We start from the raw sequence: 69,257 nt of genomic DNA on the forward strand, positions 1-69,257 counted from the left end.
AGACTGATCTTGACCTTGCCTCTCTTCTGCCTCAGCCTCCTGAATTCTGGGATCATAAGCATGCACCACCATGACCACTCCACTCAGTCTTGAGGCCAACTTTCAGCCATCTAAAAGATCCACAGTTTTTTTTTTTGTTTGTTTGTTTGTTTTTACGAAACAGGGTTTCTCTGTGTAGCTTTGTGCCTTTTCCTGGAACTCGCTCTGTAGACCAGGCTGGCCTCGAACTCACAGAGATTCACCTGGCTCTGCCTCCCGAGTGCTGGGATTAAAGGCATGTGCCACCACAGCCCTGTAGGATCCACAGTTCTTTACTAAGAGCCTACAGTGGGTATATAATAATAATATTGCATTATTATCTTAGTTTTACTTGACTCCAATTCTGTAAGGTGAATACTATTATGTAACTCCATTTTACAAATATGAAAACTGAGGCCATACAGAGTCAAGTTACTCTAATATGGAACTGAGCAATTTTATATTTCTTCTCTCATATCCTAAGGCACAGACATGGAGAGCCCTTGGTATTCACCATGTTAACATTTGGGATTTCAAGTGTTTGAGAATGACCTCAATGATCAGGTATTTTCTGTCTTAGCATTGTTGCAGCAGAATTTGAATCCCGTCTATGTCAAGACTGGTGTTGGGAGAGTTATACATTTTGAAGCTAGAATAAAGAGAACGAGGCTGAGCTCTTGGCCAGCACCCCACTGGGAAGGCATAGAGGACAGTCAAGCTCTGGAGTCAGGTCACTTGACTCCTTTCTATAATCACATAAACTTAAGCTAACTGCTTTACTGCTTAAGCTGTAAGAGGAGACACACAAGTCAGGCCTTGAAGGACTCTGGTAAGGACTGTGCTTGGGCATGTAAAAGTCCAGATACCCCTGGAACATAGTAGGTACACAAGGTCAGTGATAATGATCATGGCCTGTAAAAATTGAGACATGATTCAAAATTTCTTGGCAGGTCTGGAAGCCCAAGCTGCTGGGAGGACAAGAAGGGTGATCCCAAGTGGGTGGCCATGAGTACCATGTCAGGGAGACATGAAGGTCAGACCATAGTGACCGGCTAATTGACTCAGGGCTCTGGACTGACATCTCTGTGTCTTCCTAACAGTGTGACCAGGCACAAATGACTCTTTTCTAATAAGATGTGTTGAGGAGATTAAATGTAATAACCTTTCAGAGCACTGGTTCTACACCTGACACAAGCTTACCAAATGCCAGGGATTGTGATTATTTAATACCTGCGGTCTCTATGGTATCTGTGAAGGCTGGTCCAGACCAATCCCTAGAGTGGTTCCTGGCTCCCAGCAAGGTCATAGAACTTATCCCCCTAGCTTCTGTTTTCTCTGAGGTAGAATCCCTCTAGCACCCACAGGGAAGAGAGCTCCTCCATCACTGAATAGGGTTGGGGTGTGGCCATGGCCTTCTGACCTTTGGCCCTTTCAACCGGCTCCACTTCCTCCACTAGGTCAATCAGGATATGGGTCAGGACACTCAGTTGTGGGGCTTTGGCACCTTCTACCTTGTCTCAGCTCCATTGCCAATCTGCAGAGCTCCTTGCTGACTCCCCAGCTAACGTAGGCCTCCAGATCACATCACCTGCCGTCTTGACTTTAAGGCACTTATCTGGACCTGTGATTATCTTATTGACTTGGTGACAGTTACTGGTTTACTGTCCAGCACCTACTGGAGAGTGCCTGAATCCAGGGTCCTTGAGTGTCTCTTAGAGCAGTCGGGTTGGTGCTTAGCACTTAAGGGACACTAACTTGTGCACTTGCTGAGGTTCACACTGGAGGGAGGTTCAAGAACAAACAGCAGATAGGAATGCAGACAGCCTGGGTTCCAGACACAGCTCTGCTGGCAATAGCTGTGGGGCCTGGGGCTTCCATCTCTCCATTGACACCCTTAGGTCTTTCGGGTTTCAGTTCCTTTCAGGTCCCAATATTCTGTGCCTCTAAGGGACCCCTGCCAGGCTGTAACTCTAGGAAGCCTCGTTGGCCACTGTGAAGCAGGAAGCTACCATGACAAATACAAGCATATTTATTTTGAAATGTTTTCTCAGAATGTCTGTGCCCGCGCCATGAGTGACTAAGCCCAGAGAATTCTCCTTTCCCTTGGGGCAGCCTCCGATAGCATATGACTTGGGAGAGAGAGAGAGAGAGAGAGAGAGAGAGAGAGAGAGAGAGAGAGAGAGAGAGAGAGAGAGAGAGAGAATAATATACATATTCAAACTCACAAACTCACTCACACTCATATATAGTCCTTACTACACTTGCTTGCATATGCCCATATGTACGAACCACACAACTCAAGTGAACACTCACACAAATGTACTCATACATTTCCCCCATACACAAAGCTCATTTATACATCCTCACACATGTTCATACACTCAAGAGCACAGAAATACAATCACACATATTTTCACTCTCTTGTACCATTGTGTTTGTAGCTACCCCCACCCCACATTGTCACATCAACTCAGGAGCACACACATAAACTCACCCTGAATACACACTGTTACACTGCATGCACACACTCATGTGTATCCTTACACACACACATACACACACACAAAAACCACCACATACGCACACTCACATGTAATCACACACATTTTCATGCCTCTATGAGCATACACCAACTGGACCATTACACATGTAGTTACACCCACACATGCATACAGTGCTCACTCTTGCAAAGGCTTACATACTTTCACCTTTTACACACATGTTCACTCACATGCTCACATGCAACCTGCAACACTACTCACATAGCACATACACACCTTCATACATGCACACATACAGTCACACATACATTTATTGTTGTGCATGCTCAGACATCCAGATACACATAAACTCATTCAGTTACATACACCTGTACACACTTATGCACTCAAACACTTAGGGACACACGCACACCCTTTTCTATTGCATTAGCCTGACCTCTCCCCTCCCACCATGGGCAGCTTGTCCCTGCTCTCTCTATTTTTTTTTGAGCTGAGGATGGAACCCAGGGCCTTGTGCTTGCTAGGCAAGCACTCTGCCACTGAGCTAAATCCCCAACCTGCCCCTGCTCTCTTTTCCCTCTTGGTTCTATTTATTTTTCTTAGCTATGATGAGCATATTTGGAGAGGGATCTATTTTCACCCTATCTGGAAATACGTTTCCCCTTGGCCATGAGCTTGGCAGATCAGTGAGAAGAGTCCTACTTGCCACGTTGTGGGCTGGGAGGGCTAAGGTCACACCAGGATGGAAACCAAAAAGTCAGAGGCAGGAAGGCTCTCCGGGGTGGTCTGGCAGCCTCAGCTAGGGCTGCTGCCTCTGAGGAGCTTTCAGGTCACCCTCACAGAAGCAGCGGTAGCTGAAGAAGGCAGCCCCACCTGCTTGCTGCCTCCACCTGATGTGGGTTTCCCTGCCCCCTTACCACCTTGTTTTTTATTATTTTATTTTTGTTTTGCGAGACAGGGTTTCTCTGTGTAGCCCCGGCTGGCTTCAAACTCAGAGATCTGCCTGCCTCTGCCTCCCGAGTGCTGGGATTAAAGGTGTGTGCCACCACTGCCTGCTCTTACCTTGTTTTTTTTTTTTTTTTTAATAAGGCATGATAGTTTTCTGGTCTCTTTAAATTTTTATATGGTTAAAAGTAAAAGTTCTATGTCAGGATCATTTCCTTTGCCCTAACATACATGAAGACCTGTGCATGCTCACCTTCTCCTTTCAGCTTCATAACCAAGGGACTGGTGGTGTCATTGTTCTCCAGTTTCACAGATGAGAAAACTGAGGCTCAGAGAGATGAAGGGACACCAGTCAGGGCAGTATGGGGTCCTTCTGTCTTTCTAGTCTCCATCTCTAGCACTCTACGGTCTCCAGTCCTCACCCTGCAGAGCTGCCTGGAGATGGCCAAGGGCTGTGTGATTGGCTAGTTGGTGATGGTGGATTACACTGACTCTCGAGGGTGTATGCACAGAGGACGCCTGCTCTGTTGCTTCCCTGGGTAGCTGCCGTACCCAATCAGCTTCTGGCTGCCAGGTATTGATCGCAGCAGTGCTGGGTGTGGTGAGGCCCACCTCAGGGAGGGTGGATTGCACGGACAGAGCCTCTGAAACCTGAGCTTCTTGTCCAACCTGCACATCTTTCCCTGTTGGAGTTCTGTCCTTTCCCATTCTACAGCCTGGGAGAATAGAGCAGGGCAACGCGTCATGCCTCGAGCACGATCCTGGCTTTATGTGTCCCTTCCCATTCCCTGGCATGCTGGGATGGAGCCAGCCACTTAGTAAATATTGGCGAAAATCAGAAGAATTTAAATGTGGACTAAAGATTTAAATATAAATATATCCAAAGAAGATATTCAAATGACTGTAAGAACATAAAAAGTCATCCGACATCACTAGTCACTAGAGAAATGCAAATCAAAACCATAATACAATACCATTTCACACCCACTAGGATGTCTACGACCAAAAAGATGGAAAATAGGGGACTGGAGAGATAACTCAGCAGGGAAATCACTTGCCACTCTAAAAACCACAAGAAAGCTAGGCGGGTGTGGTGACCTGCCTGTGGTCCAGCAGCGAGCAGATTGTCTGAAACAGAGAACTTGGGCTCAGCCAGAGACACTGCTTCATTACATACGGTGGAGAGCAACCAAGGAAAAAGCCTCTCTCGGGCCTCCACATGCACTCAAACACTTGCACGTGCATTCACACACACACACACACACACACACACACACACTAGTGCATATTGGCAAGGCTGTGGAGAAACTAGACACCTTATGCGTTGTGAATAGCAATTTAAAGTTGTACAAAAAATTGTGGAAAACAGCCTGGCCATCCCTCAGCGGTAACATGAGTTACCACAAGACCTAGCTATCACACTTCCTGAGAACTGAACGCAGATGTCCACATAAAAACTTACACACAGAAATTCATAACACAACATTATTCATAACAGAAAAAGAGTGGGAACAACCTACCTTCCCATCAACCATGGACGTGGAACAGCCATACGAAAATTATATGCCAGCAAAGTGAGCCTGAGAAAGAACAAGAGGCAGAAAGAGAAGGAACTCAGGAGGGAGGGAATGAGGAAAAGAAAGCCAGTTAAAAGGATCTTTATGGGCCTAGTTCGATGGCCCACAAATTTAATCCCAGAACTTGAAAGGCAAAGAGGCAGGGGATGTCTGAGTTCAAGGCCTGTCTGAGCTACATAGTGAGTTCCAGGGCTATATATTGAGACCCTGTCTCAAAAAATAATTTTATGGGAATGAAACACTGTTATTTATTAAGCAGCACAATGTTATTCATTAAGCGTCACTGTTTAGCGAGAAAAGCCACAAGGTACAACCAAACCCACCCTGAGAGTTTATTAGGGGAAGGGAGCAGAAGGGGTGTGCATAGGCCTCTGGGGAATGACTGCAGGAAGAGAGGGGAGGGATAAGTGGAACCCACTTTTATTGATTCCCTCGGCACACGCACGTATGGGCTTACATAGCTATGCGACACGTGCATAGATTAAATCATCACGCAGCAGGCAGACTACATAGAACATAAGGCCCTGGGATAACTAAACATCTTGCCAGCACACGCGGTCACGTAGCTGGGGGAGTGGCTAGGGATTCTAACAAACACAGTGTTTTTCATCATTCATGGGAGGAAACGATGTCAGCCCTGTTGATGTAAATATGACAAAAATGATGGTAATCACCTGTGTTTGTTGATGGTGTTCATTCTACATGTCTGGTAATGTAGATGTTTCCATTTGGATTCTCTCATTTAATTCTTTTTTTTTTTTTCTTTTTTTTTTTGGTTTTTCGAGACAGGGTTTCTCTGTGTAGCTTTGCGCCTTTCCTGGAACTCACTCTGTAGCCCAGGCTGGCCTCGAACTCACAGAGATCCACCTGCCTCTGCCTCCCGAGTGCTGGGATTAAAGGCGTGCGCCACCACCGCCCGGCTTCTCTCTCATTTAATTCTTACCGTAGGCCACATGGCAGGTTCTACTGCCGCTTCCATTTTACAGACCACGAAACAGTGACACAGAGGACCATCTGAGCTCGGATCAGTTCATCTCCAAAGCTCACAAAAAGATGGCTCTACGTGACCCGCTGTCTTCTTTCTACATGGCGGTTCACACCCACCGAGAGACAGAAGACAGGCATGCAAGTTGCCACTACAGGCTACCAGGGCCTGGGACGGGAGGCACCTGGTGTCTGTCCCTGGGCTCTTTCCAAGGATATACCGAAATTGGTAGAGTGCTTGACCAGCATGCATAAAGCACCACGTTCAATCCTCAGCAAGGCACAAACCAGGAGTGATGGGCACCTGTGAGTAGCTTTTGAGAAACTGGGCCAGGAGCAAGTGGGGCTACTTCCCAGCCAGACGGTGGTTTTAAGGGACAGGAAACTTAGCACGTGCTTAGAGGAGGGGTGGCCTAAACCCTTCCCTGGCTCCGATTCAAATTCTTTGGGGTTTTTGATACACAAGGGCAGCCTCATGTGACCTTTCTATGTACGTAGCCTTGGGCCTCAAGAGCCAAGCCCCAGGGACAGTTCCTTTCCAGCCACCCCATGAGGAACTCTGTGCCATTTCCAGATCAACTATGAGTGGGCCAGGGACATTTCCTCACCAGGGACTTTTTGAATTCCTAAGAAGTGAATTGAAGGAAATGGTAAAGGGGAACCTCTGAGGCTCTGCAGCTAGGATTCAATCCCAGCTCTGCCACCTGTTGGAGTCTCAGTTTCTCCACCTGTAAAATGGGAATAGTTATGTTTTGTAATTAGCCCACCTTATAAGGTGAATGGGAGGATTCGATGAGGTAAAATGCAGAAAACAGGGCCTGGATGAAGATCTAGAATCAGAGAAACAACAACTGATAGCTAGCCGGGCAATGGTGGCGCACGCCTTTAGTCCCAGCATTCTCAGGAGGCAAAGGCAGGCATATCTCTGTGAGTTCAAGGCCAGCCTGGTCTACAGAATGAGATTCAGGACAGGCATCAAAGCTACACAGAGAAACTCTGTCTCAAAAAAAAAAAAAAACCCAAACAAACAACCCCCTCCCAAAAAAACCAAAAACAAACAAACAAACAAAAAACCAAAAACAAAACAGAACACCTGACAGCTAGACTAGCACACATTTTGTAAACCTTTTCGTTTATGAGGTTAGGTCTTGACATGTAACCCAGGTTGGCCTTGAACTCATGAAGATCCTGCCTCAGCTTCCTACATGCTGAAATTGCAGATGTATTCAACTGTTTCATGAGCTTGCAGGAGTGCTCAACCCTACGTCCTTATTTGCCATACACAATGCTCATCTTCACACTTCCTCATACTGCATGCATGTGACCTGGCACTCAGACTTTCACATCCACAGACAGATTCACAAATATGCATATTCATATGTGTGCACATATGTACCCACGCACACTGTCTCAAAGCAGATTCTGGCAAGTAGACCATGCAAATTCACACTGATCTTGCCTGCGTTCATGAACACCTGTAACTGATTTTTTTTTTTCAAGACAGTGTTTCTCTGTGTAGCCTTGGCTGTCCTGGGTGCTCTGTAGACCAGGCTGGCCTCGGATTCACAGAGATCCACTTGCTTTTGCCTTCTGAGTACTGGGATTAAAGGTGTGTGCCACCACACCAGGCTGAAAGATTTATTTATCTGTGTATTTTATGTATATGGGTACTTTGTCTACATGTATATCTGTACACCAAAAGAAGGCATCAGACAATTGTGAGCTGTCATGTGGGTGCTGGGAATTGAACTCAGGCTCTTTGGAAGAGTAGTGAGTACTCTTAACCATTGAACCATCTTTCCAGCCCTGATTTTGTTTCTTGAGACAAGGTCTCACTAAACGGCCCAGGCTCTTTCAAACACACAGCAAATCCTCCTGCCTTATCCTCCCGACTGCTGAGATTACGAATGTGCGCCACCATGCCCTTAATTTATATTCATTCACACGCTTGTGTTCACCCTCACGGACTTGTTCTCAGGGCTGCCAGCTCAACACTGGCCACAGGCTGGTGGGTACAAGAATTCTGCACCAAGGGGTAGCCACAGCCAACTCCTGGGTCCACCCACAGGCTCAGCAAGTACCCTCCTCTGGGCTTCACTGGCTCTGCTTTCTCTGCCCTACATGTCCCTCTGTTTGATCAGTCCCTCTAATCCTTCAAAAACACCCCCTGAAGGGAACCTTCCTTGATGCTTCAGCAGAAACATCTCTCCACCCACTCCCGCCCCTGTGTTTCCCTTGCAACTTTTTAGCACCTCAGTCGGCCTGCTCTCACTCTGGGTTCTTCCCAAGAGAGGCCCCCGAGCCCCGAGAGGGCAGTAATATTGGCTCATTTGCTTTTGTGACCCTTCCAATGTCCACTTCAGAGCACTAGATCTGGAATGAGCCATATTGATACCGTGGGTATTGCAGGCTACTCTGCACAAATCAATCTTCACAGGAGCCAGGCAAAACCAGGGTCTTGTGGCTGCTTTTCAAGCTTCACATACACTCCATAGAAAGACCTGGGAGCCAGGGACTATTGCATAATTCCTGGCACAGATGTTCTCTAAGACTCACATTTAGACACTGTCTCTAGGAACTGATGTCCTGACCACTAGCCCCAGGAGCATGGCCTATTGGAGGGTTGAACAAGCCCATGACAGATCTCAGGACTCATTTTGCCCACTTTGGGCAGACAGATGCTCCAGACCACTGGAGTAGACAGATTTCCCAAGGTGCCTGAAGATCCACCCTCCAGCAGTACTTCCCAGAGTTTTATCTAGTACATCATAACCAATCAAGGTAATATAGTAAGTTCCAGGACAGTCCAGGCTACAGAGTAAGACTCTGTGCCAAAGGCAAAACAAACAGACAAACACCACAAAAACCAATACAGATTCTAGAACCCTTCCCGAATCATAGCTGCTGAAGTGGAGCCCAGGGATCAGAAGCGACAATGGGTCGATCCTCTGGTATAATCTTGATTATGGGACTGACAGCCATACTGCTCAGTTCACATTCTGGCATTTCCAATCACTACTCTTCCAACAAGTCCCTGACCTTTGCCAAGTCTGTCTTCTGGTCTGTAAAATAGAGGGGACACCGGTCTTGTTGGGTTGCTGGAGGAGTTCAGTGTGATCATGAAAGTGCAGGACCCAGCATGCTGCTTTGTAGACTCAACAGTGTGGACCGTTAGGATCACAGCGGCCTTCTCCTGACCCACTTTCAAGTGAGGGGCAGAGTGCTGATGTTCTGTTTCAAGGAGGAGTCCTGTTGAAGGTTTTCTGGACAGCAGGAAGCCTTGGTCTAGAGGGGCCCTCACCCAGCAAGCCCTGCCACCTAGCGGCTGTTACGTGGGAACAGACCTAGCCCTGGGGCCTCCACTCGGCCGAGCCTTTTCTCTGCCTTCCACCCGCGGGCAGCCTCCCTTCCTGCCCCATTGCCCTGGAAGTCCAGCTGGCTTAGCATCAGCCCTGGCACCTCCCACCAGTTTAGTAATGAAATTGGAGGCTCACATCAGCTTTCCCTGGCAGGGAGGTCGCCTGGCCCAGAAGCAAGGGGAAGGGAGGAAGCCTGAGGAAGCCAGCAGGAGCTGTCTCAGTGATCACGGTGTGTAGTCTTGAATTCTCAAGGAATCTGTTTCACTCTTTTGTGATTGATTCCCATTTGGTATTTTATGACTTTTTTCTCCAGGTTGTTTTTTTTTTTGTTGTTGTTGTTGTTGTTTTTGTTTTTGTCTGTCTCCCAGTAGAATTTAAGCTCCTTGTGGGCCAAACTTGTCTGCTAAAATTCTTAACAGGACAGATGATGTCAATATTTATGTCTACATCTATACCCAGATCAATATCATAGACTCTGGGGCTTACACCCAGGCCTTCACGAATGCTGGGCAGTCACTGTACTCCTGAGCTATAAGCCCAATCCTACTGTCTCCACTCAGAACAGTCAGCACATAGAGGGTCACCCGGTTAGTGAGTGGTAGAATGGGGATTCAAGGGTAAGTCTGTCTGATGGTCAAGACCTCACGTTCGGAGTCTCAACCATCTACAGAGCTTATTTCATTTGAGAAGATGAGGACACAGGGGCTTTGAGCCATGCAGTTCAGCTTCGGTAGCAACAATGGTGTGCCAGGAGACATTTATGAGAGTTTAGGAATGTTCTCTGTCAGGACTGTAGCAGGCAAATCCTGCTGGGCTGACTCCTGCCTACTTGACGCTCCCAGGCCAGTTAAATAGAGATGCATATTTTCATCTCTCCACTGTAATACTGACTATCCAAAGATCTATACAAGAGTACAAAGTGCTTTAAGGCACTGTCATAGTCAGCTTGAGCTGATGTAACAAAATATCATAGACTGGGACACTTAAATGACAGAAATTTATCTCTCCAATCCTGGAGCCTAGATGTCCAAGATCAGGGTGCCAGCCAGTTTGGTTCTGGTGAGGGGACTCTTCCTGGTTTGTAGATGGCCAGCTTCTTGCTGTATCCTTTCTCAATGAACAGAGAAACCATTTCTCTCAAATACGTTTTGTTAGGTGCTGAGGGTCAAACCACGTTTGCACATGACAGGCAAGCACTGTATCTCTGAGCCCCATCCCTCAAATAGCTTCTTTGTACAGCCACTGATGCCGCCATAAAGGCTACACCTTGGTGGCCTAATTACTTCCCAAGTACTCTCCTAATGTGACCACATTCAGGACTGTCATTATATGAATTTTGAGGAGACCCAGACATTTAGTCCATAGCAAGTACTGACTATAGGTAGTTTAGGAGTCAGGATCGGAGCCCTAGGAAGGCAAAAAGCACCATCAGGAAAGAGATTTAGGCAGAGAAAGTGACAGAAACTAAGAAAACCAGACAGGGCCTCTTGGAGGACTGGTAAGGGTTCCAGGTTTTTCGTTTGTTTTGAGACAGAATTTCATTATGTGATCCTTTCTACTCTGGAACTTGCTGTGTAGAACAGGCTAGCCACATACTCACAAAGATATGGTTGCCTCCTGAGTGTTGTGATTAAGGGCTCCAAATTGGAGGATCTCAAATGTACTGATATGTGACATGTGAAAAGAAGGTGAGACCAAAGAAGGCCTAAGAGCTTAGAAAAAGATGATCATCTATGTTGGGGACTTTGCAAAAAGTGTATAAAGTGCTTCTAGTCTGTTCTTTGACTCTGATCCATTCTGCCCAGGCCTGTGCTGTGTAGATGGATTTGAACAAGGCACTTCATACCTTCAAGGCTTACTTTCCTCCTCTCTGACAATTGGGCCCAAATTACATACATGAAAACGCTGTGTCTAACTTTTGGTCCTTAGTTCTTCCTCTGCAAAATGGGGAGAAGTCCTGTCCAGCCTAACTGGGGGAAGGGTGCTGTGGATATATTTGTGTGAGAGCAATGGCCAGACTAGTGAATCTCTGCTGAGTGCTTTGTTCCCCTGACACCATTGTTTTTTTTTTTTTTTTTTTTTTCTTTGCTTTGTTTTGAGACAGGGTCTTCTGTAGCCTGGGCTGGCTAAGGATAACCTTGAACTTCTGATCCTCCAGCTTTCACCCTGTGTGTTGAAGTTCAGGTATAAACCACCAGGGTAGGAATATGTGGTCCTGGGAATGAACCTAGAGTTTCACGAATGTTAAGTAATCGCTCTCAGCCTATGACACCATCTTCTAAGACTGGCCACAGAATTTGATTTATTTGCAAGAGCGACACATTCATAAAAGGAAACAACTTTCATCCAAAAAAGAGGGCAGGGGCTGTAATCTCTGTGGTAGAGCACCTGCCTGGCACGAATGAACCCCTAGGTTCAATCCCCAGTACTAGGGAGTGGGGCAGGGAAGAACATTAAACAGGCTCTGCAGGTTAAGTGCTCGCCATATAAACTTGCCAATCCCAGAACCCAGAACCCATGTAAAGGTGGATATAACTGACTCCTGAGAGTTGTTCTCTGATACGCACACACCTACACTATACACAAACAAATATTTAGGTAGAAAAACAAAACACAAACAAAGAAGATGCCAGCTTGGTGCGATGGTCTATTGTAATTTCATCACCTGGGAGCTGGAGACAGAATCAGGAATCCAAGATCATCCTAGACTCTGTAAGTGAATTCCAGGCCAGCCCTGGCTACACAGCAAGACCTTATTTCAAAAGAACAGCTGTAATCCCTGCACTTGGGAGTCAGAGGCAAGCGGATCACTGAGTTCGAGGCAAGCCCGGTCTACACATCGAGTTCCAGGCTAGCCAGAGCTACATAATGAGACGCTACCTCAAAAAAAAAAAAAAAAAAAAAAAAAAAAAAAAAAAAATCAAACCAAATCAACACACAAACCAAAAGACAACAGGTCTGGGGATGCACCCCGCAATCCCAGCGTTCCCGCTGCAAGTTCTAGGCCGACATGGACTACAGGGTCCGAAGTTTAACACACTCTCAAAACAAAAAGAAGAAAGAAAGAGAGAGAGAGAGAGAAAGAGAAAGAAAAAGAAAAAGAAAAAGAAAAAGGAAAAGGAAAAGGAAAAGGAAAAGGAAAAGGAAAAGAAAAAGAAAAAGAAAAAGAAAAAGAAAATGAAAGAAAACCAAAACCAAACAAGAGCAAAACGCGACTAAGACAGCCTAGCAAGTTGCTTGGACACACAGCTTCTTGTGCCCCGCCCCCGCCATCAAAGTCCCCAATCAGGAGCGAGCCTGCCCGTGACGTCATCTTTCCGCGTCGGAGCGGGCGCGAGCTGCGTTTCCGCCTCTGAACCGTGGCACTGAGGCCATGGGTAGCCAAGAGGTGCTGGGCCAGGCAGCCCGCTTGGCCTCCTCGGGTCTCCTGCTGCAGGTATTCTGCTGTGCCAGCTCCAGCGCGTGGTCCCGCCCCCAAGCCTCGAGGGGAAGCTGTCCTGGGTTCCCCGCGCTACCGGGGGGCGGGGGGTCCATAGGAAACCACGCGGCGGGGAGGGGCGGCGGGTCTAGGAGTTGGGAGACTGCGGTCGGAGTCTTGACTGAATGGCTACAACCATGCTGTTTCCTTCCTGAAGATTGCACTTCATGTAGCAGTAAGAGACAGGTCAATCAAGTGGTAGAAGCAGAGGCTGCTTAGTGCTCAAGAATATGATACTTTAAGGGGTTTGGTTATCAAGCACCTTTCATCAGTTCTGATTCGCATTGAATTTAGAGACCATATGGCATAGCTAAGTACAGGGATCTGGGTTCAGGCAGTACTTGCTGCGTGACCCAGAACAAATCACTTCAGCTCTGAAACCTTAGCTACTTGTTGACAGAATGAGGATAATAGTATCTAATTCAGAAAGCAATTTGCAAGTATTCTTTGCGATCATTTGAATAAGCTCACTTAGTACAGTACCTCTATCCTAGTGTGCACTTAATAAACTTAAAAAAAATTTTCTGTGTGTCCTTGGACAGGCTTTTTGTGACTTTTTTTTTTCTTCTTCAGATAACACTTGCCAGTTCATCTAAATCAGCGGTCCTCAACTAATGGGGTCATGAACCCTTTGGCAAACCTCTATCTCCAAAAATATTTACATTATGATTCATAACAGTAGCAAGATTACAGTTATGAAGTAGCAATGAAAATAATTTTATGGTTGGGGGTCCCTACAACACGAGGAACTGTATTAAAGGGTCGCTGTGTTTGGAAGATTGAGAACTACAGATCCAAATAGTATCTAAAGATTCTTTCTGCCCTAGTAGTCAATTCTTCTAAGTCAAATTCTTCCTTTTTCTCAATGCCTTATTCTCCAGTTTATCTACCCAACTGCACAGGAGTCCAGAATCTTCCTTCACCATTATCTTAGGCACAAAGAGGTTAGGAAAGAGAACCTGGCCAAGTTAGACAGGTTAGATGACTGTTTTTAAGATAAAAATTACTTGGGTTAGGTGCAGTGGCCTTTAATCCCAACACTCAGGAGGTAGGGGTGAGTGGTTCTCTGTGAGTTCAAGGCCAGTTGACCTCCAGCTCAGCTAAGGCTATATGGTGAGACCCTGTCTCAAAAAAAAAAAAAAAAAAAAAAAGAAGAAAAGAAAAAGAAAGAAAGAAAGAAAGCTAAAGCAAAATAAAATTGCTCAGCTTCTTCTGAGCATCAGGTTGTTTTTTGTTTGTTTGTTTTTTGAGACAGGATCTCTCTATGCCTCCCTGGCTGTCCTGGAACTCACTGTCTAGACCAGGCTGGCCTTGAACTTGGAGATCTATTCAGCCTCTGCCTCCTGAGTGCTGGGTTTATGGGTGAGTACCACCACTCCTGGCTTTTTATTTTTTTATTTTTATTTTTTATTTTTTTTGAGAAAAGGTATTGCTGTGTAATCTAGGCTGGTATTGAATTCTTGATACTCTTGCTTCCGTTTACACAGTGCTGGTGTGACAGGCATGCACCACCAACCCAGCAGCGTCCTCATTTCCAATGAGAATAGTAATACAACCTCACAGGGTCCTTAGGAAGATAGATGAAGTCCTGTTATGTCCTGGCACATTACAGGGTGCTTCTCAACGTTAGCTACTTCTCTTAGTGTAGTAAGTTTGTGAATGCAGTGTGGGGATGAAATACGGTAAGCTACATAAAGGATATAGAAAACCACTTTGCACACCTATGTGTTGAATATTGGCCACTCTGTTTAACTCCATTTGTTTAGTTCTTTGTTTTCTTTTTCTTTTTTTTCCCCCACTTTGTCAATGTGGTTTTATTGGGTTATGAGACAAACAAAAAAAAAATCCATTATTTCCACATCTTAAATGCTTAAATAATTTACGTCCTTCGAAGTAGCGCCTATTAAGACACAGGTATGAAACACTTCCCAGAGACTTGATTACACTGAGGAGAAAATGATCACCATGTGATTCTGGCTGAAGGCAGGCAGGGGAAAAATCTGCCTGCATAGTGTCCTTGGGATCATTGCATCCTTTTTTTTCCTTTTTATTATTAATGAATTTTCTCTTCTTTTTACATACCAACCCCCTCTCCTCCTGTTCTTTGTTTTCTCATTTCACAGTATACATGACTTCAGTTGTGTTACACATAGTGTTCCCTTTTCCACACAAAAAAGAAACAGGTTATAGAAGACATGCAGGAGTAGGAGTCCAGTGACTTAACTGTAAAATTAAACTGGGCCATTTGTTTGCTGTGTGTTATTAGGCAGACCCTTTCATTCCGTGTTTTGCTTCGGGCACATTTGCCCGGTTGTTGTTTGGTGTTGGGAGTTGAACCTAGAGCCCCACATGTTCTAAGCAAATTTTTATCACTGAGCTGTATTCTCAGCCCTGGTTGGCTTTTGTTGTTTTGCTATTGAGACAGGGTTCACTATTTAGCCCTGGGTAGACTAGAATTCTCTAGGTAGACCAGGCTGGTCTCAGTCTCAAACTCAAAGAGGCTGGCCTAGTTCTTTCTGCCTTGTGAATGCTGGGATTAAAGGTTTGTACCACCATGACTAGCCTGCTTGGTTGTCTTTAAGGGTCAAATAATTAGCAAATGTAAAAGCTTTTATAAATGTGAAGTCCTTTATGAAAGTAAATGGAAGGTATGTTGCTAATAAGGGACACTGGGTGGCCTTAAAACAAAGGGTAGCCCTAGGAACCTTTATTAGACCAAACCTTTATTCAGAACAATTAGAAGATACTGATTTTATCTTTACCATGACCTTAAGTGTCTTGGACAATAATAACTTTCTAAATATACAGGGTTTTTTTTTTTGTTGTTGTTGTCCAAGACAGGGTTTCTCTGTATAGCTTTGGCTGGAACTCACTCTGTAGCCCAGGCTGGCCTTGAACTCACAGAGATCTGCCTGGCTCTGTTTCCCGAGTGCTAGAATTAAAGGCGTGCGCCACCATCGCCTGGCAAATGTACAGTTTGTAATCAGCATATATGTTGTACAAAATGATGGGCTTTATATTTGTATATATGGATTTTTAGAATAGTCATAAAATATAATTCCTTGGTTGTTTTCGTTCAGTCTTATATGCTTCCTTAAGTTATAATGCTGATACTTATGGTAGCTTTGCAACTACATTTTATTATGTTATTTGTGAGTCTTAATTCTGAGCCAGTCACAATGTACATTTTTATTACCTTTAATTTACACATTAAAAATGCTTTCACTTCTATAATCTTATTTTAGTCTTGTAATCAACCTTATGAGATATTTAGCCTCACTTGACAGAGAAGATTGAGGCTTATAAAAATTAGAAGATGATGCATGCATTTAAGAGCTAAGTGATGGGTTGAGACTCAGCTGAGGACTTTAATAAGTCTATGATTTGGTTCCCTGCCACCAGCACTGAGTGTAGATTTTGGTGTATATATATGAACCGACATGTTTCTAAGAGGCTACAGAGCTTCTGTCAGATAGAAAAGATCATCTGTGGCTCCATAAACATGGTGATAATCTTGGCACTGGTAATACTTTAGGAGTAGTGTTAATGGCCCAGAGATTTTCAGACCATAGTAATCCTCTAGTCTACACTGATTGACTTTTCCAAAATGGCAGCCGTGTATATGAGTAACCATGAGCACACTTAACAAATACTGAAATGATTTGTTATTTGTGGCTGGAATGAGGAGAGACCATGCATGGGTGAGACTTACATCCTATTCAACAGCTCCATTTGGGAGCTCCATTTAATTGTAGGTTCTTGTTTTCCTGTGTCTCATGGGAAGGACTCTGTTTAGGTGGCTTTCTTTTCTTTCTTTCTTTCTTTTTTTTTTTTTCTTTTTGCAGCAGGGTTTCTCTGTGTAGCTTAGGCTGTCTGTCCTGGAACTCACTCTGTAGACTAGGCTGGCCTCAAACTCAGAGATCCACCTGCCTCTGCCTCCCAAATGCTGGGATTAAAGGCCTGCGCCACCACTGCCCTGGCCTGCCCTGCCCTGCCCGGCTCTTAGGTGGTTTTCTTTAATGGACAGGTTTGAAAGTCTTAGAATGTGTCCCTGTTAAATGACAATAGCCTGTTTTCCCACTCCCATTTTACATTATCTTATTACTACAATTGTTATTGGAAAGTTGCATCAACTCCTCTCTGAAAAAGGAGTATTCAATAAACATAGTATTTCCTGTGTAACTAAGAAAATCAAATTTCAAAGAGATTAAATGTCCTTGGAATTCCCTAGATATTCCAGGCAGAGAAGAAAGAAATTAGATCCCAGATTTCTAGTGAGCCTTTTCTACTACTCTGTAGGCTCTTGTTTCTGTGTGTTGAGTTTCTAAATAGGATTTGGGAGTGGCCAATCTTCTGACATTGTCATCCAGAAGTGTGTTGGGCAACATCTCTAGCTATCTTGGGACTCCAGTGGCCCATTGGCTGTAGGCTGAGTATATGTCTGGAGAAGGTGTTAGGAAGGGCCCTGGATAATGTGAGCCATGATTGCAGTTGTGTCTGTCTCCTTGACTTTGAGCGTGAAGATTCAATTTGCCCAGATTTCTCTATCTCGTTAGTAAATAAGGGAGACTCCCAAATAGCTTCCTGGGTTCTTTGCCCACTGCTCAGGATGGTGAGAGCCTTGAAGGAATTCCAGTTCACAGAAACCAGGTGAGGTGAGTGAGCATCTTGGAGAAGAGTCTCCACAGCAGAGCTGCAGTGTGTCATCACATCCTGTTGGGAAGGACAGCAACCCGGTCCTCATTTCAGTAAATCCCAACATAACTCATGTATTTTCTTCCAGGTATTGTTTCGATTGATCACCTTTGTCTTGAATGCATTTATTCTCCGCTTCCTGTCAAAGGAGATCGTGGGCATAGTGAATGTCAGGTAAGAGGAACGCACCCTGGCACTGTCCACAGCTCTCCTTACCAATCAGTGTTTCTTAGATTGTACCCGTGTGCCACCCTCAGATTTTAGAATCAAATACCTTTCCCAGGAGCAGAGCCTTTTAGCAGTGGGCTGAAGAGAAGTTCAGGGTGGGGGATGAGAGGGCCCTGCTGTGTTTAATGGACTCATGCAGCGTTTTCCATTAGCAGCCTCCACATGCACATTTCTCCCCCAGCTCTTCCGGTTTTTCTGCTCTTAGAACCCAGGAGAGTGGGAGTAGCTCATTGCAAACCCTGTCTCAGGTATAATCCAGTGTTCTTGTCCTGCTGACAGCACAGGAAGCAAGAATTCTGTAGTTCGTGAGGATGTGCTTCATAATTGCAGGGCTGGAACAGCCAGCCACCTTCGCTTCCTTCCGCCTCAGTGGTTTTGGAGTTGAGATCCGGTAGCTGGGATCGGAGCTTGAATCCTTGTGATTGATTCTGTGGAAAGTGACCTTGTTCTCTCTTAGACTCAGCGTGTGTCTTCTCTGCTCAACGACACCCACATGTACTTTGTCTTCCCAAATGACACAAAAAACGAATGAAATGATGTCTTAGAATAGCTCAGCTTCTCAGGTGTGTCTTCACATCCTGATAAACAAGACAGTATGTTCGAGACAGAATTTCATGCCTGCTATTTACCAACCAAACACTTCACGGCGTTTTTCAAAGAGCCTAATGGCAGTTCTCCAATTTGGGATTGGCAAAGCCGTCACCTGGAGCTTTGTGCTGGGTAGGGGTCACAGTCTCAGGAGACAGTGGTGAAGCAGAGAGAGATGCCGTTTAAAAAGCAGAAAGGAGGGAGCAGAGTTTTCTCCCCCAAACTGCCAGGTTTGCCTAGGCCTCCTTGACAGTCTTGGCCTGCTCTTCCTCACGGTTCAAGGTGCAGCTTTGGCTCCTCACATGCAATGTTGCATGGGCTACTGAGGAGCAGGATGCACCTTAACAGCCTCATCAGGCCACTGGCTGTAGAGGCAGGTAACCCAAGCTGCTTTTCTCTGGGTGCGAGGTACTCAGGCAAGTCCCACTGAACGGGGGTTGCAGCACCCTCTAACGGCTGCCTACTTTGCTGTTTGTCCTGAAACTCTGGCTAGCACCTCCGTGTGATGGAACCTCTGCTTCTCTCACAGAGGCTCCGGTGTCATCAGGAGGTCCCCTTGCTATGTGTGATGATAAGCTGGTTCCTTCCTCCTTATGGCCAGGACCACACCTCTGCCCACAGCCATAAGGCTGCAGACTCTCAGGTCACTGCCACACTTTCCATCTCAGATGTAGCTGTAGACACAATCAAGTGTGCCTTGTTTGGGTCCTCACTCTGCCCTGTGGATTGGACTTGGGGAGGGGTCTCGTAAGAGGCATTGGAGCCCTGCATCCCATCTGTGGTTTGGGGTTTCTTCTGTCTCTTCTGTGGTGCTTTACACATGCTAGTCAAGTGCTGCATGGCTGAGCCATATCCTCAGTCTCCTTTCTACTTTTATTTTGAGATAAGGTCTCACTGAGTTGTTCAGGCTGGACTTGAACTTGTCTTCCTGCCTCAGCCTCCCATGTAGTTGGAATCACAGGCTGGCCATTGGTTTATGACCAGTATCTTTTCTTGTTCCTGTTGTTGGAAAAATCTTAAAGGTTCTTTCAATAACAAATGAAAGACAAGCCTGGCGGTCTTACCAACTCTTCATTTGCTTTGTAGACTAACCCTGCTTTACTCAACAACCGTCTTCCTGGCCAGGGAGGCCTTCCGGAGAGCCTGTCTGAGTGGGGGTGCCCAGCGGGACTGGAGTCAGACCCTCAACCTCCTGTGGCTAACGTGAGTTGTACTTTAGCAAATGACAAGTTCTAAGAACACACATGCCAACCAAGAGTGTTGTAGTGAAATGACAGAGCCTGCCCGAAGCTAACTGTCTCCAGACTGCGTTTGGGGTCCTAATTCTAGCAGCAGGAAGGGAGAGTGTCTGTCTGAGTCGGAGATGTTTCTTACTTGGTCTCCTCTCTGGTAGGGGGTGGGGGTTCAGGGCAGGGCTTGGGGGTTCCTGGCTTCCTGCTCCACTCTTTATTCCTAATCTCTTTGCCCTATAGTTTCTTTTGAGCTTTTAGCAACTACTTTTTTTTTTTTTTTTTCAGCATTTTAAAAGGTCTGGTAAGGCTTTCCTTACACCTTCCTTCAAGTCTTCAGAATGTTCTTGTAGACCAAGTATGTCAGCTGAAAATTAGAATGATTTTCTTCAGTAGATCCCTGCTGAGAGGCTGGCGGTGGAGGTGTTTCCCAATGCCACCCTTGCATAACTCTGTTGCCTCACAGAAATGCCTGTCAGAAGGCTCGGCAAGGGTTCATTTCGTTAGCAAAATGACTGCCAGCTGTGGCGTTATATTTAAGTGCCCTGTGATACACACATGAAATGAGTTCCATGCTGGGGACTCTTGATTATTTGGGGTACTAAAGCCATTTGTATAATGTCTGTCAGCCATTCTAAGCACAGGCAACAAACAGGTTGTTTCTGGAAAATTTCCTTACCAACTTAGTCTAAGCCAGTGGATATAGTGCAGGCTTTGGAGTTAGATCAGGATTGGGTCCCGCTTCTGTTCTTGGCCTAATTACCAGTCCCTTTCAGCCTCGGTTTCCTTCTGAATGGGGATAGTGACTGAGGATCATTGTGAGGTGCAGTGAGATAAAGCGTTCAGTTAGAGAGCCAGGCATGTGGGTGACGCCTGCATTCCCGACTAACAGCTTCCTGTTGTGGAAATTGTTTTTATTGTGACTATTGTTTCCATTCAGTATTACTGTTTTAATGCATTTTTATACATAAGACAGAAGTTTGTGTATTAAAAAACATCTTTTCTATTCTTCTAGGGTCCCCCTGGGTGTATTTTGGTCCTTACTCTTGGGCTGGGTCTGGTTGCAGTTGCTTGAAGTGCCTGATCCAAATGTGGTCCCCTACTATGGAGCAGGAGTGGTGTGCTTTGGCCTCTCAGCAGTCGTGGAACTTGTGGGAGAGCCTTTCTGGGTCTTGGCACAAGCACATATGTTTGTCAAGCTCAAGGTCAGTGAACCTCTTGTGAATGGGGAAGGTGAGCAGTGAGGGAAAGTGTGGGGTTTTGTTGTTATTAGTGACTGTTTTCGGACAGAGTCTCACTCTGTAGCCCTGGCTGGCTTGGAACTCACAGACATCCACCTGCCTGTACCTTCCAAGTGCTGGGATTAAAGGTGTGTGCCAGTATGCCTGGAGCTGCAGTTTGTTTATCTATCTGTTTATTTATTTACTTTTATGTGTATGGGTATTTTGTGTACATGTGTGTCTGTGCACTAGCTGGGTGCCTGGTGCTTCTGGAGGCCAGAAGAGAGGGTTAGTTCCCCTGGAACTGGAGTTACTGACAGTTGTGAGCCACTGTGTGGGTGCTGGGAACTGAACCTGGGTCCTCTGGAAGAGAGGCTAGTGCATTTAACTGCTGAGCCGTTTCTCTAGCCTTCAGATGTGTGATATTTTAAAAAAGCTTTTTATAGGAGAGAATGACTTTTCTAGATTGTAGAGAACTAATTAGAAAAGGGTAACATGGAACATTTGTTATCTTAAGTTTGTCAGATAGGCTATGCTAAAGTTTGTTCCTGCCAACTGAGTCATGATGGTGAACACATACAATCCCAGTACTCCAGAGACTGAGGCAGGAAGATGGTATTATATTCAAGGCTAGTCTGGGCTACATAACAAGATTTTATCTCAAAAACAGGTGGGTGCTAGGGAGGTGATGGTTCAGTCAGTGAAATGCTTGCTGTACAAGAATGAAGACCGGACTTACTGTCCCTTAACCTGTGTTATAAGCCATGCCTGTAATCCCAGCCCTGGAGAGGCAGAGACAGGAGGATCTTAGGTCCTGCTGGCCAGCCAGCCTACCCCATCACTGAGCTTCAGGGCCAGCGAGAGATTCTGTCTCAAAACATAAGGTGGAGGGCCATAGAGGGAGACACCTGACCTTGGTCACTGGTCCCCATGTGCCAACACAATGTACCTGCTGTATACACATACACATATATGGATGCATTGAACACAGACATACAGCCCTGGGGATGGGGGGTTACCTCTATATATTATAAGTGAAAAACAGGTTTTGTAATAAGGAAGATAATAGAATTAAAATTTAGGAGCTCTATAAAATATTTCAGATTTTTTTAGTGATCTTGTTTAGTTGTATGCTAATATTGGTGTTTCTTTTCCTCTTTTAAAATACATTAATTAATGCATAGTAGCATATATATGTATTATATCTTGAGGCATAACATACTGAAGATGAATGAACTACCCACCCATCCCAAGAAATAAAGCATTACTATTGATGCTTATGTCTAAACATGCCCCATGCCCTCTTCCAGGGTAAGCACCATGCTGAGTTCCGTGTTTGCCAGGCCTTTCCTGTCTACTCTTTGATAATATTGCACCTTTACCTCTGTGTGCAGGTGCTTGCTGAGAGCACGTCAGTTATCCTCCGGAGCGTTCTGACAGCTTTTCTGGTGCTGTGGCTGCCTCACTGGGGTCTATACATTTTTTCTCTGGCTCAGGTGAGAATCATGCTTTACTCGGTACATAATCTACATGTCTGTTTTCCCTTCTTGTTCCCACTAGCATGTGTTTTATGCTCACAGTATTCATACTTGCGGGGACAGTTGGAAACGCCAGAATTTTGGCTGGCTACCACCTCTCCAGCTGCTGTATCCATCTTGTTTCACACAGTGGCACCACTAGTGTCCTTAGGGACCTGGGGAGGGTCATACACTTTCCAATTGTCCACATCAAAAACTGCTTTTAGACCTTCTGTGGGCAGGCCCATATCAAACTGATCTTTGATTGTTTAATAGTCTTATGGAGGAGTGGGGGCTGGGTGGGGGTGGGAAACAAGGGGGTGGGGTGGGAATCAAATTGTGTGTGTATTATTTTCCTTGAATTTCAATCAGCGGTTTGCAGAATAGGAGGAAACGCTGCCAAGTGTTTTAAACCTAGATTGAAATCTCCCATAATTCAGAGAGAGTGACTCAAGTCCACGCAAGTACATTTTCCGTTTCAGACATTTTAGCTCCACATTACATTTTAGGTGTAGTCCCTAGTTCTAGCTCTAATACAGATACTGCTAGAGTGAAAATACTGTTTTCAAAAATGAAGCCTAAAGCTGGGCATGGTGGTGCACACCTTTAATCCTAGCACTCAAGAGACAGAGGCAGGCGAATTTCTGTGAGTTCAGTGCCTACATAGAGTTCAAGACTACGTAGAGAGACCTTGTCTCAAAAACCTAAGTAAATAAATAAAATGAAAGTAAAGAAAAATGAAGCCTAAGATCAGATATTCACCATACATCAACAAGACATATAAAGTGGTTTGTAGGTTTTTTATTTTGTTTTGTTTTATTTATTTATTTTTTTGAGACAGAGTCTTGCTGTGTAACCTTGATCTCACAATTTTCCTGGTTTTCGGTTTGTCAGTTTTCCTGTGCTTTGATTTGTTTGTTTGTTTGTAGTTTTTGTTTTGGAGACAGGGTTTCACACTGGCCCAGCCTGGCCTTGAACTCCTACATGAGCCTCAAAACTCCTGGGATTAGAGACATGAACTTCTGTGCCTGGATTTCTGGTTTATGCTTTTATTAGTCTTTGAGAAGACAGGGGAAGATGCTGCTTAGTAATGATTTATTTGACGTTCTTTCCTATGTCCTCTGAGAACTACAGATATTTTTATGGGATACAAAGTAATTATATTTAAAATTAATTAAGAATGAAAATTGCCTACAAAACCAATTTGAAAATAGATCCATAGTTTAGACAAATTATCTGTAGTTATTTTTTTCCTATCTTTTGGGACCTAGAACTATAGTTTTCATCAGTATCCTTGTTTCTACGCGTTCTCTCTAGCAGGATGAAGGGCCTCAGAAACGCTCAATGTGGTTGGCTCTTACTATGGGAAAGGCACTTGGCACTGTGTGTTTCTGATGTCACAGCTCCTACCTATGGTGGGGTCATAGTTCAGCAAAGGAAACTGAAAGTACTTGTTTCCATACCATGAGTCCTGTAGGAGCTGCACAGGACAGTCACTGACAGACGTGTCTGGTCCAGTGACACCACTCATAGCAACACGTGAGCCCTGCCCAGGGCTCTGAGAGTTCCCTTGGCAAACCTGCCTCCAAGGTCTTCCTTAAACTGCAGGTAAAACTCACCTCAGAATAAATAAGAATACTTACTTAACAACAAAGACAAGCCACTCAGCTCAAAACGGGGCAAGAAATTTGAACAGACATTTTCCTAAAGAATATATAAAAATAAATGGGCAACAAAGCACATGAAAAAATGTTTAGGATCAATAATTATTAGGGAAATGCAAATCAAAACCATAGTGAGGGCCTGTCCTGACCTTCAAACCCAGCACTGAGGAGGCAGAAACAGGTGGATCTCTGGGGCTTCAAGGCTGACCTGGTCTTCAGTGTGAGTTCCGTGACAGTCAGGGCTACATAGAGAAAATCTGACTGAAAACAAACAAGTAAATAATAAAGGCCACAGTGTGGTGTCACTTCATAATTACTAGGGTGGGTATTTCTTTTGTTAGGTATAGAATAACAAATGTAGGCAAGGTTGTGGAGAAATTGAAACTAGTGTATTTCTGGTCTATACATAAAATAATGCACTTTCCATGAAAAGCAGTATGATAGTGCCTCTAAAAATTAAACAGATTCTATCATATGACCCAGCATTTCCACTCTTAAGTATGTACACCAAAGAGAATGTTCATAACAGTGTTCACAGTGGCCAAAAGGTAGACACATCCCAAATACCCATCAGCTAATGAACTGGATAAACAAACTTTGCTGTGTCCATACAATGGAATATTATTCAGTTCTAAGAACTGCCTTGCATGATGATGGCCTACGTGTAATCACAGCACTGTGGAGGCAGAGGCAGGAGGACCCTTGCAAGTTTGAGATCAGCCTGGTCTACAGAGTCCCAAGACAGCTAGAGGTCAGTGGTAAGAATAAACAACTGCCGGGTTGTGATGGCGCACGCCTTTAACCCCAGCACTTGGGAGACAGAAGTAGGTGGATCTCTGTGAGTTCGAGGCCAGCCTGGTCTACAGAGTGAGTTCTAGAACAGCCAGGGCTACACAGAGAAACCCTGTCTCAAAAAACAAAACAAGACAAAAAAGAACAAACAACTGCTGATACATTCTACAATGTATATAAACCTTGAAAACACTCTAAGTGAAAGAAGTGGTCAGGGCAGTTATATGATCCCATTGATACATAATGTCCAGGATAGGCAGGTCCACAGGCATGGCAGCTGAGTGGTTGCTATGTGGTGGGGGAATGAGTAGTCATTGCTTCAGAGGTCCATAGTTTGTGTTAAGGAGATGGAATACTAAGGAATTAGATAGTGGTGATTTTATGACAATGTAAGTGTACTACAAGCCACTGAATCCTGTAGTTAAAATGGTGACTTTGATTTTGTAACTTTCTCCTGATGCAAACAGTAGGGAGGATCCTGTGGCTGTGGGACCCTGTCTTCAGAATCCATGGAGAGGTGGAAGAGCGCACTTATAACCAAGGACGTGGGTGTTGGCTGCTGTGGCTCACAGCTACACCGCTTGTCTTCACTGAAGGCTGTGGATCGCAGGCTTCATCCTTGTTTATGGTTGAGAGTAGAGCGCCTAGGAGACCAAGCCCCCCAAACCATGTTCCTCTTTTCCCTACCACATGCCTTTTGACAGGAGGTGCCTTGATGCAGGCAGGTAGAAAGAGGGTCTTGGTGACCCCACTTGTTGATCTGGGGGTGTTGCCATTCCCAGAAGGGAAAGAGGGAAGAAGGGAGCCTCTGACAGGGCCCTTTGGATACTCATTTCCAACCTTCAAACAAAAGCTAGATGGCCCACTTCTGACCAGAATTGATTCTTTTGTCCCAGATGGGTGGAGGGTGAGGTGGACCTTCTTACGACCCCACCTTTTCCTCCTGCAGCTTGAAGCAGCTGTCCCCTGCCAGTGTCCTAGGTGTGGAGGAGACAGCCAATAGCCCAATTCTGCTTTGTAATCATAAATGGCACAGGCTCCACGGTTTATGGGAAACCCAGTCCTAATGATGGCAGATTCCTGGCTGTCAACACATTGAGGACACCTGGAGCCACAGTTTGCTGGGTGGCCATCTGCCATGGTGATTCCGTTCTCCAAGAGTGAAGTGTTTGGAGCCTGGGCACCAAGGTGCTGCCATGGAGCTAGGCTTGAGTTGAGTGCTGTGCTGCTCTCTGGAAAGTGCAGTTAATTAAGACAGTTCTGTTTACCTCGGAGAGAATATTTATAGTCCTGTTGTAATTATGCTTGTATCAAAACAATTTAATTTCAGTCCTTTATTTTCTTGTTTCAGCTTTTCTATACCACAGTTCTGGTGCTCTGCTATGTGATTTATTTAATAAAATTACTGCGTTCCCCAGAATCAACCAAGCAACAGACTCTTCCTGTCTCCAGAATAACACAACTATTACCCAGTATTACAAGAAGCAGAGTGAGTAATGCATTTTTATCTCTTATTGTTTTATTCACAGATGATGGTTATCCTTGAGATAAAGGAACTGCAACTGGCTATTGTTATAGTAGGAAAGATCATTTTACAGGTTGTGTTTACTAAGTCCTTGCCATATTCCAGGTCAGGATTTCCAGACCTCACACTGGTGACTTTGGGGCAGGACATTCTTTGCTATGGGGACTGTTGGGTGCACTGCAGAATGTGACATCCCTGGCCTCTTGATGCCACCCACACTACTCCCCTCCCCCAACCCCCATGCCGTGAAGCACTTAGCGGGGAATCCCCAGAGCCTAAACTACTCCAGGGAGAGAAACCTCGGCTAGGCCCTGTAAATGCTGCACGCACCTCAGGCAGTGCTTGCAGCTGCTCTGCAAGGCTGACATTGTCACTCTCTGGATTGCAGCGTTGAGGAGTTGACACTGAGCACATTAAGTACCTGCCCAAGGTGAGGGCGGAGCGAAATCAGGGCCTGTGGGGTCAGGTTCTTGTGCTCGACTTTTCTGTGCTTTTCCTCTAGTCCTTGTGCGATGACCTCTGGCAGAGGCAGTCCAGAATTCCGAGAATGCCTGGATAACCCCCTCTGGTTATTTTATTGTTGTTGCTGTTTCTCTTTGGACCTTTTGGAGACAAAGTTTTGCTTTTTATCCCATACTAGCCTCAAGCTTGCAATCCTCCTGCCTCAGCCTTCTGAGTGCTCGTATGAAAGATATGAAAGATGCCACGTCTGGCTCGTGGTCACTTTGTTTTGTTTTCTGTTTGTTTTAAATCTCGCTGTGAGGCCAGCGTTTCACATGACTGCTTTCCCATCAGACCAAATGAGAGAACTGGATGCTGGCATGTGGGAACGGAGCATAACCTTGCTCGGCTGTTTGCCGAGTCGTTCCTAGCTCTGTGGGTCAGTGCTGCTGCCTGACCTGGAGCCAGAGCATCTGGTGGACCGTCCATCACACAGCCTTCCCTCAGACACTCCACGCTGAGCACGTGCCTTTTTCTAGCACCTGTTTGCTAGCTTGCTTGTTCGTTTTTAGTAGAAAGGTATCCACTGGACTTCTCTTTTGTGATTATTTGAAAAGGTAGCCAAACGTGGGAATAGAGTCTTAGGAGTCCTGTTATTCAAGTTTTTAAGAAGGACCAGATGGTGTGTGTCAGAGCCAGGTGCTCGCAGTTGTTAACAAGGAGCGCTCTGTACTCATCAGCTGCTCCTGGCAAACCTTCATCAGGGACAGTTTGGGCTGCCATTGTCTCATCTGTGGTATAGATGGTTAGGACTGCAGGTCAGAAGAGTCCCTCCTCCGCCAAGATCTCCCAGTACCCACTGTTCCCTGACCAGCTTTTCATATTGGACCAGCCCCTGTTCTCCAGCATGTTTTGGAACAGAGCAATTGAATTGTTAGTAGCTTCTGTCCATGCCAAGTAAGGGTAATAATGATCCATCCCTTTTAAGGTCTTGAGAGCCTAATGAGATAGGACCTGTACAGGCTTAACGCTGGCCTGGCACAAGTGGGCGTCACCATCTTCACACTGCTGCTCCCAGAGCAGAGGTGGCATGTGGAGCAAGGCTAACGCCGACGGCAATGGCATGAGAGCGTCACCGTTTAACTGGCTGTCCACGCTGAAAGTATCTGCGCCTGTAGTGTTGAGACCGATGCCCCGATTCTGAAATGGCCATCCCGTGTCTGGTGTGATTCAGGACACAGACATCCAGGAAGGGATGTTTCTAGGCCTCAGAGTTTCCTGGAGGTTTGGAGAGCAACAGGGACAGAGCCGAAGCCTGTACTCTGGTTTGGTTTGGTTTGGTTTGGTTTGGTTTGGTTTGGTTTGGTTGAGAGGAGTCTTGTTCTTTTGCCTGGGCTAGTGCTGAACTCTTGGGTTCAAACAATCTTCTTGTCTCATCTTCCCCAAGAACTGGGACTGTGGACTGCCGCCACCCCTGGCTAGAGTCTTTAAAGTGAGACTGTTGGCTTATGTGACTCACGAGGCTCATCTGAAGACTTTAGGCGCTCCGTGAAGTTATTTGAAGTAGGAAAAGAGCCGTTTAAGATGAGCATGATAGCACATGACAGCTACACAAGAAGCTGAGGTGGAAGAATCAAGAGTTCAAGGACTGACTGAGCTGTATAGTGAGTTCGAGACTGCCTAGGCAGTTTAGTGAGACCCTGTCTCAAAATTTAAAAAAAAGGAAAGAGTCTGAGGATATAGCCTAGTATTTATAAGGCCCTGGTTCAGTTCCAAGTAGTGCCAGGAATGGATGAAGGGAGAGAAGGAGAGAGCTTCAGGGAGGGGAGGAAGGAGCAGTCTACAGTAACTGCTCTCGGCCAGCACTGACATGGGTTTTGTGTTACATCTTCAGAAGGTCCCGGGAGATAAGTGCTGTCATCTCCATTTCCAGTGAGAGGAGTTAAGTGGCTGGAACCCCAAACCATGTAGTTGTCTGAATCCACCTCCGTGTAATTGCCCTGTGGGCCAGCTTTGATCTATGTGGTTAACTAGTCTTCCAAAAGAACTGGCCTATTGCTCTTGGTAGTTTTTTATTTATTTAAAGGTTGGGAAGTTCTAGGTAGAAAAATTACTCAGGCTTATTATTTTTAAAGGGGTAAAGAGAAGACTCGTAGGCCAGATGTAGTGGTGTACTCTTTTAATCCCAACATTTGAGAGACAGGTGGATCTCTGTAAGATCAAGGCCAGCCTGGTCTGCATAGTGAGCCCCTGCCTCAAAAACAGTAGCACCAATGACAAGGAGAGAATAGTCTGTACTCATCCCCACGAGCAGCTTGCCTGTGTGTCTCCTTGAGCAGCCCCCTGCACCTGCTCCCGTGTCCATCTGTCCTCACAGTCAGTGCACGATCAGTTTCCTTCCTAGTCTGCAGAATTCCAGTTTCTTTATAGGTATTTAGATTTGTTTGTTTGTTTTCCAAGACAGAGTTTCTCTCTGTAGCCCTGGCTGTCCTGGAACTCACTCTGTAGACCAGGCTGGACTTGAACTCAGAGGTGCGCCTATCTCTGCCTCCTGAGCTAGGGTTAAAGGCGTGTGTCACCACCACCTGGCTTCATTTAGATTTGTGATAAATTAATGGCACCTCAAATGATCACCGCTTTGTATATTCTTTGGCACGTCTGAGTAGCCAGAAAAGACTGCTAATGTTTAAGTAAAGCTGTGGAGTTCACCACAGCAAGCATGTCTTCAGTGTGAGTGCATGCTGAGTGCGCTGTGGTGGAGAGATCTGATACATACTCAGCCAACCACACTGCAAGACCGTGTGCATTTAGTGTCAGAACAGCAGCTCTGGATGCACTGAGAATCCTATCTGGGAGCATTCAGGAAAGGGGCGGGCGGAAGTGAACTGTGTCTGTGTGGTGATATTCAGAACCACAGAAGAAAGGGTGTGCTTAAGCCTGCGCTGTGCCCCTCGCTGGGTCGGGATTGAAAAGACGGGGATAATTGGGGTCCTTGAGTGGACCAGAGAGGGAGAGTGAAGGGAGTAGAGGGTGGCTAGAGATGATGAAGGGGGTGAGCATGGCGTGCAGGGCTAGCACCAGTAGAGTGACCCCAGGAGAGGAGAGTTTGAGTTTAATTTGGGAGCAGTGGAGCTTAACGAAGGTTGTTTTGTTTTAGAGTGGAGAAGGACTTGTTAGTTTTAACTTTTTTAAAGTTGAATTTGTTCTTCAACAGTTTTGTACACATACTTGACTGACCAGGCTCACCCTTTCCCAGATCCCTACTACGCCTGTCTACCTGCCATTTCCTACAGACTCTGTCTCATTCATGACTGAAATGACCATCTTCTCAAGTCACCACACAGACACAGTTCACCTCCACCCACCCCTGCTAAGCTCTAGCTCAAAGTCAGCTTCCTCCAGGAAGCCTTCCTGAATGCTCCCGGATAGGATTCTCAGTGCATCGAGAGCTGCTGTTCTGACACTAAATGCACACGGTCTTGCAGTGTGGTTGGCTGAGTATGTATCAGATCTCTCCACCACAGCGCACTCAGCACGCACTCACACTGAAGACATGCTTGCTGTGGTGAACGCCGCAGCTTTTCATTTTATTTTGTGACCCCCTGAGTTTAGCCACTGTGTGGCCATTGGTTTGGAGTTACCAGTTGGAACTAGGTGGTCTCAGCATTGCGTATACAAGTGGAGACAATGGTTGTCTTTCTCCCAGAATTTTTTTTTGAAACAGGGTCTAATGTAACCCAGCCTAGCTTCTGACTATGCAGCTGAGGATGCCCTTGAATGTAGTAGAATATTTTAAGGTTGTGTTACTTTTGTTTATGTTGCATTGGTTTAACTCTGTGAAGCGGTGTTACTGTGTCTGTCTAACACACCCGACGGTCTTATAAAGAACTGAATGATGGCCATTAGCAAGGCAGGAGAAAGGATATAGAGAAGGAGAAATCTAGGAGGAGAGAGGCCAGCCAGCCAGTTTGCACAGCAGCCACGGAGAAAGAGTAAGACTACAGAAGTCAGAGAACGGGAAAGTCCAGAGGCAAAAGGGAGATGGGAGAATTTAAGTTAAGGAAAGCTGGGTGGAAACTAAGCGAAGCTAAGGCCAGGCATTCATAAGTAATAAGCCTCCGTGTGTGATTTATTTGGGAGCTAGGTGGTGGGCCCCCTAAAAGAGCCAAAAAACAAAACCCTTGAACTTGTGGTTTCTTGTCCTGACTTCCTGAGTGCTGGGTTACCACACCCATCTGAAAGGTTTTTTAATGGTGTCATTTAATAGTATCCTGCTTTTCCCTCATTCAGCCCCTACCAGCTCCACAAAACAGGATTTCTCTCTCTTTTTGAGACAAGGTCTCACTATATATCCAACCTTAAGCTCTTAGTTCCTTTGTGTGTTGTTAGTATTTTACTCTTTTGTTCTTTTGGGGGCCGCCACCCAGCTCCCAAATAAATCACACACGGAGGCTTATGCTTTTTTTTTTTTTTTTTTAAAGATTTATTTATTTATTATGTATACAGCTACAGTGTTCTGTCTGCGTGTATGCCTGCAGGCCAGAAGAGGGCACTAGACCTCATTACCGATGATTGTGAGCCACCATGTGGTTGCTGGGAATTGAACTCAGGACCTCTGGAAGAGCAGCCAGTGCCCTTAACCTCTGAGCCATCTCTCCAGCCCCCATGGAGGCTTATTCTTAATTATGAATGCCCAGCCTTAGCTTGGCTGGTTTTTTTGTTTTGTTTTTTTTGTTTGTTTTTTATTTGTTTTGATTTTTGAGACAGGGTTTCTCTGTGTAGCTCTGGTGCCTTTCCTGGATCTCGCTCTGTAGCCCAGGCTGGCCTCAAACTCACAGAGATCCGCCTGCCTCTGCCTCCCGAGTGCTGGGATGAAAGGCGTGCGCCACCACCGCCCGGCCTGCTTGGCTGGTTTCTTGCCAGCTTTCCTTAACTTAAATTCTCCCGTCTACCTTTTGCCTCGGGGCTTTTCCCGTCCTCTGACTTCTGTAGTCTTACTCTGTGGCTTGCTGGATGGCTGATCCCTGGAGTCCTCTTCCTTCTCTGGCTCCCTCTTTCTTTTTCCTCCTCCCAGATTTCTCCTTCTATTTATCCTCTATGCCGCCAGCCCCGCCTGTCCATTCTCCTGCCTCACTATTGGCCATTCAGCTTTTCATTAGACCATCAGGTGTTTTAGACAGGCACAGTAATACAGCTTCACAGACTTAAACCAATGCAACATAAACAAAAGTAACACCCCTTAAAATAATATCCCCAACACTTGTGCCTCAGAGTTTGAGTGTTGTTGCTGCAGACATGTGCCAGCAGGCCTTGCTAATCTCGCTGGAAGATAGCGCTTACCTCATTTTGCAGGTGACAGCCCCGAGGCTTAGCAAGCTGACCATCTTGCCATGGCCTTTGGGCTAAGTCAAAAAGCAGTTTACACTGCGGGCTCTGAGTGTGGCACCCGAGCCTGAACCTACAGTGTCAAGGGCGGGCTAGAGCAAACGTGGAGGTCAAAGGTCTCGGTGGGAGGCTGAGACCGGGGTTTGGGTAAGCCGTGGAGGGGTAGTCATGAGGTGGCTGAAGATGGGAGGGTGGGCCAGTCTGGGGCAGTCGGGGACCTGTGAGGACTGGGATAGGAGAAAGGGGAAGGGAGAGCGTGTGCTGTATGGTGGAGGTGATGGCGGTGGTCTCTGTGAGGACTGGGGTAGGAGGAGAAAGGGGAAGGGAGAGCGTGTGCTGTATGGTGGAGGTGATGGCGGTGGCCTCGGGCTTCCCAGGGACTTAGCAGTGTGGGAGGGCAACAGCTCATCATCCTGAGTCAGAAATTCGGGAAGGGAAGAATGACTCAGCAGGATGAGCCTGACTCTAAGCCTTTCGTGCAGCTCCTGCCCGTCTTCACCTTTCCCTTTCCAGGCCTCCGTGTGTCCATTAATACAGCAGAGCGGTAGGATGTCTCCTTAGGAGATGTCAGAGAAATTCATGTCTGGCTTAGACCAGAGCTCAACAGTACCAAACAGCTTTATTAAACGGTGTCACCCACCATCCCAAGTGACATAGCCATTCTAAATAAAAGGACGTAAGTCCCAAGAATTTGCTTCCTCTTTTCTTGCACTTAGAGGCCTGAGAACCCAAGCCTCAGAGTGAACTTCCTGCCACCGTGTCCTTAATGAACACTCTGGCTGTAGTAAACAGCGTGGCCATTCCTTCTGAACCACAGGCCAGTTACACTGAAGGCATTACTCTCCCAAGGACTTTCTCCTTTGAAAGCTGAGTCGTTTGGCCAAATGCTTTTACTGTTGACTGGCAAGTAGGCGTCAACGAGAGCATCACAGCAACCAGAGCATCACAGGGTCTGACACAGTGGCTCCGCCTCCAGGCCTAGCATCTGAGAGGATGAGGAGGGGGATGGTTACAAGGTTTGAGGTAGCCAGCCTAGGCTACCCAGGTGAGTGAGTCTGCGGAGGGGGTGGCAGGACCCAAGAGCCCGTGGGCAAGCCTCAGGTTTCCATTGCCCTTGAAAATGGCACAGCTGCCACCGCACAGACCCCTCAGAGGAACACGGAGTGCCAAGGCAGCGGCAGTGTGACCGTGGAGATGCTATGTCCTCCCTTCCCAGAGTCGATCAGGGGCAGAATCTGTTTGAGGATGAGTGGTCCACAGTGCCCTCTCGTGGTGTTAAGTTGTCTGGTACCTTTTGTTTTCAAGAAAGGAAATGGTTGCTCAGTGTTAAACACTGTGTGGCCCAATTTCCTTCTGCCTGGAGAAAGCATGCCTCTGAGGGAGTTTCTAAATCAGGTTAACTGGGGAGAAGGCCCACCTCCAGTGTGTGCAGAACCATCCCATGAGTTGGGATCCTGGACTAAATTGAAAGGAGAAAGAAGCTGAGCATTGGGATTCATTGTTTTTTGCTTCCTGACTGTGGATACAGTGGGACCAGCTGCCTCAACTCCTGCCTCTGCCTTCCTCTCCGTGATGGACTGTCCCCTGGAACTGTCAGCCAGAGTACACCCTCCTTCCTTCCTTAAATCACTCTTGTCAGGCATTTATCAGGGCAGTGAGATCAGTAACTAATCCACAGGCTGAAGTTAAGGTTATCTTGCTACATAACTAGATCCTATTTTGAAAAGCAAAACAAAATGATTTTGTTTCTTTTTCCTGTTTTATGTGGCTGCAGAAAACTAAGCTTTATAGTTCTACTGGGAAGCATTGTTCTAGATTTAACATCTGAGATTCCAGGATGCCTGTGTGACAGAGAAGTGTCCCCACTAGGAACTGAAACCAGTTACTCCATTGTTCACTTTGTAGTCAGCTTTCTGGCCTGAAGGCCCGTAGGTTGATCTTCTGAGTATTTGTCTCCGTACCTTCCTTGTCCTTCAGAAGTGGCGGTGGGAGGCTCCTGGAGGTTTCAGAAGGGGCATAGGTAAAGTTGGGGTTTTGTTGTTGCTGTGGCCATCTTAATGTCTTCTTTCCTCTGCTGTACCACTTCTGAGTGATTTACCCAGGAAGGTGGAGTTTCTTCTGGAACGTGTGAGTGCACCTTATAACTGTGCCAAGGCCTTAAGTGGCTGAACCTGGCCTTAAGATAAGGAATACAGGGGTGGAATTTGTTCTTTAGTTTTGTGTGCTGAAGAACAAGTCTATCTATCTATCTATCTATCTATCTATCTATCTATCTATCTATCTATCTATCTATCTATCTTTATTTTTTTAGGAAAAGTACTGAATATGAACTGTGTTTTGGATGTAGTAGTGTACTGTCTGGACTTTAAAGGCATCCAAAGAGACAGCAAGAATTCTTTAGGGTTCTTCATGTATGATTTAGGCATGCCTAAGACTTTGCCTTCCAATTTTGGAAGTCAGATTTCTGTTAATATAACAAATACCTGAAGTAAATCATAAGGAAAGTTTAGTCTAGTTTTAGTTTGTTTAGAGACAAGGTTTCACTCTGTAGTCTAGCTGGCCTCAAACTCACTCTGTAGCCCAGAGTGGTCTTGGAGGAGGTCAGTCCCTTCTTCTGCCTCCTGATGCTGGGGTTTCAGGAGCCATGACTCCTGTTTGCTTGAGGTTTTTGTTCTGTTTTTTGAGGTAGGGCCCACTTTGTAGTCTAGGCTGGTCTAGAACTCCCTTTACAGCTAAGGCTGGCCTTGAACTCAGAATGTTTCTGCTTCAACCATCTGGGTCCTGAGATTACCAGATGCCTATCCAGCAAGCTTTCCATCCATGACCAGTTGTCCTGCTGCTCTGGACTTGTGTCAAAGCAGCACACAGCGGCGGAAGTGTATGGCTGAGCGAAGCGGTTTCCTCCTGTCTGGGGTGGGAAAGAGGAGAAGGGGCTGGCGTCCCCCAGTGCCCTCCGCAGCACACCCTGGAGGCCTGGCCTTCTCACCGCACACCAGGCTCTGCCACTTCCCAGGTGGTTCTGCTGAGGACCAGGCTTTCAACAAGGCCTTCAGAAACGTTCAAGGTTCAGTTATAGCTGCCGTATAAGTTATGTTCTGGTATGTTCTGGTTCTGTGTGCTTAGCACTGATTATGATTTGATGGGAACTATTGATGTTGGGGCCTTATGGGCCAGAAGTGAGTTTGCCTCTCAGGTAGCTCTTAGCTTTGAAATGCTGGAAATTTTGTTTATGTTTTGTTTTTCTTTTAGGCATTTGTCAATTGGAAAGAGGCTAAATTGACTTGGAGTTTTTTCAAACAGTCTTTCTTGAAGCAGATTTTGACAGAAGGTAAGTAAAGTAAAAGGTCACGTTGAGCAGTTGGGAGATCAGAAAAGAAGCAAAAAGGTCTCACAGGACTGCTGACCCCAGAGCTCTTGTCTGGAGCCCTTGGCAGAGGGCACTTAGACATACGTTGGCTTTAGTTTGTTTTAAATAAAGATAGGGAACCAGTATTTATTTGGCTTTATGTTTTACCCAAGCTGTCTAGTTTTAAATCTCTCCACAGCCTTATCAAAGATACTCCTCCCTCTGTACAGGGATGAGGAAACCAGAGGTCGAGATTTAGAGTCCTGTAGTAACAAAGGATAGCTTAATTGGAATCGAAGTCTGTGTTAGTCAGCTTCCTGTTACTGTAGTGGAACACCTGCGACAATCAACTCAACCCCAGGAAATGGTCAGTCTGGCCCACAGTAACAGTATACGATGGGGATGCTGGTGTATGGAGAGGAGGCTTGCTGGGAAACAGACAGAGGGACAGAGGTTTAATACGTCCTCAGCGGTGTGCTCCAGTGACCTGACTGTCTCCCTACAGTCCCTGCCTTCGGAAGGGGCTCAAAGCTTGAACACATGGGACTTGGAGGAACACGTCACACTCAAATTGCAGCAAAATCTAACTGGAAAAGCCCAAACTATATCATTTAATAAATTTATTATAAAAGTGTTACATCAATGACAAATTTTGAAAATTAGAGAAAAACATAATCTCATTATCATAACCTTTTATACATTTTTTAAACTCTATTAACAGCTGTCTTTCAGCTGGGTGGTGGTGGCACACTCCTTTAATCCCAGCACTCAGGAAGCAGAGGCAGGTGCATCTCTGAGTTCGAGGCCAGCCTGGTCTACAGAACGAGTTTCAGGATAGCCCAGGGATACACAGAGAAACCCTGACTCAGAAAAATAAAACAAAACAAATAAAAAAACTGTCCAGTGTACAGTAGTGAGAGTGTGTATGTCCCCTTCTGCCCCCATGTTTCCTGTGCACTGTCGGGTGCTGAGAACAAAGACAGATAAGCAGTAACTGGCCATGGCCTCCAGATGTTCATTCTCTCACCAAAGCACTGACGTGGCTGTGCTTGGAGATCTTAACTCAGTCAGCACAAGCTCCTTGACGACCCCTCATTTCTTTTAGAGGGCTGTTAGGAAACCGAAGAGGAAAAGAGATGCAGATGTCTGAGAGGGGTGTCCTGCCCCAAGGGAGCTTTCGGGATGTGAAGGAGAGCCTTGTCCTGCCAGAAAACAGGGAGGGGCCTTAAAAATCCATTGTAGGTGGTGAGGATGCCCCAGTCAGTTATAGACTGAACCAGAGCTGCTGAATTGAAACTCAGGCAGGCAGGGGTAACCGAGGATGAAAACACATGGGGGTAAAGCTGGAGAAAGGAGGCCAAAAAGACAGATGGGATTTAGTGTATAAAAAGCCTCGAATGCAGAATTAAGGAGCCTGGACTGGGTTTTGTTTTGTTTTGTGAGACAAGGTTTCTCTGTATAGTTCTGGCCATCCTGGAACTCACTCTGTAGACCAGGCTGGCCTTGAATTTAGAGATTCAACTGCCTCTGCCTCCTGAGTGTTGGGATTAAAGGCATAATCACCACCTCTAGGTTTGAGCCTGGACTTTTGCAAATGCTAATGAGCCATTTGAAGGTGTGAACTCAGGGATTGACAGGGGACTATACAGTTGTATCTTGGTATCAGATTTTGGTTGAGCATCTAAGGATGCTCAAGTCCCTTGTGTAAAATGATGTAATTTTTTGCATATAACTTAGGCATACCCTTCTTTATGCTTTACATCATTTCAGAAGTACTTAATTGTACCTAGTGCAATGCAAGTACTATGTAAAGTTATCATTATACTGTATTATTTAGAGAATAATAATAATAAGCCATATGTGTTCAGTTCAAATGCATTTTTTTCTAAGTGTTTTTGATTTACAGTTAGCTTGATTATTAGAGTCATAAACTCATAGATATGGAGTCTGACTGTATTTACAAAAGCTAGAACTGTTCAAAATAAGGGAGCTGTAGAGCAGCATAGAGATGGAAGCCTGAGAGGACCAATGGGGTTCCCTCTCTCTCACACACAGTTGTTTTTACAGAGAGACAGATCAGAGAGAGGAGTCTCGTGAGAAGATGGGAACCTGACCTTGTAGTGTTTTTCTCTTGAGTTGCCAGGAGGTGAGAACTTGCTCGTTGGGGCTGTGGCCACTGTTTGGTGCTCACTGTTTGGTGCTCACTGTTTGGTGCTGCCTCTATCACGGCCTGGGTGCTTCATTTGTGGAAAAGAAAACTCAAGCCACACAGGATAGTGCACACCTTTAATCCCAGCACTCAGAAGGCAGAAGCAGGTAGATCTCTGAGTTCGAGGCCAGCCTGGTCTACAGACTCCAGGACAGCCAGGGCTACACAGAGAATTCACCCTGGAGAGAGAGAGAGAGAGAGAGAGAGAGAGAGAGAGAGAGAGAGAGAGAGAGAGAGAGAGAGAGAGAACGAGAATGTGGCCTCCTTTAAGTCTTGGAAGTCATTTTCACTATTAATATTTCCACAGTCTCCCCATATTTTATTGTTAATAGGCTGGTTTTGAAATAATTAATTAATTATTAATAATAATTAATTTGGCTTCAAGACTCCGTCAATAAAGGCCTCAGTACTTTCTGAACTGTTGCTATGAGATGGTGTGAAATTCAGTGTTAAGACATTGAACTGATCTTTAATTGGCTATCTAATGTTTCTTAGAGCCAGGCATGGTGGCACACACCTGTAAGTCCAGCATCCAGGAAGGCATGGCAGGAGGTTCTCAAGTTTGAGTCTATTCTTGAACTCAAAAAAAGGGGGGTGGGGGTGGGGAGTGTATTTGTCAATTGGTAGCAGTGATAGATCATAGAGAAAAGGAAAGAAGAAATGGATGTTGCATTTGAAATGCCAATAACTTTGCTTTTCTATTATAGGCGAGCGATATGTGATGACATTTTTGAATGTATTAAACTTTGGCGATCAGGGTAAGATGGAAGTCTATAATGTTTTAATTAAAGATGGATACCACTAATAGATACTAGGTCTTTGATGATGCCCTGTCGTGTGACTTGAGTGGCAGCTGTCAATTTGAGGGCTCAGTGTTGGGCTCATCATAGTCATAAAGATCTGCTCCCGGTTGGTGTGCCTGGATAAGTCTCTCAGGGTTTGTGTTATAGTTATTTTTCAGTGTGATACCAGAGTGATGGAAATAGAAGTAGAGGAAAAGCCAGCTTCGGGTTGATGACTTACTTTCTAAAAGGCTAGTGATAAAAGCACCTTCTCAACTGTATCAAGGGCAGGATCCTGGTTGCAATACTGTACCACAGATTTTGCAAGATGTTACCATTGATATAAGACCTATCATTTCTTCAGCTACATGTAAATATACAGTCTTTCTCCAAATTTACAAACTTTTGCCTGGGGAAGCAGTTTGGTTAGTACAGTGTTGGCCTGGCATTCAGGAATCCCTGAGTTTAATCCTCAGCACTGTGGAAAGTAGGTGTGTGTGTGTGTGTGTGTGTGTGTGTGTGTGTGTGTGTGTGTGTGTGTTGCACACCTATAATCCCAGCACTTGGGAGGTGGAGGTGGGAGATCAGAAGTTCAAGTTTTTCTTGGCTATATAGCGAATTCAAGGCCTGCCTGGGCTACGTGAGACCCTGTATCCAAGAGAGAAAAAGAAAAAGATTAAAGAATTTAAATTAAACATTAAATTAGAAAAAGAATTTTCCTATAGTGCTGTGAAATTAAGAACTAACATGATTATTGTTCTTCCTTTCTGTTTTGTAGGTGTGTATGATATAGTGAATAATCTGGGGTCTCTTGTGGCTAGGCTAATTTTCCAGCCAATAGAGGAGAGTTTTTATATCTTCTTTGCTAAGGTGCTAGAGAGGGAAAAGGATGCCACACACCAGAAGCAGGTAAGGTGGGTCCTCATGTCATCTCAGGGAAGCAATGTGGGGCAGTCAGTTTTCCTTCAGTTCAATCTGACGTTTCCTTCTAGATCTCCTCTTCTATTTTGCTTTGTGTGTATGTGTGTTACGTTGTTTTGTGTGTGTGTGTGTGTGAGTATGTGTGTTTTGTTTTGTTTTGTTTTTCTTTTTCTTTTCTTTTTTCCGAGACAGAGTTTCTCTGTGTAGCTTTGCGCCTTTCCTGGAACTCACTCTGGAGACCAGACTGGCCTCGAACTCACAGAGATCCACCTGGCTCTGCCTCCCAAGTGCTGGGATTAAAGGCATGTGCTGCCACCACCCAGCGTTGTTTTGTTTTTCAAGACAGGATCTTACTATTAGTCCTGGGTGTCCTGGAACTCACTCTGTAGACCAGGCTATCCTCAAACTTGGAGTAACAGAGGATGGTTTTGAACTTCTGAGCCTCCCAAGTGCTGTGATTTCAGACACGTGTCACTATAGATAGTTTGTGCATTGTGAGGATTCAAACTCAGGGCCTTGGACATGGTAGGCAGGCACTCTCCCAACTGAACTAGATCCCCAGCCCTGTAATCACTAAAAATTCTGACTTTAAAAAAATTTTTGGCTCTTTTGTTTTGTTTTGTTTTTTTGTTTTCTCAAGACAGGGTTTCTCTGTAGCCCTGGCTGTCTTGGAACTCACAGAGATCCACCTGCCTCTGCCTCCTGAGTGCTGGGATTAAAGACATGTGCCACCACCACTTGGCCTTAAAAAAAGATTCTAGACTTGATTATTTTATTAATTCACTGTGTGTGAGATGCACGTATGTGGGTATGTAGGTGCTCATGCGGGCACATGGAGAGACCGGAACAGGACGTTAGGTGTCTTCTCTTTGCTTTGCCTTCTTCCTTGAGACTGGGTTTCTCACTGAACCAGGAGCTCCCCCATTTCGACTCGTTCCCAAGTGCTAGGCTTCTAGGCACAGGAAGCCACGCCTGACTTTTTTTTTTTTTAAAACATGGGTGCTGAAGATTTGAACTCAGGGCCTCAGGCCCTCATGCTTGCAGCAAGCACTCTCAGTTGAGGAGCCTTCTCCTCTGCCCTTCTGACTTACTTTGCAATTAAAAGCAATCCAGGTCCACCTCTTCTTACATGTCTTAGAAGATACTTTACATAATGTAATTTATTCCCAGTATATGAAAGTAAGATCTGGTTCGAGGTCTGACTTAGGAATATATCAAAGTGAACATTGACAATAACAGAATTTCCTGTCATCAATCAGAAGCCCAGATCTGACTAGTCTAGGTGAAAATATGAGGATCAAGTGTTTCCAGCAACACTGGAAATTTATCCTGAATGACGTGAAAACTAAGCCTCTCACTTCCCACCTAAAGAGCCCTGGCTTACTTCTCCCTTTCATGTGCTAATTGTCATAAAGACAAATACAGACTTCAGGAGACAGGAGAGCCCCCACTGCAGGAACTGGCCTGCGCAGGGTGCTCTTCAGTTTAGACCCAGCTGACTTCCTTCCCTTCCCCTGGCCAGGAGGATGTTGCTGTGGCTGCTGCGGTTTTGGAGTCCCTCCTCAAGCTGGCTTTGCTAACTGGCCTGACCATTACTGTTTTTGGCTTTGCCTATTCTCAACTGGCTCTGGACATCTATGGAGGAGCCATGCTTAGTTCAGGATCAGGTAGGTGCCAGACTTTGTAAAGGGTTTGTTCTGATTTCTGAATAGAAATAGAAGCAGCTCATGAAATTCAGGCCATGTGCAAACTTGGTCTCCCTATCAATAAACAATCAGTGTGCAATCAACTTGCACCAGGTCTCACTATCAGTAAACAATCAGTGTGCAATCAGCTTGCAGCAGGGTGATCAGTTCTCACCCTCACTTGAAGGAGTGGTGAATCCTCCTTGCCGTGTTTCCTCTAAGTGAGGGAGGAAAGCAGAGTGCGGGCTATGATGGGTCTCTGCTTGGTACTAAATACATCTGAGATAGTAAATGCTGTGACAATCTCAGAGTGTGATGAGTAAAAGCCTTGGAAAGATAACCCAGAATAAAAGTGATCTAGGCAAATAAAATTATATATTTAATCTCTTGACTCTTGGTTTGGGAGGAGAAAAGCATGGACTGTATCTATCATTGAAATACTTGATCGCCAGGCTGCTGAGAATTTCACTACACTTACAGGTCCTTGGAGTTTTTACCCATTTCAACCTATGCTGGGCTCTAGGCTGACCATCCCTTTGCAGTATTGTTTTGTTGTTTTTGTTTTTTTGGTTTTTCAAAACAGGGTTTCTCTGTGTAGTTTTGGTGCCTGTCTTGGAACTTGCTCTGTAGCCCAGGCTGGCCTCAAACTCAGAGATCCACCTGGCTCTGCCTCCCGAGTGCTGGGATTAAAGGCGTGCGCCACTGCCGCCTGGCCCTTTTGCAGTTTTTATCCTGGAATGAGCGGACATGTTTTTACTTTCTCAGATCCCTAGACAAGAACCTGGAAGATTCTCTGCTGCTCTGTCTCACTGTAAAGGGCCTGTCAGTACAATTGTACATTTCCATGTTTCAGTTGCCACAGTGGGGCTCAGACTTTTGGTACTGGGGGGAAAAAAAGGACTATGTTTCTACATCAGAACAGAAGTTGTTAAATTTGAGGAAATGCTTGCTGTGAAGCCTGTGGTATGACTTGTGGCTCCCTGGAGTGTGTGCCTTAAGCGGTACATTTCCATCAGGCAGCTGCTTGGGAGGCCTCATTAAGAAGCCATTAGGAGGTTTATATGCGGAGATAGCAGAGGTAGGGACCCAACTGCTGGATGCTAGCTCTGACCGCTTAGAAAACAGCCTTTGCTTTAACATAGCCACAGGATGTTGCCTAAGTGGGGCCGTCCAGTCATGATCACGCTCCTGTGGTAGAGTAATTCATCCTACAGATATAATTGAACTGCCATCGTTATGTTGCGGCTGCCTCCCGAGTGCTGGGATTAAAGGCACGTGCCACCACACCTGGCTCATTGCCTTTTACCTCTGACCAAGCTGGCACCAGCCAGCACCCTCAAAAGCCCATTTGCTGTCTGGGGAGCATGAGGGTCTGCACAAATTGCCCACTGGGTTTCCCTCTTACCCCATCTCTCTTCTTGTTCTAACTAGTGCTGTGTGTCCAGATGAATTTCTTGTATCAGAAAGCATTCACGTCACTGTTCTTCCCAGCCCAGCCCAGTAATTTTTTTTTTTATCACTTAAGTATTTTCATAATACTTGACATTGCCTAGAAAGGATTCCTGCATTAAGCAGAAAAGAATGTCCTATCTCCATGGTTTGGCCTTATCACTTTATTTATATGTTGCATGTATTGGTTTATTTAGGTACTAGGAATTGAATTCAGGGCTCTGCAGATGCTAAGCAAACACTCTTACCATTCTCAGCCCAAGCTTCATCAGTTCTGGTTTGTTTGGGGCCGTGTGTGTGTGTGTGTGTGTGTGTGTGTGTGTGTGTGTGTGTGTCTGTCTCAGTATCAAACCCAGGGCTTTGTGCATGTTAGACCATTGAGCTAAATTCCCGCAGTAATATCGCTCTAAAAATATAATTTCAGCTGGGTGTGATGGTGCACACCTTTAATTACAGCGATCTGGAGGCAGAAACAGGCTGATCCCTGAGTTTGAGGTCAACTTGGTCTACAGAGCAAGTTCCAGGACAGCCAGGGCTACACAGAGAAACCCTGTCTCAAATACATAAATAAATAAGTTCTTTTCAGGTGCATAAAGTTATACAGCATGTACACTTTTGTGTCTTTTTTTTTTTTTTTGGTCTAAAGTTTTTGACATTTGTTAATACATGGATTCTGTTTGTTTTTGAGACAGTCTTGTGATGTATCCTTGACTAGCCTGGAACTCTCTCTGTAGACCAGGCTGACCTAGAGCTCAAAGAGATTTACCTGCCTCTGCCTCCCAAGTGCTAGGGTTAAAGATGTGCACCACAATGCCCAGAACTCTTTTCTTTTTGTTTTTTAAAATAATTTCTTGTTTACATTTTATGTGTATGAATGTTTTGCCTGTGTTATATGCACTGCATGCATGCCTAGTGCCTTTAAAGGCTAGAAGAGGACATAGGATCGTCAGAGTGGATTTGAGACAGTTGCAAGCTACTGTGTGGATGCTGGGAACTGAACCAGGTTCTCTAAAAGAACAACAAATGCTCTTAACTGCTGAGCCATCTCTGCAGCCCCCTTTTTAAAAGTATTCTTGCTGAGAAGTATTACTCTGAATGGAAGGCCCCAGTGTGCTTATCCTTTTTCCTATTGCTGGTCAGTTTGTGTGATTATGAATAAAATCAGTACACATTTTGTGACCATGTGTATTCATTTTTGTTGGATGGATACCTAGGGTGGAATTTCTGGGTTATAGTTTGAATGATCATTTGTTTTATTAGAAATGGCTCATTCAGGAAGCATGGTTTGCATGCTTGAAATACCAATACTCAGGAGGATCATCTTTGCCTACATAAAGAGTTTGAGGTCAGGCTAGAGAGATAGCTCAGCAGTTAAGAGCACTGGCTGCCCTTCTAGAGGTCCTGAGTTCAATTCCCAGCATGGTGGCTCACAGCCATTGGTAATGAGATCTGGCGCCCTCTTCTGGCCTGCAGGGATACATGCAGACAGAACACAATGCATAATAAATAAATAAATCTTAAAAAAAAAAAAAAAAAAAAGAGTTTGAGGTCAGCTATGGCTCCATGAGACACTGTTCCCCAAAATCAAATGACAATGAAAGAAAGGGAGGGAGGGAGGGAGGGAGGGAGGGAGGGAGGAAGGAAAAGAAAAGAAAAGAAAAAAAAGAAAAAGAGAAATTATTTGCTAATTGTTGTTTTATAATAGCCCTCTGAAAAGAGAGGAATCATCTCATGATAAAGCTTCTAGTCTTTGGTCTGTAATTTTAAAAAATGACGTGTGTGTGTGTGTGTGTGTGTGTGTGTGTGTGTGTGTACGTGTACTGGTGCCACACATATGTGGAAGTCAGGACAGCTTGCAGGAGTGAGTTCTCTTCTTCCACTGTGTGGGCCCCAGGGATCAAATTTAGGTAATCAGTCTTGACAGCAAGCACCCTACCCACTGAGCCATCCCACTGGCCTCCGTCAGCAAGATCCTTGAAAATATATTGCTGGATATGACCCCGTACCACTGGGGGCTCCACCGTACCGTGGATGGGGAAGGTTCTGTCTCAGGAGTTTGCTGCTGGTCCTGGGCCTGGCTCTTCCCAAAGGCTGTTTGCAGCCTGCTCAATGGAGCTTTTCTTAATACATACTGGTGTCTTCAGTGCTTAAACCCACAAGCTGTGCTGATGGAAAATGTTCAGTTCTGCTTGGTGGCCAGATAAGCTTTCAGTTGTTGATCATGAGAGCAGTGCATTTATTCTTCACTGGCCTTCCGATTTTATCTGAGTATTGTAGTCAGTGCCGTGAGATACTGAGAGTCCTCAGGTGGGCATGCAGTCTCCCATTGATACCATCACGTGCCCTGACCTAATTCTCTGAACACGTGTTGGAGCTAAGGGTGCATCCCATTTGACTCTGGAATCTCAGTGGATTATTTCTTTGTAGGTCCTGTGTTGATGCGGTCCTATTGTCTCTATGTCCTCCTGCTTGCAATCAATGGTGTGACTGAGTGTTTCACATTTGCTGCCATGAGCAAGGAGGAGGTTGACAGGTGAGTGATGTAGAAAGTACACCTTTAATCGTGGCTTTTGGACAAAATGAAGTAACTTGCTCATCTTTTTCTTTTTATTCTGAGCATGGATTTGGCTACACTTTTCTCAGAGGCCACACTACACTACTAGTTGGCACCTCCCTAGGACCACCACTGCCCCAGCACAGTTTACCTAGTGTTTCCCACAGTGAGGCTAGGAGGCCAATATTCTGCTTCCTTTAATGGGGGCTGGCTGTCACCCTGGGAGAGTTGTGTTTGTTAGGTGTGCAGACAGCCTTAGGGAAAGCTAGTCTTCATTCCACTGCATCCCTGCTCGGATCCCTAAGAATGGGCCTCAGCTCCAGGGGGTTACTTGGTTACTTTGCTTTTTCAAGAAGCAAATTCTTAGGGGCTAGAGAGATTGTTCGGTGGTTAAGAGCACTGGCTGTTTTTCAAGAGATCCAGGTTCAAATCCCAGCTAACAATTATTAGTGAAATTATTTTGGCCACTCCACATAGTTAAAAGGGTATTTATTTAATGGCATAACTCACAAATTAATAGGTAGGTCGCAGGATCTCGGGAAGGTGTATCGCAGTCCAGCAGTGTTCTCTGGAGCTCTGCTCAGTCAACCTCCACCATTCAGCGTTAATTTTGTTATACTGTATATATATATATATATATATTTCTATTCTTGTTTGAGGTATTATGTTTATGTAACTCATTTAAAATTATAATGGATAATTAAAAAATAGATTAATAATTAGTCATCTATGATAATCATATTTGTAGCCATGTTAGTTAAGTCTTCTAGGTATACATAGATATATTTGAGATAGATAGGTAATCTTCAAACACTTCATAGACCTAGAGAATATGGCATTTAAGTAACTTAGAATTCTGTTGATGTGAGACACAATTGCTCCTGGCTGCACCAATTGATCCCGAGAGAATGTTGGGCTTCTAAGACATTTCCATTTGGAAGTTTGTCTTCTTGGCACAAAATGGCCTACTGGTCAAAGAACTGCCCTTGCCTTGACGGCTGACAGTACGAATGCAATGCTGTCCTTCCTGGACAAGCGGGACACAAGGAAAGCGACCACTGTACTCTGCCAAGACAGGGTAAGATGGTCTCTCAGAATTCCTGCTTCTAAAAATGGTCTGTCATATACTCTAGGCCTGTAGCCAATTTGAATGCACCAACAATGCTGAGAAACATTAGGTGACTGTCCAGGCTGCCAGCTGTCTTGATCTACTCTTGCGAGATTCCCGAAAGTTGCTTGCATCCATCTACCATTTCTCAGGTACCATTATGTTCCTTCTCAGGTCTTTGATGTGGTTGAAGACTAGATAGTTGTAATTTCCTCAGTTATGATAAAAGATAAGTTAGATATAAAACCTTAAACTCACAAATATAAGATAGATAGGACATCTTCTTTAATATTGTAACTGTAATTCTTGCTCGATAATTGTTTTGTTATATGTACTTTTACCATGTTAAAGTTAAAACCTTCCTTTTTAAAAAAAAGAAGAAAAGGGGAAGTGCTGTGGATATCGTTCTATATAAATAAAACACTGATGGCCAGTGACCAGACAGGAAGTATAGGCGGGACAAGGAGAGAGGAGAATTGGGGAAACAGGAAGAAGGAGGGAGAGACACTGCAGCCACCGCCAGGACAAGCAGCATGTAAAGATGCCGGTAAGCCACCAGCCATGTGGCAAGGTATAGATTTATAGAAATGGGTTAATTTAAGATATAAAAACAGTTAGCAAGAAGCTTGCCATGACCAAACAGTTTATAAATAATATAAGCGTCTGAGTGATTATTTTATACATGGATTGTGGGACTTTGGGGCTTGGTGGAACCTGGAGAGAAGCCCTCCAGCAACAAATAATCTTTAGTAACTCCAGGGATCTGACATGACATCTTCTTCTGGTCTCCTTGGGCACTGCATGCATGTGGTATACAGACATAGATGTAGGCGAATCACCTCTATATATGTACATTCTTGTCCCTACTGGATTTGTGGTTCTCCACAAATCTCAGGATTCTGTAACATCTTTCCTAAGAAGAAGGCTCAAAGGCAGATATCTGTTTCAACACAAGTTTGTCGTCTCTTAGCTCCAGATTGGGACTTCTGCCCCTGATCCTTCACTGGTAGTTTTCACACTGGCTGTGATTCAAAGTCTTCCGTGGAGATAGTTCTAATCGGAGCTTCTCGTTCGCCCTGCTTTAACTACTCTCTCCTGTCACATCTGTGTGATCAGTCAGTAGACCCTGTGTATGTATTTTAAAAGTTCCTGCATCATTGGTCCATACCCAAGATCACCTGCTTTTTATATCCTAAATGCCAAAAGTGTTAGGGCAGTATCTTAAGATGTCACTGTAGACGAGAAGGACAGAAATAAGGGAGGGAAGATAAAGGGTGGTGTGGTGACGAGGAGAGCAGCCCTCCTGTCTAGCCACTGTCCCCTGATGCCTGGGTCCTTGAAAGTTCCCATGCTGCCTGTCACCGTGAGTGCCCTTGAGAGGTTCAGAGGCTTGGTCTTAGGAGTGGAGTGAGGACGGGGTAGCCCAGAGTCAGGGGGTGCCTGTCTGTTCTCATCTCAGGGGGTACCTGTCTGTTCTCATCTCAGGGGGTACCTGTCTGTTCTCATCTCAGGGGGTACCTGTCTGTTCTCATCTCAGGGGGTGCCTGTCTGTTCTCATCTCAGGGAGTACCTGTCTGTTCTCATCTCAGGGGGTACCTGTCTGTTCTCATCTCAGGGGGTACCTGTCTGTTCTCATCTCAGGGAGTACCTGTCTGTTCTCATCTCAGGGGGTGCCTGTCTGTTCTCATCTCAGGGGGTACCTGTCTGTTCTCATCTCAGGGGGTACCTGTCTGTTCTCATCTCCGGGGGTACCTGTCTGTTCTCATCTCAGGGGGTACCTGTCTGTTCTCATCTCAGGGGGTACCTGTCTGTTCTCATCTCAGGGGGTGCCTGTCTGTTCTCATCTCAGGGGGTGCCTGTCTGTTCTCATCTCAGGGGGTGCCTGTCTGTTCTCATCTCAGGGAGTACCTGTCTGTTCTCATCTCAGGGGGTGCCTGTCTGTTCTCATCTCAGGGGGTGCCTGTCTGTTCTCATCTCAGGGGGTGCCTGTCTGTTCTCATCTCAGGGAGGAGTACCTGTCTGTTCTCATCTCAGGGGGTGTCTGTCTGTTCTCATCTCAGGGGGTGCCTGTCTGTTCTCATCTCAGGGGGTGCCTGTCTGTTCTCATCTCAGGGAGGAGTACCTGTCTGTTCTCATCTCAGGGAGTACCTTTCTGTTCTCATCTCAGGGGGTGCCTGTCTGTTCTCATCTCAGGGAGGAGTACCTGTCTGTTCTCATCTCAGGGGGTGCCTGTCTGTTCTCATCTCAGGGGGTACCTGTCTGTTCTCATCTCAGGGGGTACCTGTCTGTTCTCATCTCAGGGGGTGCCTGTCTGTTCTCATCTCAGGGGGTACCTGTCTGTTCTCATCTCAGGGGGTACCTGTCTGTTCTCATCTCCGGGGGTACCTGTCTGTTCTCATCTCAGGGGGTACCTGTCTGTTCTCATCTCAGGGGGTACCTGTCTGTTCTCATCTCAGGGGGTGCCTGTCTGTTCTCATCTCAGGGGGTGCCTGTCTGTTCTCATCTCAGGGGGTGCCTGTCTGTTCTCATCTCAGGGAGTACCTGTCTGTTCTCATCTCAGGGGGTGCCTGTCTGTTCTCATCTCAGGGGGTGCCTGTCTGTTCTCATCTCAGGGGGTGCCTGTCTGTTCTCATCTCAGGGAGGAGTACCTGTCTGTTCTCATCTCAGGGGGTGTCTGTCTGTTCTCATCTCAGGGGGTGCCTGTCTGTTCTCATCTCAGGGGGTGCCTGTCTGTTCTCATCTCAGGGAGGAGTACCTGTCTGTTCTCATCTCAGGGAGTACCTTTCTGTTCTCATCTCAGGGGGTGCCTGTCTGTTCTCATCTCAGGGAGGAGTACCTGTCTGTTCTCATCTCAGGGGGTGCCTGTCTGTTCTCATCTCAGGGAGGAGTACCTGTCTGTTCTCATCTCAGGGAGGAGTACCTGTCTGTTCTCATCTCAGGGAGGAGTACCTGTCTGTTCTCATCTCAGGGGGTGCCTGTCTGTTCTCATCTCAGGGAGGAGTACCTGTCTGTTCTCATCTCAGGGGGTACCTGTCTGTTCTCATCTCAGGGGGTACCTGTCTGTTCTCATCTCAGGGAGTACCTGTCTGTTCTCATCTCAGGGAGTACCTGTCTGTTCTCATCTCAGGGGGTGCCTGTCTGTTCTCATCTCAGGGAGTACCTGTCTGTTCTCATCTCAGGGGGTGCCTGTCTGTTCTCATCTTAGGGGGTGCCTGTCTGTTCTCATCTCAGGGGGTGCCTGTCTGTTCTCATCTCAGGGGGTGCCTGTCTGTTCTCATCTTAGGCTGCTGCACACAGGAGCCTGGTGACCTGGCTGCACAGTGACTGGAGTCTAGTCAAGATGCTAGCCCAGACTGAAGCAGTTGTCTTAGGGAGTTCTGGTCTTCTCCCAGGCCAGTAGAATTGGAATTTTAGAAGACTTAAGCCAGGGAAACCATTCATTACCAGCACCAGGCAATTCTGAATCTGAAGTTTGGAAACTGCTGGTCTGAGTACAACATGACCCAGTACACATGGAAATGCATGTGACAGAAGCAAAGGTCCATAAAGCAGGAAGCATCTCACTATGCACAGGATACATTGATTCTTTTTATTCTCTTCTATCTCATTCTTCAAAAGAACTACATCTCAGAGCAGGTAAGATAAGATGGCTCAGTAGGGAAAGAAACCTGCCCAGCCTGAACACCAGAGTGCTCACCCTGAGGCCCACATGACTGAAGGAGAGACGTGGTTCCTGCAAGTTGTCCTCTGATCTCCGCGTGTGCACTGCACATGTGCATCCCCACCCACAGACATGCACACAAACACACAAAATATATACAAATATAATTTTTAAGTCTTAAAGACACATTTTGACCTACTAATTTGCCAACCTATTAGTAGATCACAACCCATGATCTTAAAATAATTGTCTACACATCGTCTTCACTTTAGCTAGTTTATAGCTGCAGAACTGCTTTGAGTCCACTCCCCACTCCCCCCGTGGATAAAAAGTTTAACTTTGAAAAATACCATATTTTAATTTGAAAGCTGCTTCTAACATTGAGTGATTTAAAAATAAAATACAATCTAATGCACACTAAGTCAGAGATGTGGCAGTGTGTAAACTAGGACTCTACCACACATTACACACTTTTTTTTTGAGACGTTTTTCTCTCTGTGGTCCTGGCTGTCCTGGCACTTGCTAATGTAGACCAAGCTTGCCCTGGGCTCACAGAGACCCACCATCTTCTGCCTCTCAAGTGCTGGGATTAAAAGTGTACACCAACGGAGCCGGCGTTGGTGGCGCACGCCTTTAATCCCAGCACTCGGGAGGCAGAGCCAGGCGGATCTCTGTGAGTTCAAGGCCAGCCTGGGCTACCAAGTGAGCTCCAGGAAAGGCACAAAGCTACACAGAGAAACCCTGTCTCGAAAAACCAAAAAAAAAAAAAAAGTGTACACCAACATACAGGGACAAAAATCTACATTTTGAAGAGGATTTTGATTAACAGTAATTTCAGCGTTAATATGGACGGAGGTGAGGCAACGCTAAAACACATTTGAAATGTTTAAGAGGAACAGAAAGTTTTAGGACCAAATCATGAAGAAATTTAGACAGCATGTACTAGCATTCTTTTCTTTTTAAAAAATTAATTTTTTAAAGATTATAATATAATTACATAATTTACCTCTCCCTTTCCTCCCTCCAAATGTACTATGTACCACCACTCTTGCTCTCTTTCAAATTCATGGCCTCATTTCCTTCAATTGATGTGTGTGTGTGTGCGCGTGTGTGCGTGTGCGTGTGTGTATTCTTAAATATAGAAATACAACCTGCCCAGTCTGTATGTTACCTGCACGTATGTTTCGGGCTGACCCTTTGGTACTGGATGACCAATGGTGAGCTCTTCCCTAGGAAGACTGTTTCTCCCCTCTCAGCATTCCCCAGTTGTACCGGGCTTTTTGTTTTGGGCCACCAGCCAGCTCTCAAATCATGACACAGAGACTAATTATTAGTTTTGAATGCTCAGCCTTAGCTTAGCTCTTTTCTTTTTCTTTCTTTCTTTCTTTTTTTCTTTTCTTTTTTTTTTTTTTTTTTTTTTTTTTTTTTTTTTTTTTTTTTTTTTTTTTTTGGTTTTTCGAGACAGGGTTTCTCTGTGTAGCTTTGTGCCTTTCCTGGAGCTCACTTGGTAGCCCAGGCTGGCCTTGAACTCACAGAGATCTGCCTGGCTCTGCCTCCCGAGTGCTGGGATTAAAGGCGTGCGCCACCACCGCCCGGCTTAAGTTTAGCTTTTTTCTTGCCAGCTCTTATAACTTAACCTGTTTCTCTTCATCTACATTTTGCCTCAGGGCTTTTTACCTTTTCTTACTTTCTTGCTATCTCTATGTCTGGCTGGCTGACGGCTGCCTGGCTTCTGGCTCCGGGCATGTCCCATGTTCTCTCCTCTTCCTTATTCTTCTCTCGTTTCTCCTTCTTTTGCCCAAGGTGGGAAAGACATCGGGGAGTGTCCAGGCTTTCTCACTGCTCACAATTCATTCTGGAGGCCGATCACTCGCTTTGAGTGAGGTCTACTGCCCGGGTGTATCATTTCCCTAGGGAAGCAGGGTGAAGTACTGAGGCAATCAGCCAGTAGCAAGGTAGAGTGTTCCTAGTCCTTGGAGGGTTTCTCAGCCTCACTGTGCTGGTTCATTTCTCTGTTGAACAAATTTAAGCTCCACAGGATAGGAGTCATGCATATTAATTGCTGGCCAATGTCCCTACCACCTCTAAAGTCCTTTACAGAGTTGGCATCATTACCCAGGTCACATTCCTTGGAGATTTCAGCCGAAAAGAATTTTTGTGTTTTGATTACAAAGTATTACCTAATAAATTATTATCCTTAGAAGTATAAGTATCTTGAATTGTATGTGTTTTGTTTAGTAGTGAAGAAAAAGGCACATTTCCATGTTAACTCTGTAGTATTCAGTGTTACAAAAACATGGGTTATGGCTAGTCATCAAGCACACACCTTGTAACCTTCGCTTTTGGGAGGCTGAGGCAGGAAGATTATGAGTTTAAGGCCCGAGGGTTGCAGATGTTGCTCAGTAAAGAATGCTTGCTTAGCAGGGTGGTAGTGGCACATACCTTAAATCTCAACACTCAGGAGGCAGAGGGAGGTAGATCTCTGAGTTCGAGGCCAGCATGGTCTACAAAGCGAGTTCCAGTTGTAGCCAGAGCTACAACACAGAGAAACCCTGTCTACAAAAACAAAAGACAAACAAACAAAAAAGAATGCTTGCTTAGCTTGTGCAAAGAAAGCCCTGGGTTTGATCCTGAGCACCTCAGAGAAACACACACAGAGAGAGGGAGAGGGAGAGGGGGAGAGAGAGAGAGAGAGACAGACAGACAGACAGACAGTCAGACAGACAGTCAGTCAGACATGGCTATTCCTGAAGGACAGACAGAGACAGAGAATCAGAGATTGAGATTCTTGAAGGCCATACAGACACACAGACAGAGTCAGATTGACATTCCTGAAGGCCAGCCAGCCTGAGCTGCACAGTAAGTTAGAGGTGAGCGTAGACTACATAGGGACACGCTGTCTCAAAACAAACAACAAAAACAGCCAAGGGCTGGGCCAAATAGTGTACTTCAGGTCTGTAATCCTCACACCCAGGAGGTTCAAAGCCAGCCTGGGCTACAAAGTGATACCCTGTGTCTAAAGAAAAGGAACGTGCCTGGCGTATGTAAGACCTTGGGTTTAACTGGCGCAAGAATTGAACAAACCATCCTTGCCCACAGCACACAAGACATTGGATTATGGGAGTTCATTTGGAGTGATGTGGGCTCAGATCTTTCTGGGAGTTGATATGGCCACCGTTTTTGTGTACTATTCTTGTCTCGGAACAAGATACTTACCTCCCCACTTTGCTTGTCTCCCAGGTACAACTTCACCATGCTGGCACTGTCTTCCTCATTTTTGGTCTTATCCTACCTCCTGACCAGCTGGTGTGGCAGTGTGGGCTTCATCTTGGCCAACTGCTTTAACATGGGCATTCGGATCACACAGAGCCTGTACTTCATTCATCACTACTTCCAGAGGAGCCCCCACAGACCGCTGGCCGGCCTGCACCTGTCACCAGCTCTCCTGGGGGTGTTCGCCCTCAGTGGTGGGATTACTAGTGTTTCAGAGGTAAGACTCCCCTCAGCCTTCTGCAGGCTGTCAGTGGTCTTCCCTCTGGACTTCCCTCTCCCACCCAGGCTGAACAGGTTGATCCAGTGTTTGTCTCCTCCAGCTTCTCCAGACCCATAGGGCAGTCCTCAACCCCTAGCCTCATCACTGTGCCTTTGATCTGACTTAGAAGCCGGGTGGTAGGGCTGGAGACATAGCTCAGTGAATAAGAGTGCTTACTGTTCATCCTGAGGACCCAGGTTCGGGTCCCAGCACCCATATGGTGGCTCACGACCACCTGTAACTTCAGTTCTAGGTGATCTGATGCCTTTCCTGGTCTCCTCTAAAGGCATGAGGCACACACAGTACACATATGCACATATGTTTATACACATAAAATAAACCTAAAAAAAGAATTAGCTGGACAGTAACTTTTCCCTGATTTGCCTAGCAGTGACACTAGTTTCTCTCTCCAGGCATTCCTCTGCTGTGAGCAGGGCTGGCCTGCTCGGCTGGCACACATCGCTGTGGGGACCATCTGCTTAGGAGTGACCCTTGGGACAGCGTTCTTCACAGAGACCAAGCTGATCCACTTTCTCAGGACTCAGTTGGGTAGATCCAGACTCCGTGACAAAATGACATGACTTTGATGATGCTTTGGCACTTGGCACGTGGACCCACCATGGACTGGTTCTTGGACAACATGTGTTGCTCTGTAAACGTCCTGCTGTGGAGCGGGAGCCGCCCTGGAAGTGAGACGGCAGAGGAGATACCACCCAGTTGAAGTCCTCCAGCCAAAGGAGGACTGTCCCTTTACGTGAAGAACAACAGCCCATTTTGCTAATGAATTAATTCCCTCTGCGTGGGATTGACCTTTGAAGTTACATCCTTTTTTTTTTTTTTTTTTTTTTTTGGTTTTTCGAGACAGGGTTTCTCTGTGTAGCTTTGCGCCTTTCCTGGGACTCACTTGGTAGTCCAGGCTGGCCTCGAACTCACAGAGATCCACCTGGCTCTGCCTCCCGAGTGCTGGGATTAAAGGCATGCGCCACCACCGCCCGGCCGAAGTTACATCTTCTAACACACTCTGTCTTAGAAGTTAATAGTTAATCATCATTTGGCCAAGAAAAAGCAATGTAGCCATTGACCCCCGCACAAGATTCTATAAAAGAAGTAAGGAGCCCCTGAACTTACACCCCAAACAAGAACCAGGTGTGGCCTAAGATTTGTGGCGTTCCCTGTGTCGGTGGTGTGGTTTTAGTTTTTAGAGAAGAAAAACCCTACTCAGTGAGAAATACTTTTGAAATATTTGAAATAATGTTTACAGTCCTAGGGGTTGAACCCAGGGCCTCATTCATGCTAAGCAAGCTCTCTACTACTGAACTATCTATATCCATAGTCCCAGCCCTCACAATGATAAAACAGTTAGGGAGGATCTTTGCCATGGTCGTGTTGTCCCTCCCTGAGCAGCTCATGTTCCAGACTAGGACTCAGGATTTCCTAACTGTAGAGTGTATGGACACTGTCGATGGCTTTAGATCTAGCCACTTGAAAGAGGGCAGCTTTGGTGTCAAGTATGAGCTACTTTGTCCTTTAAGGGGTGCCGTCACCCAGCTTTATTTAATTTTTCCATGGAAGTCACACAGGTGATAATCACAACTACATAGGTATCTTTTTTGATCCTTAAAGTAAAACAGGACAAATTGATATGGCAAGAATTAGAGTCAAACCTTCTCTCTCTCTCTCTCTTTTGTTGTTGGTTGGTTGTTTTGTTTTTTGAGACAGGGTTTCTTTGTGTAGCTTTTGGAGCCTGTCCTGGAACTTGCTTTGTAGACCAGGCTGGCCTCGAACTCACAGAGATCCACCTGCCTCTGCCTCCCGAGTGCACCACAACCACCCGGCCAGAGTTGAACCCTCTTAACTGACCCATTTTTCCCAGTACTGGTCAGTACAACTGTATTCCAGCCCAGAGCAAGAGTGGCAGGCCTGGAGGTGTGGGTCTCCAGGCTACCCCCTAAGCCAGGCTTCCTGCATCCTGCACGCTGCTCTTGCAGGGGAGATCATCAGGCCTTTCTCCGGGTTATAAAATAGTTTTCTTTTTCCCTTTTAATTCCCTTTTTGATATGGTTGCCCTTTGGCACTGTATGCACAAACTTTATCTTGACTCTCAATATTTAATAATCCTCTGGCACAATACCCCAGATCTTCCATATTTGCCTCTAGAGGGCCAGCAAGGGCAACCAGTACTATGCATTAAAGAGCATGCACTGGGCCAGGAGTGGTAGTACACATCCTTAATCCCAGTACTCACACTTAGGATGCAGAGGCAGGTGGATGGATGTCCGTGAGTTCAAGACCAGCCTGATCTACAGAGTGAGACTCTGTCTCAAAATGAAAAGGCAAGCAAACAACAACAAAAATCTTACATTTATCTTTGTTTTAATTATATGTACATGTGTGCAAGTGTGACACTCACATGCCCTGATGCTGATGGGAATCAGGACGACTCTTAGGAGTTGCTTTTCTCCTTCCACTGTGAGATCCGGGGACTGAATTCAGGTTGTCAGGCTTGTGTGGCAAGTGTTTCAATTTGCTGAGCCATATTGCCAGCCCAAAGTGCATCATTTAAAACCAACTGCTTGGAGCTAATACCAAGAGGCCCAAACATCAAGAGTCAGTAGTCCAGTGAGACACATGGTTTTTGTTCTTTTGTGGTACTAGAGAGCTGTGCACGTCCTGTAACCCTGAGCTACACCTCCAGCCCTTTATAAGAGTTTTATTTTGAAACAAGGCCTTAAGTTGCTTAGATTGGCCTTAAACTTGTGATCCTCAGCTGGGCGGTGGTGGTCTGGCACACCTTTAATCCCAGCACTCAGGAGACAGAAGCAGGTGGATCTCTGTGAGTTCAAGGACAGCCTGGTGTACAGGGTGAGTTCCAGGACAGCCGGGGCTAAACAGAGAAACCCTGTCTCAAAAAAAAAAAAAAAACAAAAAAACTTGTGATCCTCTTGCTTCCTGAGTAGCTGGGGTAGGGTATAGGGCCAGTGGCTTCTGCGTGTATTCAGGGACAGTGTCTAAATGTAAGGTGTCCTGGGCATCTAGAGGCCTTCTAAAGTATAGCTTCCATTGTGTCTCTGAAAGGCTGGGTCAGGCTAGCTCGGGAAAATGAGTAGTTCTGTGGGGCAGGCGGGAGAACACAGAAAGCAGCTCTCTTACTCCTGTGTCCTCCTGCTGTCCTTTTGAGCACAGGAGCGGGCCATCAGAGCTCTCGGGCCCTTTGTCTTTACTGACTTGCCCATCTCTTCCCTAGAGCCCTGTCACCGAATGCCCACTTCATCCCAAACTTAGAATGTGGTCCTCAGACTGCTTTCCTCCGCTCCTGGGTCACAGGATCTTCAGACATGGAGGTTCCTACGATCTACACCTTCAGAATCTGTTTGGGGGAAGAACTCAGGGATGAGCTTTTCAGCAGGCCCACATGACTATGATGCTGCCAGGCGCAGTCCAGCTTCCTCCATTGCAGGCCAGGACTGGTCCTGTCCACACCCACAGTATCTGTTTTCTGCTCCTGGAACCAGCAGCCTGTGACTTCTGTGTCTATGGGAGCAGGACCACAGATCCTTACACCCAGGTGGAGAGAGGCTTTGCAGCTGGCTGAGGCTCCTCTCAGCTTGCCTCTCCCCCACGCTGTCCAGCCAATGCTCCTGTGACAGCCCATTCTGTTAAAAGATGGCCAGCTGGACAGCAGCTCAGGGCTGCTTCCCATGCCCCACTTTCTGGTTTCTAGAAGTGACCATCCACTTTCTCATTACCGAGACCTGCCTTCTCTGCGGTCAGCATTTCGGGCCAGGTCCTCCACAGTTTGCAACCTCTTGGTCAGCCCTCTGAAGCCCGGTGAGAACAGCCATGGTCTCCAGCACTTACCCTGGATTGCATCCACAGTGGGCTGCCTCACTTTACCCAGGAGGGATTTTGAGGCGTCTCACACCTTTGGCTTTCCTGCTTAAAGTGAACTGAGGCTTCTCCGTGGAAATGTCTCAGAGATACTCTGCTTTATAAAAGGAGGATGGATGCCAGGAGGTGGTGGCACACGCCTTTAATCCCAGCACTCGGGAGGCAGAGGCAGGCAGATCTTTGTAAGTTCGAGGCCAGCCTGGGCTACAGAGTGAGCTCCAGGAAAGGCACAAAGCTACACAGAGAAACCCTGTCTCGAAAAACCAAAAAAAAAAAAGAGAGGAAGGCTCTGGTGGTGAGAATGACAGCGGTGGCCTTGTGTACTTCTCTGGCCACAGACTTGGCCTGGGCTCGCTCAGTGAGGGGCACTGCTGTGCTACCTGGTGCTCCTGTCACAGACTCCTGGCTTCTGCTCTGTGACTTTCCACCCTTCCCTTCTGCCCCCTGCCCAATCGTATGTGAATGAGTGATGCTAGTTTTATGTGAATCCCCTGGTTTAAAACAGAATAAATATTTTTCACATTTTTTTTTTTTTTTTTTTTTTTTTTGGTTTTTCGAGACAGGGTTTCTCCATGTAGTTTTGGTGCCTGTCCTCGATCTCGCTCTGCACACCAGGCTGGCCTCGAACTCACAGAGGTGCGCCACCACTGCCCGGCTCACATTCTTGTAGAGATCTTATTGCATACCTGGTCTCTCTCCAAACTTTATTATATAAAGTAGACTTGGGAAGGTAACTCAGGGCAGAGGGCTTGTATCACATGTGTAAAAACCTGATTTTGATCCCCAGTTCCTCGGAGTTAAAAAGTTCATAAGGAAGGTGGGCAAATACCTTTTGTTTGTTTGCTTGTTGTTTTTCAAGACAGGGTCTCTATGTAGCCCCGGCTGTCCTGGAACTCACTCTGTAGACCAGGCTGTCCTTAAACTCACAGAGGTCCGTCTGCTTCTGCCTCCTGAATGCTGGGATCAAAGGCATGTGCCACTACCTCCCAGCAAGGCAAATATCTTGAGTATGCAAACTATTTGTATTCCTCGTTGGATCATTGCTGCCTGTGTTGGGGACTGACTCATAACTTCGGAAGGAACAGCTACCAGGAGGCTTCTGTGATTTTGGACCACAGGACCTGGGGGCTTTGATGCCTTTCTTTCTCCACCTGCATTAGTTGGGATTCTCTAAAGGAACAGGCCAGACAGAATGAGTATCTAAAGAGGATTTATTAGCGTGACTTGTACAGTATGGTCTGGGTAGTCCAAGAGTCACACTGAGGCTGGGAGTCAGGTTGTTGCTGAGCCCCTGAGGCTGGATGTCCCCACAGTCCTGATCTGGTGCTGAAGGCCTGGGGGACTCCTGGAATGCTGTTGCTCTTCACTTCCATGGACGGCCGAAGAAGCTGGTTCTAATGTCAGCAAAGGATAGGTGAACTTGCCAGAGAGAGTGGAGGCCCAAAACCAAAGTGTTCTTCCTCTGTGTCCTTCTTGTCCAGGCTGCCACCAGCTGGTGCCACCCGCATTGAAGGTGTGCCCTCCCGCTTCATAATCTGATCAAGAAAACCCCTCACAGGAGTGTCCAGCAGTTTGAGTTTTGGTTCATTCTAGATCTAGTCAAGTGGACAACCAAGATTAGCCATCACAGCATCTTGGCAGTTCCCTATCCTGTGTGGCACTCATCTCTGTTGTATGCTTCTCCCATCCTCACCACATATGGTACTCACCTCCTGAGACAGCTGTGGGTCCAAGGCTCCGAAACAACCCAAGCCCACACAAGAGGTCACACAAAGCAAGCCCTTATCACCAGCAGCATGGCAGAAACTGTCTGGTCAGGGACAATGCTCCAGACTCGGGAGCTGACTGCATCCCCAGATGCTCATTTCAGCAAGTATTTAAGCAGAAGAAACATAAACCTCTGTGCCAAGTTACAGTTACATTTCCCTCCAATCAAGATCCAAACATTAGGGACTTGCCTAGGAACATTGTTCTGTGGTACACTTCTCCTGTTCTCATTGGTTCATTCAAGTGTTGGCGGGAGAGCTTGCCAGCCAGGGGGCCAGTGACGTCAGTTACCCAGGGGCGTCTCGGGAGGTCTTGGGAACTTAATTTATTTGATCCCTATTCAAGATAGATTTATTCAAAATGGCTTCCATTTGATTCCTGCTTAAATACCCCCATCCTCTTCATATATAGTACTTACTTCCTCTCTTCTCTGTTTTGCCTGGGCTTTATCTTGGTTGGTTTTAAAAGCCTTGTTTATATTAAGCATCCATTCTTAGTCGGATTAGGATGAATCAGGGTAGAGTAGGGCAAGCATGTTTAGGGAATCTGGAGTGGCCTGTTCACCTCACATCTTCCTCATCGGTGTGCTGGAATTTGCTTTCACTGAGCTTGAAGGCTGAGTGGACTCAGCAACTGATTCACGTTCACAATCCCCGTCAGAGACTCTTGGTGTCGGAAGGCAGAACTGGCAGTATCCAGGACCTGAAGAAGGGGCCGGGTGAAAGGTGGACCCTCAGGAGGTAGGCACTGCATGCTGCACTGTGGCCTCTCGGCTGAATGGGGTTCAGTTCCAGCAGAGAACCAGGGAGACTGTGGTCTCTGGCTCAGTTTCGGAAGAGCCATAAGTGAAAACAGGCTTTGCCTGTGGCGGGCCGGAGGAGAGAAGAATGGGGCAGCTCTCGGCATCCGCTTTAGTGGAAGGACAGGACAGGACAGGAGGACAGGACAGGAGGACAGGAGGACAGGAGGTGAGCCACTGGCCCTTGGTGCTGAGTGCAGGGGGTCACAGGGCACTTGCTTGTGAGGAGAACTTCTTGCAACTTAGTCTTGAGAGCCCTTGGGAGCTGACCTGCTGGCTCAGGTTGCCACCCATGTGAAATTCTCAGTGGCCCTGAAGGAGAGCTCTGGGAGTTACTAGCAAGGATCAGATTTGGAGAAAAGAGCTGAGGCACAGTTATCCGGGTCCTGTAGAAATCTCCTGAAGGCAAATCAGGACTGAGAAAAAGCAACTGAGCAAGAATTTTGTTCCCGAATGCAGCTTTTGGCTGGCAACCTAGCTTGGCAGGTAAATGCACCTGCCATGAAAGCATGACCTGAATTTGATCCCTGGAGTCCCCATAAAAGTGGGAAGAAGAACCCGACACCACAGGGTTGTTCTCTGACCCTCACAAGAATGTCATGGTGTGTGTACACATCGCCATAGTAAGTAACAGTGTAAAAATAAATGAGTCCACTCCCCTACCCGACTACTCCCTGAGTATCCAGGAAGGGGCTCCTATGTTTAATCTGATTCAGATCCAGAATAATTTGTTTTATACTTTGTTGTCTACCATACCTGAGTGAATTAGCCATTAATATAAATATTACGCTTGTTGATTTGCTTCTAAGGGTAGCAGAAAAGGTGTTTTGTTGAGGAATTTTGGGAGAGAAGGGAGGGACCCATTAAGTTTCCAGCTGACTCCCATTTACCTTGGCATTATCAGTCCCTTTGCTGAGAGTCAATTGTTTCTAATCATTACTGTCTGGGTACATCAGAGCAAACAGGGAAAATGGGCTCTTAATGTAGTTTAGACTCCACTAGGGGCTTAATGAAGAAAGCATTATAAATGCTGCTTCTTTGTCCTTTAGACAAATGGACAGGAGTTGATTGTTCCTGTCCCAAAATGCAGCCCACTCTGCCTGCAAACTTTCTCCACCTTCTTGGGAGGTGAGACTTCGGTGGAAAGTGCTTCGGGCGAGATGGCAGGGCTGGGGTCTTTCCATAACAGCTTCCTGTCAGCACAGCGAGTGTGGCGGGACGGTCCCGACCTCTTCAAGGCTCTGACACACTCACTTTTGGAAACGTCCCCACCTCAGCTTCTTCCAGGCACGTTCATCTTCCCTGTGTCTCCCTGTGACCCTGAGACTCCGCCCCTTCTTCCCAGTGTCCTCTTAGTCTGATTCACCCACCTAACTTTATCCTGCCTAGCTATAGGCCAGTCAGCTTCTTTATTAAACCAATGACAGTGACATATATTTACACAGTGTAAAGGAATATTCCATATTTCCCCCCTCCCTTTTTTTTTTTTTTTTTTTTTTTTTTTGGTTTTTCGAGACAGGGTTTCTCTGTGTAGCTTTGCGCCTTTCCTGGGACTCACTTGGTAGCCCAGGCTGGCCTCGAACTCATGGAGATCCACCTGGCTCTGCCTCCCGAGTGCTGGGATTAAAGGCATGCGCCACCACCGCCCGGCATTTCCCCCCTTTTGTCTAAATAAAAAAGGAAGGTTTTATAAGGTAGTGGCCATGTTTCTCCGTTGTTGAGCCAAATCATTTTCACCACACTTTGCCTCTAGCCTTCCATCATTTCTTTTCACTTCCAAGCACAGGACCTCTGAAGGAACAGGGAGCTGGCCCATTAGAGGTTATGTGTCATGAGTCAGTAGACGCTGGCGTCTGGTGAGCCCTAGCCCACCTGCTTGTGGGCAGAGGCTCTAGCGTAGCACGGTTCATCTAGGGTTGCCTTACAGCCTCTGGTGCTCCATGAGGTCCATCACAGAACAGCTGCCTTGCAAAGGAGCCTTGTAGAGCATCACTTGTTACATTCTGTCCTTCCCTCCAGTGCCCTACGGTTCCCAAGCTGTTGCTACTGTCACAACGTTGCTCCGGCTTCACAAGTGCCTTAGGCAGAAGCCACCTGTCTTCACTGTGCTCAGTGGGGAAGGAAGAAGACTCTGTATCTCATCTGCATGGCCTTGTCCGAGGCCTGGGCCTGCGAATGGAATTGGGTACTCCCTCCATGAGTGCTCGCCAGTGAACATTGACTAATTAAGACGTGACTGCTTTGGTCACATTGGGAGGTGACAACTGAAAACATGTTTCTAGTTCTTGTCTGGGAGAGCCTGACACACTTTCTAATTATTTGGAACTAATAGTGCATGGCTCTCTCCTGCCCTGGCGGGTGAGAGAAGGTGAAGCCTGAGGAGAATGGGCCTCACCCTGGGTGGCACTGACTTCTTCCTAGCTCCCTAGCTCCCTCGCTCCTCGTTTTTGTGAACCCCCTGTTGAAAACCATGAGAAAGCAGGTGTGATGGCCTGAGCCTACAGTCCCAGCTCTCAGGAGGCTGAGACAGGAGGCCAGCCTGGGCTACAGAGACCCAGGAGGAAGAGGGCATTGTGAATGGTGGCTCTGTTCAACAATGGTTGAATAGACTCAACAAGGTTGCCGGAGGTCCTCTGGAGGGGCATTCGGTTCTCAGGAGAGTTAGGCACAACCCACAGAGGGAAGCTGGTGACCCTGGAACATCACGCCAGCCTCAGAACATGTCTGCCCTCCCTCCCAATGGAGTGGGCCGTGAGTTCCACAGGAGACGTCACAAAGACCCCAGCTAATAAGACATTGTAGCCAGAAGGCAAGCAATGTTTTCCTCTCTGCACATTCTGACTAGACTAGCAGTGTCACCAACAGAGTCTCCCTTGTTTCCCTGGTGTGTTGACATAATTCCATAAAAAGGCAGATTAGCATGGTACGTCTTTATGTTCTCAAATTAGAGCTGAAGATCGCCCTTTTCCCCATGTGGCTTCTGATACCCCTAAGAGGCATCTCTCTAAAGACAAGAGCATGTTCATGCAGGTGTGCAGATGTCAGGCTGTGGGGGGCACTTGAAGGGCAGAGCCACTTACATTTGCTTCTTTTGTAACTGAGTGAAATCATGTGGTGCTCTGGCTGCTAGCAGGGCTCATGGGCACAATGCCCAAATACATGGGCTGTGCTCGCCTCTGCTTCCTTTTGGTTCTCCCTGCAGCGGGCCTGGGAATAGAAGGCCTGGCACTGGATGGAAGGCCACCAGAGGGTGCCGTCTTCTTGTTTCTTCTGTGTACATCATCAACAGAGAAACTGGCTTATGCTCTCGTCTGTATTTTCAAGTCCCTATCAGGCATCTCTCTCTCTCCTCTCTCTCTCTCTCTCTCTCTCTCTCTCTCTCTCTCTCTCTCTCTCTCTCTCTCTCTCTCTCTCTCTCTCTGTCTCGTGTGTGTGTGTGTGTGTGTGTGTGTGTGTGTGTGTGTGTGTGTGTACATGTATGTGAGTGTGATTTTCGTAGGGCACTCTGTTGCATTTCATGCATTTGGTTATGTTGCCCTGGCAGCCCTTCTCTAGCTCACTGACTTTGAACATGTTTCCTTGTCAACTGTGAAACATATTGTGTACATGGGACAGGTGAGGAAACCCGGGCATGGAAAAATGGCCACACAAAAGATGGGAAGGAGCGGCAGAGCTAAGGTCTCCTGACACCTGCTGCCACTGTCTCTGGCTTTGCCCTTCTTCACCAGCATCTCTGTTCATCCAGCTTGAAGTTCTGCTGTGGGTGAGTTAAGGAAGGACCGAGACCCTGGTCCTTACGTACTTAGCAGCTTTTGGCTAAGTTAAAGCTTAACAGCTAAGTTGTCAGAACAGAAAATGAAATAAACGATTTCTTAAAATGCGTGTGTGTGTGTGTGTGTGTGTGTGTGTGTGTGTGTGTGTGTGTATGTAGTGTATGTGTTTGTGCACATATGCTGTGTGGGGTGGTCTGAATGAAAATGGCCCCCACAGGCTCACAGGGAGTGGCATTGTTTGTTAGGAGGCGTGGCCTTGCTGGCGGAGGTGTGTCCCTGCGGGGTGGGCGTTGGGGTTCCAGAGGCTCAAGCCAGGCCCAGGGTTGTCTCTCTCTTCCTGCTGCCTGCTGACCTGGGTGTAGACCTCTCAGCTCCCTCTCCAGCACCACGTCTGCCTGTGTGCCATGCTTCCCACCATGATGTGCATGGACTGAACCTTTGAACCTGTAAGCTACCCAGTTAAGTACTTCCCTTCACAAAAGTTGCCACGCTCATGGTGTCTCTTCACAGCAATAGAAACCTTAACTAAGACACTGCGTCTGTGCAGAGGCCAGAGGTCAATGCCAGGTGTATCACTCCCCCTTATTTTTTGAGGTCGGGTCTCTCACTGAACCAAGAGCTCATCAGTTGGCTAGACTGGCTGGCTAGTGAGCTCCGAAGATCTGCCTGTCTTTGCCTCTCTCTGGCTCCTCACTCCTCCCACCCCTCGAGTGCTAGGGTTACAAACGTGCACCGCCACATCTGTCTTTCACTTGGGTGCTGGAAATCTGACTCCTTTGTCAACTGGGCCATCTCCCCAGTACTTCACACACACACACACACACACACACACACACACACACACACACGCACACGCACACGCACACGCACACGCACACTTTTGTTTGTTGGTGAACACAGGTTCCCATCCCCTTCTTGGGTTCTGCTTGAACTGGTTCTTAGGGTGCCCCCTAAGGCCCCCAAATCACACCCTTTCCCTGGTCTCTGCCTCACCGGAACCTCCTGACCTCTCTCTGTTCCCATCATGCTCCCCTCCGTTCTTCCTGTATCTGACTTCTTTCTCCCCTGAATTTAGGAAGGTAGGTGTCAGGACCTCTAGCAGAGTGCTCGAGACACATCCCAGACCCTGCTCCCCTTCAGCCTGTCATGCTCTGTGTGAGCTAGGCACGCAATTCGCCAAGCCTCAGTTTACTCATCTAAAATGGGCGTGATAGCACCTGCTCCTATGGGGTGGCAAGACTAAATGAAAACCTGTGGGTTACCCTGGCAGGGGCACCACCCTCTAGCCTGGTGGAGTTCAGTGAGTGGAATTATAAATCTGTCCACAGAGCCGCAGAGAAGAGTCTCTGGGGATGTTATCCTTACCTCTTCTGCCTCCTCTCCCTACCTCAGCCCAATCCACAGAAGAGGCCTACATGTAATTAAGGTTTTCTTCTCAGTGGAAATATTTCTTTTGTTTTCTTTGAAGGCACACTATAAAGGGGAAATGAAACCCTTTTGGCCCAGCTCGTCCAAAGGTTCTGCAGATTCTTTGAAGGGTGAGGACAGGGGTCTAGGCATTCAGGTCAGAGTCTGAGGAAATGCTGTTAACCAGGCTTGAGGATTGAAGCCGTGGCTGCCAGGGAAGGCTTAGCGGCCAGCAGATGTGCCTCTCACACACAGCCTGGGCCTCTCCTGAGCACAAAAAAGGATGCTCCAAAAGGTTGTGGAGTGATTCTCTGCCATTTCAGAAACCGCCTCCGCTGGTTGGTTAGGCTTTTCTGCAGCCTTAGATTAAGCCAGACAGAAAAAACAAACGAGGTGTCTGGTGACGGGAGAGAATGTGGCTTTGTCCAGGGATGCCTGCCGGCTGCTGTGAGTGGCTCTGTAAGGTGTGTGGCTGTGGCACACACTCCCTCTTGCCCATGGCAACCCATGTGGGCACTGTTGTATACAGCCTTGCTTGGCAACTAGCAATTGTCAGTCTTTACTTTGAACCCATCCATCATAGGCTGGGCCAGAAATATGTTTAACTTTTTATTCTTTTTTTAACCTTAAAAGACAAAACAAGGGCTGGAGAGATGGCTCAGAGGTTAAGAGCACTTGCTGTTTTATGTTCTTCTAGAGGTCCTAAGTTCAATTCCCAGCAATCATAAGGTGGCTCACAACCATCTATAATGAGATCTGGTGCCCTCTTCTGGTGAGTAGGCATACAGGCAGGCAGAACATTGTATATCTAATATATAAATAATCTTTAAAAACAGAAGATTCAAGCCAACCATTGTCTCCTGAGGCGTCCTCTCAAGTTTAACCCCTGCCAGCTCTACTTCTCTTTATTGCCTTTCCCTGCAGTGGGTAAAGGTTCAGCTTAACTGGCTAGCTCCTTCTAGAGCCATGGTTCTCAACCTGTGGGTCATGACCCCCTTGGGGTGGAATGACCCTTTCACAGTAGTCACCTGAGACCATCGGAAAACACAGATATCTACATTACAATCAATGACAGTAGCAAAATTACAGTTATGAAGTAGCAACAAAAATAATTTTACGGTTGTGAGGTCACCACAGCATGAGGGACTGTATTAAAGGGTCACAGCATTAGGAAGATTGAGAACCACTGCTTTAGAACTTATGATGGATCTCTGTGAGTTCGAGGCCAGCCTGATCTACAGAGCGAGATCCAGGACAGGCATCAAAACTACACGGAGAAACCCTGTCTTGAAAAACCAAAAAAAAAAAAAAAAAAAAAAAGAAAGAAAGAAAAAAAAAAGGAACTTATGATGACTGTGTTGTCATGAGTGTGGAGTATGACTGCTAATGTTCCTCCTTGGAAGAGACATGAGTTCTGTCTCCATTAGGACTCATAGCTAGGAGGAACACCAGACAAGACTGGTCCTGAAACTGATCTTTGGTGAGGTGTGAAGTGGTTGACATTTGGTGTCTGGAACATATTCTAATAGTGAAGTCCAACTCCTATGTAGGGCTCCAATGCTTGCTTATTATTGTCCCAATTGCAGAGACATTGCAAAGACTTAAGACCATGGCAAAACCAGGGGTGTGGCACACACTTGTAATCCCCACACTTGGGAAGGTGAACAGGAAGTTTGATTATAGCCTAGGCTACAGAGTGAAGATACTGTTTCAAAAAAAAAAATAACTGTAGAGGCCCAGAGGAAGATCAGGGTTAATCAGTCTCTTAGTGATGGGATGGGGAAGTGAGAGCTAGTTGGCCTGTGCATGCCAAGACCAGAGCCTGGGTACAACCACATTCAAGCAGGAGTGCTAGATCAATGTAGCACACACCATGGAATTTGAATGTCTATGTGTTGTGTTCTGATGATAAGTGATGTTATCTCTTGCTATGATGTATATAACTTATTCTTGTATGTGTCTATGAATGCATGCATATATGTGTGTTCACATCTATATGGATGTGTTTGTATATGTTGGTGCATGTATATGTGTGTGTGGAGGCCAGAAGTTGACCTGAGATATCTTCCCTCAATTGCCCTCCACTTTATTTATTGATGTCTCACACTGAACCTGGAGCTTGCAAATTCCATTCAGCTACTCTAGCTAGCCAGCTTGCCCTGGGGACTCCCTGTCTCAGTCTTCAAATGAAGTTACAAAGGGCCACCACACCCACAAGCTTTCATATGGGCCCTAGGGATCTAAACTCCAGTCCCCATACTTGAGTGACAAGCATTTTAACCATCTCTTCAGCAACCTATGTCACATATTTCTTGAGGGTAAATTATAAACACTAAGTTGCTTAGGGCAGCCAGTGCCTCACATCCATTCTGTGGCTCCTTTTTCCGATTTGGGTGCCTTGCCTGGCCGGCCCTCTGTAATGGGTCTCTGCTGTGTGGCATATCATTGCAGCTCTTTCCCCCTGTGGGCAAGTGAAGTTCTGAGTTGCTGTGAAGGTATCTGCTGCAGAGACGTCTAAGAAACCATCCAACTGAGTCATTTTTCTGCCTTTGAACTCTTGGAATAAATGTCACCACTCCTCCATTCCAGCTTTACCCTCAGGGTGAAGGGATGGAAGGGAGCCTGCTGAGATAAGTTTGTAATCAGCCTGCATGGAATCAGTTCATGAGACCTATATAGATCAGGGGCCAGATGGCTCCTGTCTCTTGGCTTCCATGTCTGAAGAGGGATTCACACAATGCCAGGCAATTTTCACTATTAAGTGGGACATCAGGTAGCCTATCTTTAAGCCAGCCAACTGGTAGTCTCTCCTACTGCAGAACGAGGAAATCCTGCAGGGACAATGGAATTTTGGTGTTTCTTACTGAACAAAAGTCAGTAGCCAAGATGTGGGTTTGTAGACTTTCTCAGTCCCAGAAGGATGTAGAGATAGGCTCAGCCACTAAGGGTGTATTCCTTCTCTATAAGCAAATCCTTTGGGTGTCAATAAAATCATTAGTAACCCAGTGCTCCCCTCAGAGGATGTGATACTGGATGAGGAACTGGGGGGGAGTTACCTGGTAAACAAAATAAACAGAAAAGCTGAGGCAGGGTCTCCATCTGCTCCTTCCTTGGGGCAAGGTGGCTTCCATGAGCAAGTGGCTTTGGAGTGGACCTTCTCACAGGGCTCATTTCCCTGGCCAGAGACCTGGGGTATAGCCCCTTGACTTGAACCTCATATATGTAGTGTGTACAGGGCATGGATGCCTGGCCTGTGTGTAGAGTCACTCCTGGCTAAGACCTACAGTGGGCTTTGGTACAGACTGACCTAAGGTATGGATCTGGATCCCAGCTCTGCCCTTCTCCTCTTCATGGCTTTGAACAGTCGATTCAGTGTCTCAAGCCTTAGCACGTTATCTATCCAAATCCTACCTGCTCTGATTTTTAACTTTTCTTTTGATTAAAATAATAAAAGTTGAAAAGGGCAAACCTACTGCGAGGATGGTAATGCAAAACCAGCGGAACCCGGTCAGCACTGGCTCCCTGCCGCTTTCCGTTCTCCTGGCCATGTCCTCCTCTGTTGTCGTTTCTTACTTTGTCACCTTTGGAACCCAGCCTTTCTTGTGTGAAAGGAACTGAGAGTCACTTCCACACACGCCCTCTCCAACCTTTCCCTGTCATGATACGATACGGGGCGAATTGACGTTCAGTGTTTACAAGTTCAAAGCTATGGTATGTGAACATTGTTCTCTGCTAACCCAAAGGTGGGCTGCTGTTTCCTCTCAGTTACAATCCTTTGTTTTTCCTTAAGCTGGGTTTTGATTTGTTAAAACATGATTTCAGTATGTAGCCCTAACAGGACTGATTCTTGCTATATATGAACCAGGCTGGCCTACAGCTCTTGGCCATCCTCCCTCCTCAGTTTCCTGAGTGCCAGGATTACAGGTATGTACTTTAGTTTTTGTTTGTTTGGTGTGTGCATGCATGTGTGTACAAACAGGGTCTCACTTGGCAGGCACAGCTCACGGTTGGCATGATGAAGCCCAGCTGGCCTCTACTTCTGGCCTTTTGAATGGTAGAATTACAGGCATGGGCCACCATATTTAGCCCTTAAGCTAGAATTAATTTCTTTATTTTTTCCTTTGCCTGTTTTTTTTTTTGTTTGTTTGTTTGGTTTGGTGTTTTTTGTTTGTTTGTTTGGCTGTTATTTTTGTTGTTTGTTTGTTTTTGTAGGATGCGTTTTTATGTTTT

General features: G+C 46.2%; 1 protein-coding gene across 2 annotated transcripts; it reads left to right on the forward strand.

Moving 5' to 3' along the window:
- The first annotated feature begins 12,709 nt into the window (after window positions 1–12,709).
- Rft1 (RFT1 glycolipid translocator homolog) lies at window positions 12,710–54,552 on the forward strand. Of its 2 annotated transcripts, XM_006981499.4 has the most exons (13): window positions 12,710–12,820; window positions 17,646–17,731; window positions 19,460–19,576; window positions 20,618–20,807; window positions 22,217–22,318; window positions 26,147–26,284; window positions 35,396–35,474; window positions 38,409–38,459; window positions 39,262–39,392; window positions 40,927–41,071; window positions 44,966–45,071; window positions 53,102–53,351; window positions 53,807–54,552. In XM_006981499.4, the coding sequence occupies exons 1-13, from the start codon at window positions 12,758–12,760 to the stop codon at window positions 53,972–53,974; spliced, it is 1,626 nt and encodes a 541-aa protein (XP_006981561.1). In that variant the 5' UTR covers window positions 12,710–12,757; the 3' UTR covers window positions 53,975–54,552. The 2 variants fall into 2 exon arrangements, with proteins under 2 accessions (XP_006981561.1, XP_076400252.1); XM_076544137.1 differs by lacking the exons at window positions 53,102–53,351; window positions 53,807–54,552 and adding an exon at window positions 46,578–46,814.
- Window positions 54,553–69,257: the final 14,705 nt, after the last annotated feature.

This window comes from Peromyscus maniculatus, chromosome 9 (genome assembly GCF_049852395.1).
Source record: "Peromyscus maniculatus bairdii isolate BWxNUB_F1_BW_parent chromosome 9, HU_Pman_BW_mat_3.1, whole genome shotgun sequence".
In the NCBI taxonomy this organism is placed as follows: domain Eukaryota; kingdom Metazoa; phylum Chordata; class Mammalia; order Rodentia; family Cricetidae; genus Peromyscus; species Peromyscus maniculatus.

Bases quoted from the DNA above. Each gene is read 5' to 3' on its own strand.
- Rft1 (XM_006981499.4), top strand. From the start codon at position 12,758: ATGGGTAGCCAAGAGGTGCTGGGCCAGGCAGCCCGCTTGGCCTCCTCG. The intron at 17,732-19,459 runs GTAAGAGGAACG...TTTGCTTTGTAG, and splicing joins GTGGGCATAGTGAATGTCAG to ACTAACCCTGCTTTACTCAA. The intron at 53,352-53,806 runs GTAAGACTCCCC...TTCTCTCTCCAG, and splicing joins GGATTACTAGTGTTTCAGAG to GCATTCCTCTGCTGTGAGCA.